General features: G+C 42.0%; 2 protein-coding genes across 2 annotated transcripts; one reads left to right on the forward strand and one right to left on the reverse strand.

Moving 5' to 3' along the window:
* Positions 1-19,918: 19,918 nt before the first annotated feature.
* Positions 19,919-40,498, forward strand: LOC306933095 (uncharacterized protein). The gene is made up of 11 exons (XM_079515104.1): positions 19,919-20,100; positions 21,675-21,793; positions 24,093-24,117; positions 25,712-25,758; positions 25,968-26,360; positions 28,367-28,599; positions 32,264-32,369; positions 33,287-33,433; positions 35,219-35,279; positions 36,032-36,195; positions 39,982-40,498. The coding sequence occupies exons 1-11, from the start codon at positions 19,929-19,931 to the stop codon at positions 39,997-39,999; spliced, it is 1,485 nt and encodes a 494-aa protein (XP_079371230.1). The 5' UTR covers positions 19,919-19,928; the 3' UTR covers positions 40,000-40,498.
* A 23,506-nt stretch (positions 40,499-64,004) lies between these two features.
* atf5b (activating transcription factor 5b) lies at positions 64,005-69,486 on the reverse strand. Its single transcript, XM_079513527.1, has 4 exons — positions 69,207-69,486; positions 68,329-68,586; positions 66,711-67,935; positions 64,005-64,826 (listed from the first exon to the last, which is right to left on the reverse strand). The coding sequence occupies exons 2-4, from the start codon at positions 68,474-68,476 to the stop codon at positions 64,640-64,642; spliced, it is 1,560 nt and encodes a 519-aa protein (XP_079369653.1). The 5' UTR covers positions 68,477-68,586; positions 69,207-69,486; the 3' UTR covers positions 64,005-64,639.
* Between the last annotated feature and the right edge of the window lie 2,603 nt (positions 69,487-72,089).

Raw genomic sequence — 72,089 nt, forward strand, 5'->3', positions numbered from 1 at the left:
TTCCTCCTTCACACTTTTTCTTCCTCCTTGATTCTCTGTCTCTTTCTCCTGCACACACACACACACACACGCACACGCACACGCACGCGCACACGCATGCACGCACGCACGCACGCACGCACGCACGCACGCACGCACGCACGCACGCACGCACGCACGCACGCACGCACAAAATCCTCAGTGTCACTGTGTGTAATGGTCTGTCCCGTGTGCAGAGAGCGAGGGCACACCATAGTGCTGCAGACAGTGCTTCCAGCCGCAGGTTGTGAAGAACTCTTTAGAGAAGCTGCACACTGTTTGCACAGCTGCTCTTAAATAAACAGACAAACAACAGAGGATTTAGGAGGAACATACAAGGCTACGACCGCTACAGTCCATAATCTAATCCCTCATGAATCAGGGCCAACATTTTGGATTTGAGCAGACGAATGAATTGAAACACACTATGTTCGCCCGGCCCGTTTGGGTCATCTGAAAAATCACAGATAATTATTGGTCTAATCTCTGAACAATTATTATTTTCTTTCTTTTTTTTAACAACTCGGTTCCCAAATTTGTAAAGGCCCAATCTGGGATGTTCTGAACATGTAATTCATGGTTATCTAAGTTTTCTGAAAAAAAAGCTTTTCAATTGCTGAATACTGTACATACTGTACAGAACCCCAAAATGGGTTCCCGGCCTGAAGGGGTAAAACACCAAAAGGGGTTCCCGCCCAGAATGGGTTAACCCATTTATGCCTGACGTCGAAATAAATAAAAAGTCTTCTGAAAGAATATATATTCAAAGATTTGTGCCACATTTTCATGATTTTTCAAAAATAGCAGACCTACAAGCTCGTAGCGCGCCACTCGGTGGCGCGCTATGAGCTTGTAGATCTGCTATTTTTTAATAGCTAAAGTATAACATAATGCTTAGTTAAAACACCAAAACGGGTTCCCATCCAGAATGTCTTCAACGTTTGATTTGTAAATCGATAAAATGCTATTTCTAACACCATAAAAATACGTGTTTTTATGTTTACAAACATTAACAATTCAAACAAATCTATTACAGTTCCAGAATACAGCAGTTACAAACTAATGCACAGTATCTGCTGTCTATAATGTTGTGTCATTCTGCAGTGGAGGCAGAGAGAGGGGCAGGTGCTCAAGTGGAAAAAAAAGGGAACCTTGTGCAGCGCGTGGAACCGGCCGGTTGCCTTAATAGTGTGAGATTTATAAATTTGGGGCCTAAATAATATATTAGAAGCTTTTTATCAACAATTGATCAATGTCACCATGGTCCACATACTGAAGAAAAAAAAAACGTTTTATTTTTCTTCAAAAGGGCACATTGCCAAAAGGGCAGGGGGTGCCCCCTAGTGTCTATCTGTCCACGCCACTAGATACTGTTAGTCATTAGAGCTGAGTCAGAGGTTAGGTTGATGGTAAATGGTACATTTTATATTACATTCACCCATTCACACACACATGCACTTCCCATCACAGTCAGAACTGCAGCCTCACTCCCAATCTTCCGCCGTAGTCTGAAAACCCACCTCTTCAGGCTCCACCATGGCCCGTAGCACTTGCCATAGCCTAGCCCCTTAGATAGCACATTATGTAGACTTAGATAGTATTTTAAACAGACTTATAGCGTTACGTAGACAGCTCTAGAATTGCACTATATGTAGTCATAGCACTTTATAGTACACATGTATAATATATTATATAGTATAGTATGTATAGTTTACATAGATACTCCACTGTTACGTTCTTAGTTTACGCATGATTCATGATAACTACTTTTTATATATGTGATGTATGCCATGCTTTTGTTATTGCTTAATGTAAATCGCTCTGGATTAAGAGCGTCTGCTAAATGCCTAAATTGTAAATTGTACATTCATACACCGATGGCGGAGGAAACCATGTGCAAGGCACCAACCTGTTCATCGGGAGCAAATGGGGTTTCATTGTCTTGCTCAATGACATTTCGACAGTAACTCTGGGGGAGCCCGGGATCGAACTGCTCTACCTGCGGAGCCACTGCCATATTTTGGTGGTTGTAGGGCTAGCCGTGTACTTATTTCAGTGTTTCCCAACTAGTCCAGTAATAATGTAATTTGACCTCTAACTAATTGCAAAAAAAACAAACTCAACTGATTTTGCATCTTCAATATATCCTGAATAACAGAAAGAAAGTTGCCTGGAATTGTCTGAGGGGAAAGTATTGAAAATGGCCTGTACAGTATGGCCACCATTGACATCCTATTATAAGGCAATATTTTCTAAATTTCCTTATGCTTTAAGTAGCATGTGACATATCAAACTAGGTTGTTGTCATGATGCTGAAGCCATTCCAAGCATTAGTTTTGCATAAAAACACTCATTGCGCTAAATTTGGCCATAGCAACTTGCCAAAATGTAATGAGGTCAGCACATTTTGGCAAGTTGCTATGGCCAAATTTTGCAATTAGTTAGAGGTTGATCCTGTATTTTCCATAGATTTCCTGTACTAAACCTTTTTTCCTTGGAGAACGTCTCACTTCTTAAATCTGAAAAAAGCGGAGACCCCTCCTTACACATGTGCACAAGTCATGCAAACACACCACGATGAAGAGTTAATAGTAGATAATAAGATATTAAGCTCACGCTGCAATCAGTGTTGTTTTTGGCAGCACATTTAGATTTTAGTTTTAGTCGTAGTCTCTTGAATAGTTCTCATTTAGTTTTAGTCCCTTTTTTGTCACCTGGAATGTTTTAGTGTTAGTCTAGTTTTAGTCGACTAAATGTCACACGATTTTAGTCGACTAAATCTACAGTTGATTTAGTCGAACAAAATGTATTTTGGCGGGCCTTGTTGCCGTCGTAATTTTCACTTGCTGAAAATAGTCGATCTACAAGCCCACAACGCGTCGCAGCGCGACGCGTTGTGAGCTTGTAGATCGGCTATTTTCAGCATGCAACCAAGTGTAAAATGACTTATACAGGATCTCTTGTCCACTAGTCCCTTCCTAACATTTTAGTCTAGTTTGTATTTGTTGACGAAATTGTCAGTATATTTAGTCTTAGTTTTAGTCATCATAGCTTAGTTTTCATTCAGTTTCCATTCAGTTTTCATCAGTGGAAAAAGGTAGTCGACGAACACTTTTCGTCTTAGTTTTAGTCGACGAAAACAACACTGGCTGCAATAAATCTTTTCACATAAAATAGCTGACCCTCTATACAAGCTCACTTAAGGCCTTGCGCAATTGTGAGCTTATCTGCCACTTTTGGAGTATGTTCCCCCAGAATAGGGATGCTAGCGTTCAAGTGGTTAAAGGACCACTTCACCACTTTTCTTCATATAATTGGTCCTCACTAATGTTCATGATAAAACACCACCATTTTTTCCTACTCAGTCTGTGTCTCATAGGAGGGCTTTGGGCAGTTCGGACACCCGTCCACCAGTGACATCATCATTAGGCAGATTTTTTTTTAAACAAGATTTGTTTTAAAATATATTTAGATTTTTATTATCGTGATAACGATGGCTTCAACTTTTGCATTGCAACTTTTCAGGAAAAGAAAGCCTGCCGTTTCTATTAGCTTGGATTCACCTTCGATGATGTCACTGGTGGACGTGTTTCTGAACTGCCCACAGCCTTCCTATGAGACACAAACTGAGTAGGAAAAAATGGTGGTGTTTTATCATGAACATTAGTTAGGACCAATTATAGGAAGAGAAGTTGAAAAGTGGTGAAGTGGTCCTTTAAGTGAAGGGGACTAATGTGCAGGTGATTTAAAGTCATGAAACGTCAATCTGTCCATTTAACCCATTTTGACCTGAGATCAGATTCTAAAAATGTCTTCTACATCCTGGCAGTTTTCTGAAAAAGCTATGTTTCTATGTCAGTCGTTCTTCGATTTTTCAAAAATAGCAGACCTACAAGCTCGTAGCGCGCCACCGAGCTCGTAGAGCTTGTAGAGCTCCGCCAGGTGTAGTTGATTGGAGGTTCACAGCTTTTTACGTCTGTTTTTTGTTGCTCTACACCTCCTTCTATTCTAAGTTACAGTTTATATGCTATAAGTATTTTTGAGTGGTGCAACCACTCCAAGGAACAGCAATGTCCGTGTTAACCTATGTGACTATGTGACTATGTGTTAACCTATGTGACTATGTGACATGTAGGGGCAAAAGTGGCGCTGTTGTGCCAGAAACAGAGAGAGAGAGATAGTGCTGCACTGTTGCCTGCTAATGAGAGAGAGAGAGAGAGGGGGGGGGGGGGGGGGGGGGGGGAGTTGCACCACTCAGTTCACACGGGTGTGATTTTTATTTTGTTTTCAACTTGGATGGAATAAACCTTTTGAGTTCAACTTTAACTTTTCGTCTGGACATTCCTCATTTCCCTTTTTTGGTCACGTTTGCTGCACAAAGCCAGTCAGTTATAAAACGGTACTCTCAACCAACCAACCAAAGCCAGTCAGTTAGAAAACGGTACTCTCAACCAACCAACCAAAGCCAGTCAGTTAGAAAACGGTACTCTCAACCAACCAACCAAAGCCAGTCAGTTAGAAAACGGTACTCTCAATCAACCAACCACAAGAACAAAAGGTCTCTACACCCTGTGAAAACGGTACTCTCAATCAACCAACCACAAGAACAAAAGGTCTCTACACCCTGTGAAAACGGTACTCTCAACCAACCAACCACAAGAACAAAAGGTCTCACCCTGTGAAATATTGGAAATTCCCTTCCTTACTCAGCCTTTCTGCAGATTAATGTTTACTCATGCTGACGTCAAATCTACAAATCATCCCTAGATCAAGGTTATTTTGTTTGATCAAGGTTCTTATTGTCACGTTTTACAGCTGTTGCAACATTGCAATTAGTGTGCCTACAGATTCCTCAACTTTGTGGATTATACAGTACAGTACACAGTAACATGACAAAAACTTTAAATAGCAAACATTTCAATATTAGCATATCGTATATCAACAATGGCATACAAATAATATACCCTGTATATCCATTTAAGAATAGTAAAACAAATACAATAAAATAAAATAGCATTTAATTGTACATTGGGAGATTATAAATAAAATTATCTTGTGACCCCAAGAGAAATATACTCATCAGGGCTTGATATTAAGGCTTGTCCTGTTGTCTGGGACAACTAATAAATCTTTCCGGACAAGTGCAAAATGTACTTGTGACTGTTGGTTTCACTTTTTACACACGCAGTGCTACAAGTTGTGTGTGTGTGTGTGTGTGTGTGTGTGTGTGTGTGTGTGTGTGTGTGTGTGTGTGTGTGTGTGTGTGTGTGCGTGTGTGTGTGAGAGTGAGAGTGAGTGTGCGTGACTTTGTGTGTGTGTGTGTGTGTGTGTGCGCGCGCGTGCGCACATGGAACCACGCACGCTACTACTAGTTAGTTACTTACTATTGTTTGTTTATCAAACAAAACACATAAGTTGTGCAAATGTGAAGACATAGCCTAATTCTGAATCACAAGCTTATTCAGGAACTTATGACACTTCCTCTTTTTGTAGCTGAACTTCAGCATCGATAGTGCCAGGTGCATTTATTACAGTTCATCTTAGTTCAAGTCTCACCTTGTTGGTTAGGTGAGTGGGGCATTGCAGACAGACAGACAGACAGACAGACAGACAGACAGGCAGGCAGGCAGGCAGGCAGACAGACAGACAGACAGACAGACAGACAGACAGACACGGATAAGATAACGCTTCCTTTTTTTTAAATTATTTTTAAACTTATTAACTTTTATTTACTTTTAACATTTAATTTACATACAGTTATAAAATGCAACCTATAAATAAATACATTTCCTAACTAAACAACCCCAACCCTTCCCCGACCCTTCCTAGTACAAGAAACTAACAAATGCATGATTTTCTTTTGAACATGATCATCTGTGCTACAAACATAAATAATAAACATGACAACAACAAGAATGAAAAGTAGACAACAATGTAACAATAATGACATCATCAACAATCTCCATTATGCTTCAAATAGCTTCAAATAGTATATTTGAAGATAACTCTTCCTACTGAAAACAATGCTGGCCCTTCGGCCCACAGTTGTGATCCAGTACCAGTACTAGAACCAAAGAATGCAGGGAATCTCTTTAAAATAGAAAATTGTCACACTACGATAACTCAGTGCCAAAGTGGATGTTTAACAGGCCACCCAGGAGGATGCAGCATAGTTTAGACATGACTAAGAGCAGCTAATCAGAAATGGATCAGGATATGTCCAGTTGGAACCAGTTCCTATATGCACAACAAACTCATCATGACTCGCAGGCAATTTTTGGATTGATTCCCATTTTAATGGTGTTTTGAGTTAAATACTAGATAGATAGACCTTTATTGATCCCTATTGCCTTCAGTTGCCAGAGGAGATTAAAAGAAAAAAGTTTAAAAAAAAGAAAAGAAAAGAAAAAATAGAAATAGAATAAGCATAAGCCAACAAATGGGATCAAAGCAAGCCGATCATTGTGGCTTCACTTTGGATTCCGGCTGAGTGAAAGTATGCACACGCCATGTATACTGAAACTCTTAATAGGTATTCTACTACTCCCTGACGGCTGACACAAGTGGGGGCATGCACAGTTTCAGTGCGTGAGCGATGAACATCAGGGCAAACCATGAGAAATTACATACGCTGTGCCCTGCAGTACAGCACAGTATCATTTGAGTCAATGATGATTCATGGGCAGCGCAACGAAAGTGGTTTAAAGCTATAATCCACACATTCTAACACTGTGGCTTGATTAATAGCACGTTGTTACATTTGACTTAATGTCAGTCGTGTACAGCAGGGTTACGCAACCTTAGGCCCCGCCTCCTTTGTGCCATGTTGGCACAAAGGAGGGTGATTAATGGCACGAAAAAAAGAACTTCTAAATCCTCCAGTTTTCTGAAATAAATATTTTCACGATTTTTCAAAAATAGCAGACCTACAAGCTCGTAGCGCGCCACTCGGTGGCGCGCTACGAGCTTGTAGATCTGCTATTTTTCAATAGCTAAATTATAACATAATGTTTAAAACACCATTAGGGGTTCCCGCCCAAAATGGGTTAATGGCACGATAGCATACGTGTGAGAGAGAGGACTTTTGGTTTAAAATAAACTATTACAAAAAATTGTAGTGAAATAAATGAAGTCCCTCACATATGTAAATTTCACCCTACACACCTGCACATAATTCTACATTCATTAAAACTCTGAACTCTGACTGGGGAGGGAGTCTGGGAGATAGGTAGGTTATTGCTCTAATGATCATTATAACAACTAGACCTGTACGTGCCAGTCGCAGTCGGCCACCGTTCCTACTTGGGAACGATGCAACTTGGGAACCTAATGATATACGTTGTCATAGCACCCTTTGTAACTGTCAGCCAGTGTCCCACATGGAGATCTGTGTATGTGCCTGTGCCCACTGGCAGAGCCTGATTGGTTGAGCCTCAATTGGCTGAGGCAGAGGCTGGAAATTGCACAGGTGAAAGGAGTTGGCCTCATTAGGCCCACTGGCAGAGCCTGGCCCAGGTGAAAGGAGTTGGCCTCATTAGGCCCACTGGCAGAGCCTGACCAGAGCCTTTTATACGCACACCACACCACACCCCACCCCACCCCACCCCACCCCCCCCCCCCCCCACACACACACACACACACACAGTACCACTCAGTTCAGACGGGTCTGATTTTTATTCTTGAATTGAAATGAATGTTGACATGGCACTTCATTTCAAAAAGGTTGCAGACCCCTGTTGTACAGTGCAGTGCAGTCACAGGGATTGATTGATTGATTGATTGATTGATTGATTGATTGATTGATTGATTGATTGAAAATAACAGTTTGTAGAGAAAATGAGAAGTGAGGGGTACTCTTATCATCATACATCATCTCATTCTGGCCAATCACAATTTGCGTCCTCACCTTCATCATCAACACTCAAACACTCAAAATTGACCATTCATTGTCAATGACATTTTAATGTTTGTGTAGGACAAAGATTGTGCGCACACCAAAAGCCGTGCAAAAGCACAGTTCAATACAAGGTCTGCTAAGAGGAGAGCTGCTTCGATATGTTATGATCAAAGGAAGACAGACAGAGCCAGCATTTTGAGGTCCTGGATTTAAAAATGATCAAATGTGATCAAATGAATGAAATATGTGTTTTCGTAATACAACCAAAGTCGAACCAGAGAAAGTCAAGCAAAGACGAAATAAGATAAATGTAAAAGAAAGCGGTGAGTACCACAGATACACAATTTCTTTCATTATAATGCGGAACCACAGGCCATCTATTCACCATCAGTTCAACTCAATTGTATTATTGTATACATATATGTAAAGAGTCTCAAGACACAATACATACACACAATTAGAGATGTCCCGATACTGTATCGGTATCGGATCGGCCCGTATTTGTCATATCGGGTCATATCGGTATCGGCCAGTGTTGTTTTCGTCGACTAAAACTAAGACGAAAAGTGTTCGTCGACTACCTTTTTCCACTGATGAAAACTGAATGGAAACTGAATGAAAACTAAGCTATGATGACTAAAACTAAGACTAAATATACTGACAATTTCGTCAACAAATACAAACTAGACTAAAATGCTAGGAAGGGGACTATAGTGGACAAGAGATCCTGTATAAGTCATTTTACACTTGGTTGCATGCTGAAAATAGCCGATCTACAAGCTCACAACGCGTCGCGCTGCGACGCGTTGTGGGCTTGTAGATCGGCTATTTTCAGCAAGTGTAAAAACAGTCGTTACGACGGCATCAAGGCCCGCCAAGACACATTTTAGTCGACTAAATCAACTGTAGATTTAGTCGACTAAAATCTTATGACATTTAGTCGACTAAAACTAGACTAACACTAAAACATTCCAGGTGACTAAAATGTGACTAAAACTAAATGAAAACTATGCAAGAGACTATGACTAAAACTAAAATCTAAATTTGCTGCCAAAAACAACACTGGTATCGGCGAATATGCCAGTCTAACCACAGATCCGACACAGGGGTAAGGGGTCAACACTATGGTAAATCAAATGTTGGGATATGTGGAGTTTGCTGGGGAAGGAGGGGACTCCCTCTTCCTTTAGGCCCCATTTACACTGGCAACCAAATCCAAAATCAGATCTGTGCCACATCCAGATTGGAATCTAATTTGAATCCCATTTAGACCCGAGGACGATTCTACAAATGTCTTCTAAATCCTGACAGTTTTCTTAAAAACCTCATGTTTCTATATGTCAGTGGTGCTCAACCTTTGTCATGTAAGGACCCCCATAATTATCTGTAATTGGCCACCGACCCCCCCCCCCCCATCTGAAAATATGTTGTTCCAGGGACCCCCCAGAAGCAAAGATTTGAGTTAAAAACGTTCACTCTGAAAGAATATATTCAAAGATTTGCGCCACCTTTTCACGATAGCAGACCTACAAGCTCGTAGCGCGGCACTCGGTGCCGCGCTACGAGCTTGTAGATCTGCTATTTTTCAATAGCTAAAGCATTACATAATGCTTAAAACACCAAAAGGGGTTCCCGTCCAAAATGGGTTAAATAAGTCTAAACGCAGACATGTGACACAAGTCACATGGAATCAGATTTTTAAAAATGCGACTTGAGCCACATTCAGAGGTGGTTTGTTCAAATCTGATGTCAGGACATCCGTCTCGGTCTGAATGCAGTAACCTGATCTAAATCGGATTTGTGTTTAGAATTATTTAAACAAATCAGATTCCAATTCCAATTCTAATTCTAATTCAGGCTGGATTTGTCTGCCAGTCTGAACACACAGATCTGGTCACCATCAAATGCAGTGTGAACGGTTCGGGCCAAAACATCGGATTTGACTGGATGTGACTACAGTCTAATTGGGGCCTATAGTGGTGCCTAAACCCTATAACCTTTAACTTCACACAAACTATGCCTAAACCGATACCTAAACCCTAACATCACAAATACTATGTCTGGTGGAAAGAGAGAGAGGAGCGCGAAGACGAGGTGAATGGTGGTGGGGACAACAAGCCCTAGGCCTAGATAGTCCCAATCTAAAGATATTGTAGCCCTAACTGTAGGCTTTATTAAAAAAAAACATTAACATTTTAAACCATTGAAAGGGTGTCTGCTTCATGGACCAAAACTGGGAGAAGGTTCCACAGTTGAGATTCCTGATGTACTTAATAATCAGAGGATATTAATAAAACCTGGGAATACATTTCTTATAAATTGTCTTCAATGTGTTGGTGTCTACTAACATATCCCACATTGGTTTCTATTCAACCACCCTAGGGGAATGTTTGACAGCAGTTGAGAGTTGGGGTACCATCAACAACCAATATTATGGCAAAATGTTCTAAATTTCATTATACTTTAAGTAGCATGTGACATGTCAAACTAGGGGGTTTTCATGATTCTGAACCTATTCCAAGCGTTTTGCATGAAAAACACTCCTTGGGCTAAATTCGGCCATAGGCACTTGCCCAAATGTGCCCAAATGTGCTGACCTCATCACATTTGTGATGACTATATGGCCGTTTTTAGTGCAGCTGTCAAAAATTCCCCTAGGGTGGTTGAATATAAACCAATGTGGGATAGACACCCTTACAAACACATTGGTGAAGAAAATTCTTGGTAAGAAATGTATTCCCAGATTTGACATTATTCTTGATGATATTCCCTGACTATAAATGCATGCCTTCTGTTCTACTTATACTATTCTTGAAACCACACATATTTACATACTGGAAGCGCGCTAGTGTTCTAGCAGGCTTAAGGCACGATGAGCCCTTTAAGATACAGTGCTGCCTGACCGTGACCATTGATAGCTTTGAATTCTGTTCTGTATGACTGGCGGCAGATAGGTTGACTCATGGGGGTGCTAGGATGCGTTTGTGATACACTACCGCCACCTAGTGGTGAAATTCGCTACCCAGTGCCATTATAATTCCCCCAACAATATGCACACAGTACATACGCAAACCCAGAAAACAAAAATACAACTACGTATATGCGTCAACATACCAAAACCATTGTCAAACAAAAATAAGTTTTACTCGTATGTACCTGTACACAAGATGTAACAATAAATTACCACCTTGAACCTTGTATCCTTTGTATTTCATGGTACCAGAGGAGAACAGAGCTACTCCATAGAGCCTCCTGGTGGGTTCCCTTGGGTACCACATAAGTACAAATATCACTCCACAGTGATAAAAAGAATGCAAAAATGCATTCACAATTATGATTTATCGTTTGGTCCAAAACATAGTTTCATATTTTTGAGGCATGAAACTTGGAAACTCTAGTCTCTAGTCTTCCTGACCCATAACTGTTTTTTTGTTTTTGTCACTTAAAGTTTTATTAACATTTTTGCTACATACTGTAGGTCTACAAACAAACCACAACAAAAGAAAACAAACCCAATGGAAACCGACTTAACAAAAAAATAACATAAAGACAACTGTTCAACTGTTGCTTCTAAATGTATTTTTAATAAATAGTTGTAAATTATACTAATAGATAACTAATAGATATATGCCTACATTTGCTTCAGAGTATTGAACCAAATTCATCCGTGTATGTCCATACATTCCTGTCAATACAATAATTCAGAATCCGATTCATAACTTTTATGGTCTCTCGAGACACTGTTGACTATAATGTCAAGAGGGCGCTGTTTCTCCTTTATTTGCCAATGCACACGAGTGCCGTGCTACGAGCTTGTAGGTCTGCTATTTTTTTTTAAATCGAAGAACGACTGACATAGAAACATAGCTTTTTCAGAAAACTGTCAGGATATAGAAGACATTTTTCTAAATCTGATCTCAGGTCAACATTCACTAAGCAACATTTCATTGTCTTTTAACATGGTCTGTCTTTATACAACAAATAAACTTGGTCTTGAAGAGAGACTTGAGGTGAGAACAATTAAGACCCTGAGCTTGGATTTTAACCTGCATGATGCTGCAGTTACATGGTCAGCCACCAGGACACCTCTGAAAGCCTCATTTATACATATTTATACTATGCACCCAAAATAGCAGATCTACAAGCTCACAATGAATCTGATGAATCTTGTATGCTCATTGTGCAACACCACCAGCTTACATCCAAGTATGCATCAGGAGGTACAGTATTTCTCTTTTGCTATGATTTTTACAAAACTGCTCTTTTAGTGAAGGCAGGCCTATAAACAAGATATATTGTCAAATACAATGCAATCGTTTCAATATAAATGGCAGTGCTAAGAAACCTACAGTGCCTATATTTTGTTCTCATAGACAGACAGACAGACAGACAGACAGACAGACAGACAGACAGACAGACAGACAGGGACCGCTAACAAATATCTTTATGTTGAACATCAGTGAATATTATGGATATCAGTCTTTTTAGTAGTGCCTAGTATAGGGAATTTAGCTCACAGGGCTAAATACAGTATCACATCATCACAAAATCATTAAATGAACAGTAACAGATTAAATAGAGCAGATATCAAAGAACTAAAATGTTGCTCAAGAAAATAGCAAATGAACAAGAATGAAAATTACAATATGTGGAAGGAAGAGAGGGCCGGAGGAGGAAGAGATATATTATACACACACACACCAACAGGTGTCGCCACCCAGCCAATCATGAGCCAGTCTACAGCAGGTCAACATCCATCCACCAGTCACGATTCAAACCTTCAACATCAGCCACATTAAACGTTAAAATCACAGTGACTGAACACATCACCGCCAATGCAGCAACATGTAGAAAACAACAACTACTATACTGTGGCAACCAGTGTACTAAACTCCCTTAATTTATGATTAAACTAAACTACCTTTTTAATTTATTAAGTACAGCAAAAGGTTTGCTGGGTGCCCAGGCCCCAGACTACCCTCCCAGCCAGAAAGTGGGCATGGTTGTTTTATCACAAAAGGAGTGGTTTTGGTGCAAAACAAATGCTTGCAATGCAATCGATTCAGAATCATGAGAAAACCCTATAGTTTGACCTCTCACAGGCAAATATTTTCACATTTTCCCAGATACGGTTGCGGGTACCGTCCCCAACGTTCAGCAGCTGTCATGCTGTCACACTGTCACAGCAGTGACAGCTGTCAACCCCCTATATGGGAGTTGACTTTCAACTTTTTGAAATGTGTCTGTGTAGACACATTTACAAACACATGGTGAAGAAATATCTTGGTGTGGGATTTGTTCCCAGATTTGCCAGATGTGATAATACAGTATTCCCTGACTATGTCAGTGCTACTACATGTGTTCGATAGCGGTATAGGTTACCAGAGAGAGTATTTTTTCATGAACACAAGCTATCGATTGAGGGCATTATTAAGTACTGAGGATGAAAGAACAGTGTTTGGGGGTTTGGATATTCTCCTGCAGCACTACGTACTGTAAGAGAAAGGAAATGAGATGTACTGAAGCAGGTGTGGGGAAGATGGCCACAAGCCAGAGACATGTACAGTAAGTTAAGGAAGGAGGAAGATAGCATATAGTGTATACTTATATACTAGACGGATGTTAGGTTCTTAGTCTACTTACGATCCTAGATGACATTTGATGTATAACCTTGTGTTCTTGCTTACTGTAAGTCGCTCGAGCGTCTGCTATATGCCTAAAGATTGTAAATTGTGAAGAAGTGCTTTCAATGTGGTGGAGCTCATGAAGCAGATTCTATAGCCTATGCAACATTCAGATAATAAAAGAGAAGGTGAAGAGAAATTCGAGACAGTTGTGTATGAGGAAGTAGGACATACCCCAGCAAGCCAAATGACGTCATGATGACATTATGATGACGTCCTCCAGTGACTCCGGTGACGTTCAGGACTAGGCCAGATCACAGCTCATATGGGGATGATCTTTACGTCATTTCCAGGACGTCTTCACCAGTTAAAATAATATAGCTTATTCTGGGCTAGATCTGACTAGTTATGATATGACTTAAGTTGATCTGGCCTCTATCGGACTCTCTCTGATTCATCCAGGGACGTCTGTCTTAGTGGGCAGAATTTATGTTGATTGAAATCAGGTGATATTCTGGACCAGATCTGACTAGTCTTGATTTGACTTGATTTGGCCCCAATAGAGACGTCACTAATAAGTCAAGGTCCTGACCGTGTTTGCTGGGACTAGAGAGACAGACACCAGGAGAGAGAGAGTTGACACAGATCATGGTCAGCAAAGCAGATAGGAGGGTCGGGTCACTATTGCTGAACAGTAGGTACACTGGTAAAATCCTAGTTAATGTTAATTTAACTCCAAAGGCTACAAATGTGTGTAATAAACCTTAACTCGAGATCCCAGTAGAATAGAAGAAATACCAAGACAATATAAGCAGGACAGTACTGTATGACCTTAATCAGGGGGGTGGACGATATGGTGATAAATATCGTATCGTGAACGATATTCAGAGATATCGTGTATATCATGATACAGTGAATGCACATTCTATGATTTGCAGTTCTAGACCTTAATTTATACTTTTGTAGAACGGTGTAGGTGGTTGTACTGTTAAGCAGGGCCGGATCTAGGCACCAGCAAACATGACAACATGCAAAAATCCCAACTTTCAAAGACTTTTCTAATTAAAGTGCTTATATTACTTACTATTTAATTGAAACACTACGCTACTAACTAACCACAACTGTCGCACCACCACCAAACCAACACTATTTCATCATTCCAAATGACGCATGCTTTTTGCATGCGTCCCTCCTGCAACGTAGGCGTCTCCACAGTGCCCTGCTCAGAGCTGAACAGCCCCCCCTCTCCCGTCTCCCCCGGTCTGAAAATGCCCTCCTCCCCCCCAGGAGGGAATTAGACTCGAGGGCTGGGGGGGCAAGACTCAGAGCACAGAATACAAAGCAAAATAAATTACGCTTAGAGCCTGAGGCATCATTTGCAGCAGGTATGTTGATCATTTTTTAGTACAAATGGGGAATTCATCTACTACATGAAACATGTCGCAACACAATGAGTTGATCCGTTGACTGCTGTTGTTCAAAACATGCACCAGCATCCAGTGGTGTGGCTCAGTAAACAGATTATATTTTTTTAAACTGATCTGCAAACAAACAGGGGAGAACGGGAGACGGGAGATATGTTAACTTAAGAGGAAGCATTTGTTTGGCAATTTGCACAGAAAAGCAGACAACTGATGTATTATTTATTGATGCTTACTTGCTTAATATAAGGCCTGTACAAGATACAAATCTTGTGGGTCACAGAATGACAGAACTAAAGAAAAAAATAAAAAATAAATAAAATGGATAGATGATAGATGATTGTGTGTTATAGGTATAACTGTGCCAAAATACATAGTTTTGTATGCATTTCGGGGGTTTGGGGGGATTTAACCTCATTAGCATGTCCAAAGATCAAAAATAAGAATACATTTATATTAACTAGAAAAAAGCCCCCTACGGGGGTTTGGCCCCTTCCTACGTGAAAGGCCCCAGTACCCCCTGCCGAGCATTTGTACAGATGGCAGGCGCTCCTGCCAAATACTAATTTGAGTGTAATATTTTATTGATCATGTATTTGTATACATGTAGGCAGCAATGTAGTTGTATGTGTGAGAAGCAGAAGTCATTAGACAATGTCACTTTGCGCTGTTATGAATGCATAATGTTAGAAACGTTATTACAAAAATGTGTTTCTTTGTTTGATTGAATAGCTTATAGGCTATGTGGCGCTATGTGAATGTGTTGTGAATACATTATCACCTTTAGACTACACTTTAACCTGTAGCACAGTAGGAGGCGCACTGTGTACATTCACGGCGTGCAGCTATGCTCCAGCTCTTAGGCCAGTGCCTTGGAATCAAGTCCCTGACATGCACGTGTTTTTGGTGTGGAACATGGGAGGAAACACACGCCCCGGGCGGGGTTTGAACCCAGGACCTTCTTTCTGATAAGGTGACTCTCCACACAACAAGCCTAAATCCTGCACATTCAGCAAAGTGACTACCACTGTGCCACCTTGCCTCTGAAAGTGTCTGTGCAATAGTGCTGTCTGTACGGCACTGTGAACAGAGTAGAAATGCACCACCAGTCACGATCATCTAGTAGCCTATCACAAAGAAAATGTTGGTAGCCAGACATGCACAATATTATTGTTGGCGCCTATGAGCAAAGTTATACGGTTCCAGCAGAGGCGCAGAAGTTGACCACCTGATCCCTGTCATCCCTATTCTGAGGAGATCAAAACCCACCCTGGTCAAGTATTAGTTTAGAGGGTATGCGCATGCATAAAGTGAATGGCAGATCGAGTGGCAAATCGAGTGGCAAAATGAGTGACAAAGTGAATTTAATGTTGTTTAAAGTAATTTAATGCAATCAAATAGGACTTTTCTGTTTAGATGTATGGGCTCATTGGGCTGTCAAGGCCAGAAAGTAGTTTTAGCCACTCAGTAGGCATTCCCGTATAATGTCCGGGTATGATGATGATGTCACACGCATACCCTCTATACAGGGTTTTAGGTTGGGGGTTAGGGTAGGAAGTGCTTTACAGAGTCGAACGTAATCGACGCAGGAAGCGCTAAGCAACAGGGTGAGAGAAATTTCTCTTCTAACCTTACGTTTTTTGTGTGCGTTTTGACTCACCCCTCCATAAGGCAAAACGAACTCTGTCGAGGCCATCCAGGGAGTGTGTGTGCAAAGTTTGGCATCGACCGGGTAACCGGGTTAACGGTGCCGGAGATTAGCTGGTAACAGACGGACAGACGGACGGACGGACACACCCACGGACGGAGTGCAAAACATACTCTCCCCATGCCTTCGGCTGGTGGAGACAAAAAACGAGAGAGCGAGAGAGCTCTCGGCTGTAGCTGTGGCAGGCAGCGTGTGCTGACCTGTGCAAGCTTGGTATTCGTGCACAGTGCACACCGCTCCAATTAGGCTATTAGGGTAAAAGGGTTGTTGTGCACGCACAGACGCACGCACGCACGCATGCATGCACACACACACACACACGCTTTCTGACAGAGGTTAATGTGTGTGCCTGTCTTGCAGGATTGGTGTGCCTGATGACTACAAATCAGTGTCTACAACATGATGTAAATTACCATCCGCTCCAGACCGGTTCACACATCGATTTTGGAACACGTAGACCAGGCTTTCCTCCGAGGTGGAAAGCCTGGTGACGTGAGGTTACACTGGGCAGGGAAACACCCTGCCCGACACAACACTGCTCCTGGTTCACAACACCCTGCCCCACACAACACTGCTCCTGGTTCACAACACCCTGCCCCACACAACACTGCTCCTGGTTCACAACACCCTGCCCCACACAACACTGCTCCTGGTTCACAACACCCTGCCCCACACAACACTGCTCCTGGTTCACAACACCCTGCCCCACACAACACTGCTCCTGGTTCACAACACCCTGCCCCACACAACACTGCTCCTGGTTCACAACACCCTGCCCCACACAACACTGCTCCTGGTTCACAACACCCTGCCCCACACAACACTGCTCCTGGTTCCATTTATTTTCTCACTCACACTACTCACTACTCACTTTTGAAACACATGTAAAGTTAACCACGCCGTGGTGTTTAGCCTAGGATGTTGTGCCATGCAATGGAGCATCATGTGCCAAATTCAAGCAATATTATGAAAGACTTCTGTGCTTCTTGTGCTTCTGTGTTCTGTGCATCTGACAATAATGATGATCCAGTAGACTATAGCAATTGTCACACTTTATTATTCTTCTTCCTAAAGTAACCCTAAACTTTGGCACACTACTAATTTTGAAGGACAAGGTGACAGGGTTAAAATAGTCTAATCTAATGGAACCCAGCCCGCTAAGTCTGTTACCAGCCCTCCATCTCGCTGATATACAGTATAACCAGTTGCGTAAAGTACAGTAACATTTACTCAAGTGCTGTAAATTTAGAGGTATACAGTATTTTTACTTTACTGGAGTATTTCTAATTGTCAGTAGCCTACTTTCACTTCTACTCCACTACATCTCAGAGGCAAATATTATAGCGTCTGTCTGTCCCAACAGCCAGGAACCTTGGTGTTGTCCTGGACAGTCAGCTCTCGTGTAAAACACACATCACAGCTGTCACTCGATCCTGTAGGTTCACACTCTATAACATACGACAAATTAGACCGTTCCTCACCCAGGAATCAGCCCAGCTCCTAATCCAGACAACAGTCTTGTCAAACCTTGACTATTGTAACTCCCTCCTTACTGGCCTACCGACATGTGCACTTAAGCCTCTCCCACTGATCCAAAATGCCGCAGCTCGCTTGGTCTTCAACCAGCCAAAATTATCATATGTCTCCCCCCTGCTCCGCTCCCTGCACTGGCTCCCGGTCGCTGCCCGCACAGAATACAAAAATCTGATGGCATTCAAAGCAACCAAAGGTATGGCTCCCCCATATCTTGCAAGCATGATTGAACCCTACAAACCCTCCCGCGCACTCAGATCAGCCAACGCAGGAAAGCTGGAAGTACTCTCACTAAAAACGCCGGGACAACGCACACGTCCCAAACTCTTCTCCCTTCTGGCCCCAAAACTGTGGAACGCACTTCCCGTTGCAATCAGAACTGCAGCATCACTCCCAATCTTCCGCCGTAGTCTGAAAACCCACCTTTTCAGACTCCATCATGGCCCATAGCACTTACCCTACCCCCTTAGATAGCACTTTTTAGACTTAGATAGCATTTGAAACAGACTTATAGCATGTCATGTAGACAGCACAATAATTGCATTTTATGTAGTCATAGCACTTCATAGTACATATGTATACCATAGTATCATGATAAATGCATTTTATATATGTGATGTATTCCCATGCTTTTCTTTTTCTTGCCTAATGTAAATCGCTCTGGATTAAGAGCGTCTGCTAAATGCCTAAATTGTAAATAGCGTACTTCAGCCCTATACACATTTTGGCATTCAAAAATAGCCTATCTATTTGTTAGATCTGCTATTTTCTATTTCACTATCATCAGCGGTGTGCTATTATCTGCTATTTTCATGTTTGTTTGTTTTTTTAATATAGGCTATCCCATGATTTTGTAACCCATTTTTCACCCCTGTGTCAATTATCTAATGTGATCCTGGGCTCTACACACAGTCCGCCAACCTGGGGAGAGCAACGGACTTTAACTCATGCTTCCTTCATGCATGAGTGTCCAAATCGCTCCTTTGCACCTGACAGGGGGAAGTTTCCCTGGTTGGACGTAGCGCGTGGAAGGAACACGTTATTCCAACCAGTTCCTTTCCCCTCCATCAGGCACCCCGGCTGGCCAGGGGGAGGCAGTTTAGAGACCAGGATTACTGCATGTTTTTTGTGACCAGGGTACCTATACCCTAGGGGACACGAGGAGAACATGCAAACTCCACACAGAATTTAGGCCCTTTCGCCAACCCCGCCTCGGGTATGGGCATGAGTATGGGTATGAGAACACGCCGCCAGCACCCACAGCGTCCCCATTTTCATGTTTTTAATACATTTGAAAACTTGTGAAATGGGACATTAGGCCTACTTTCTTTCTACTTTTGGTAGAAAGTGATAGGCCTACAGGGTACTTAATTAATTTGTAGAATTCCGGACATTTAGGCCTACGACTTGTAATATTGCATTGCAGTATTGATACTTTTACGTTTTAGCCAAGTAGACCTACTTTTTTTCCACCATGCACTAACAACCTGGAAAAACAGGTGTTGCGAGTTATTACATCTGAGCTCAGCCTTAAAAGGAGACTCGTTCACGCCCAGTTGTAAGATAGAAAATAACTGCCTATAGCGAGTTTGGCTCTCGCCTATAGCGAGAACTCGCTAGGCGAGAGTTTGGCTTTATGGACTCCCAGGTTCGCCTATAGAGAGTAGCCTACGTTTTCACATTCAAGTGCTCGTTCTTTTTTTTTCCTGCAAACGTGGGTGCACGAGATGAGGGGACGTTATAAACCAAAAAGTGAAATTACGGAAAGTGGAGACGTATTCTTTTCAAATGGCTGCTCACCTCTTCCGGGGCACCCTGCCACATCGCCTCTGCAGGAGCCGAGCTCACCTGTACCGGGCCTGACGGTTCTGGATGTGGAGGACGCGGAGCGCGCGTTAGGTTAGTTGCACAGCTGTCCGCCTGGCATGTTGATTCAGCTGCATAATGGTTAATCAAATGGTAATGCTCAGATTATATAGACTAGATTGGCATAATCTGTGTCGTTAATTGCTGTTGCTGCAAATGCTAGCCTCGAGTGACATTGGTAAGAATATTATATTATATTTAGGCGTGTGTGTGTGTGTGTGAGGGAGTGCGTGCGTGCGTGCGCGCATGCGTCTGTCTGTCAAGCAGTTGTCTAAAGACAAATGTTATGTTTATTAAAGGATCCCCATTAGAGACACATGAATGAGCCCCTAGTCTTCCTGGGGTCCTGAATAAAGCAAATGCAATACAATGCAATTCCAATGTATGAATGAATGAACCCTTGTAAAGCGCTTTGAGCACTTGGAAAAGCGCTATAAAAATGCAATTCATTATTATTATTATTAGATGTACAACTAAAATAATAATAATAAAAAAAAAAAACAACATTTTAAAAATGAATACAAAAAACAAATTGGGATTGATTGATTGATTGATTAGTGTGGAGATTGGTGGAGGATTTAGCAGGTGTTGGGAATTCACCTAATCATGACTAGGCTGGGGTTGATCAGAGTAATCTACTGTAGTAGCCTAGTAGGAGAGGAGAGTGGTGACCAAGGGGCCAGTGAGGCACTCCAACGTTGAAGCACTGGGCCCTAGTGGTAAGAGGAGGGACTACAGGCGGACCCGTGGATTCATGACCGGGAAAACCCTGTGCAGCTGGGCTTTAACATTGAGCGCTCGGTTGCACTTCCACATTTGACCACCAAAATTTGGTGGTCAAATGCGGAAGTAGACGTTTTGAGATGGTCCTTCCGGGTGCTTCAAAACGCCACTGAGCAACTTCCACTGACATGAATAGCGGAGGGGGCGGAGCTTCGTGCCAGATCAGTCTCTATCCTTTTATATACTCTATGGTGGTGACACTAGCATTGATTCCCATTGTAACAATGGAATGCGGAAGTGCTCATTCTATCTCAATGGGATATAGTTCCAATGTTTGGAACTAATCTATGGAAGCATAAAGCTGCCAAAATTCAAATGAAATGGCAAATACGAAAAGTCAATTGAAATAAGAGAAATGCTCCACACTCCTCTAGTCTCAGCTACACAGACACATCCCAAGCACACTTTGGTAGGCCTATAGCCATGCCCTGTTTGGATGATGACGCCTTTGCAACAGATATTTTCATTAAAAAAAAAAAAAAAAAAGGATTATCGCGTCTGTCCCCAGTGTTCTCTCCAGTTTGTATTGAGAGCCAGAGAGCTGCTACTCGTAACCTACATAATGTTTTTGAGTGGTGCCTAACCACTCCAATGAACAGCTGTGTATGTATGTATGTATGTATGTATGTATGTCCATTTGAGTATGGACAGCTGCAATACCGCTGGGTGGCCTAAATTGGCACTGTTGAGCAGCCTAAAGGCTACAGTACAGCTGTTGAGCTTCACACTGACCACTATAACAATAGCACAGTACGTACACACGCACACACACACACAGCCTGCACCGCTCAGTTCACACAGGTGTGATTTTTCTTTTTTTCAAGATGCAAAAGGCTCCATGCTCCATGGGAAGAGGTACCTGGGAGTCCGTGTCAAAATGCCTGTAAAGGACATGCTGAGAAACATCCGCCTGGCTAAAGGATGGGACCTTCAGGACTTGAAGGTAAATAAGTACGCCTAGGCCTAATCCTGTCTCTGCATACATATTACTGTTAGTTTTGATTGATTGATTGATTTAAATATTTATTAACAGTTTGCAGAATTACAGTACATTTCAAGCACAAACTCAATACAAAGACTGTTAACTGTGAGTGGACGACCCAATTAAGCTTTACACTTGTTTACAAGAGGGTCCACCTTGTTCAATTCATCAAAACATTTAGAGACGTACAAATAGACACTTCTATATAGTCAAAGAACAGAACGGGAATTCATCATAAATGAGGTAAAAAGTGTGTGTGTGTGTGTGTGTTCGTCCGAGCTTTCTAGAGCCACTATTTGGGGATTCAGCATTGGGGAAGGGGCGTTCCCACACTAAAGTGGCTATTTTGGTTACCTGTCTAAACACCTCCGCTACTCGTTACATTATGCATAGGTGTGGTTTGGTTAATGACGTTTAGAGGATGTAGAACACTTTCCTGGGGGTCTGTATGTGTGTAATATGTGGTTTTAGTTTTTAATACTGCGTTTAGTTTTACTGAGGTTAGGTTTAGGTATAGTTTACTGAGGTTAGGTTTAGGTATAGTTTACTGAGGTTAGGTTTAGGTATAGTTTACTGAGGTTAGGTTTAGGTATAGTTTTACTGAGGTTAAGGTTAGGGTTAGGTTTAGGTATATTTTTACTGAGGTTAAGGTTAGGGTTAGGTTTCTGGTTTAGGTTTAGGTGTAGGCTGTCAATCACAGCGACTGGCCAGTCACAGCGCACCCTCTACATCACTCTGTACTCAACCCGAGGAAGGAACCATGCTCGTGTGAGCCCAGTGTATCTGATGTCATCGACACTGGGCTCACTTCCTTCCTGGACTACAATTCCCATAATGCTTTGGTGCACTGCTCCTCCTTGTGGATAGTGGGAGGGCTGTCTTACTGAGACAACATGTAGTCCAGGAAGGAAGTGAGCCCAGTGTCCATGACATCAGAGACACTGTGCTCACTGCTAAAATCTAAAATATCTAAAACCACATATTACACACATAAAGACGCCCAGGAAAGTGTTCTAAATCTTCTAAACGTCATTAACATATATTATTTTGCAAAAAGGGTGAAGTTTCCCTTTAAGAGATCCGGTCTATGCTCGTAGCCCATGGAAGAGTGATGCCTTGCTGCCTTGAAGTCTCACGTGTGCTGCACCCCCAAGTGGCGTTTTTTGGTATCAAGCGAAAAGGAAAGTTCGGGAAATCTGATTAAACCCGATTTGCTGCGCTATGGGGTGATGAAACTGAACCAGCAAATGGAATCGCTCACAATGCCTGGCACAAGGCAATTAACTTATTTGACTAGACAATTATATAAACACAATGGATGCAAGGAAGTGACAGGCACTCACTACTGCTGATTCTAGGAAGATTACAAAGAGATGTGTGGGAGAATAGGCCTCTCACAGAATTTCCCCGCCCCCTTAATACGCCCCCTTTCGGGGCTAGTGGTGATAGCGTGACGTCACTCCATAGACGCTACATGTTAACAGAGGTAATTTAAGAAGTCTACAACTTTTGTTTTCTCAAGGTAAGGTTTGTTCCATCTGTTCGAGCTGATTTACCATCTTGTTTGCTTCATAATAATATTGGTCTGTCACATTTTTACATTAGGAAATGTACATAGATTCTCCAGAGAAAAAAAACGTGTAAATGCTAATGTTAAATGACACCACGGAAGGGGGCGTGGAAAGGGGGCTGTGAGATAGGCCTATAAGGAGAGATGAAGCAGCCTGACTCCGTGGACATTTCCATCCCAAACTAATTTGGTATACAGCTTGTGGGTGCTTTTAAACTCCACTATGCGCCTTCCCAAATGTGTGTGACCAAAATAGCCATTTAGGGGAAAGCGTGTCAGCATAATCGATAGCGGGTGACACTGGACCAAAATACCATTTAGGGACAGAGCAAGCTCCTATACTCGTAATTTTCGGGCAGTGGCTGACTTGCGGGCCGCGTCACGGGTAACAGCGGGGACGAAATATACCCTTTATACCCTGTATATAACATGTATATAACGACACAATGTGACATAGCTGTTTACACACAATGCTGTACCCCCTCCAACTGTAGGCTATATACACCGGTACTTTCCCCATTTTCAACACCTTTTATTATATTATGACAACATTGCTTTTTATGACAACATATGTTTTCTCATGCCTATAAAGTGTGTGTGTGTGTGTGTGTGTGTGTGTGTGTGTGTGTGTGTGGCAGACATGAAATAACTGTTATTTTCCTTTCATGACATGCCAAACACTGATCACAGGAGAACTCTGGGAAAAACTCCAAAGGTAGGTGAAACCAAAACATATAACTCACTCATTGATAACACAGCACTGTACTGCAGCGTCAAACACTCCGGGCTCAAACACTCAGTCACAGAATTGTATGAATCGTCAGCTATGGTCGGTCGTCACTGATTGATTGTCAACGAAACACGTTTACCCGAATGTACTTTCAGGCTCACAAGGGATCACAACTGCCGGTGCTACAAGAGAGAAATGTGCATGGTTCAATAATCTAAACACGTTTTTGTATTGATGAATGGCTCAAACAACATAGTTTACACGGGGCAGCAGTGGTAAAGCGGCCATCTTTGAATCCGATCTGAAATACATTGTGAAGCACTGGAGAAAAGCGCTATATAAATGCAGGACCATTTACTATGTACTATTTACAGAGAGCACCTCTCCCAAATCTGACAACGTTGTCAGTGGTCTGTCTGATACAATAGCCAATTTAATGTAATTAAAAATTGTCAGGAATGAGTTACGGAGTAGAACCCAAAAGCAGGCAACCAGATGCAGAGTAGATTATCTTCAAGGTGTTAATTTGACTATAAATCAGGGGTATTCCAAAAGGCAAAACATAGGCAAGACGTTACAGACACAAAACTCACTCGACAAAGGTCTACGGACCAACAAGAACACATTGCAAACAAAGGGCTTAAATAGACAGGGGTAACAGGACACAGGTGAACTCAAAATACAATCAAACACAGGATAGGCTAACAGGCAAACAGAACACAGGTGACTAGGATACAATAATCAGGTAGGTAAGACAGAACAGGAAACACCAACAAGAGGATACAGGAAGGCACAGAACAATACTACAAAATAATACACAACCAAAACAACAACAGTTAACAGTAAACCAAAACCAAACACCACAAGGCAAAATACAGAATAAGTTCAACACCTAATAAGGACTGTCATAAGTGTTCAAAGGCAACACACAAGCGCTTCCTTTAACATTCAAGGCATTACATTCAAGGCATTACAGAACATGAACTAAACACTAAAAACATAAATGGTCACACCATAATAAGAGTTCAGGGTTTGGAGCCATGGTCACGGCTCAAATACAAAGGCAGAGGTTCAGCAGTATATTACATACACATTAATATATTAATAAGAATGAGATTTGCTATGTTCAAAGGAGATGAATATGTTGTTTAGTACTGTGGTTTTTATTAGAAGACTAGTAGTTATTTTTGTTTATGTTTACAGTTAGATGTTCGATTGTTTGTGCCTGTAAGAGTGCATGAATAAATCTACTAGTGAGCTTTAAATGTGAAAGGCACCTTCATTTAACTCTTGAGTTTAATATTTAGATTCTAGAATGTATTTGTTGGCAGAAGCCGGGGAATTCGGTTTAGTCTTTATCCAGAATTACAACTTAATGCAAACACAACTCTAGTTTCTAACCAGGTGCATGATCTAGAGAAGACAATTTATAGAGAATACCAGAATGTCCATCAGGCAGTTGATCTCTAGGTTACAGAACAGTACAAGCGTTTTGGTTCAAGCCTTCATCATTACGGTCTCTCTCTATCTCTCTCTCTCTCTCTCTCTCTTGTGCTCTCTCTCACTCTCTCTCTCTCAGGTGAGAAGAAACGAGTGAAAACATGTGGGGAACGCCGAACCAGCAAGGTGTGTTTCCACATGAGTAATGTCACAATTTTAATCAGTTGTAATTGTAATAATAAAGTACTTGGTGACAGACTCACTTGGCGTGAGTCTGTCACATAATTCACGATTCATCAATCTCACCCCCAGGTCGTTTTGACAAATCATGTGTCAGCGAAGAGCTCATTCCATAGCTTTTGTTCATGCTTAATTTGAATAGTTTTTTTGTTCAGAGGAAACAGCCCACAAAGAGCTTGGAGGAGTTGGCCATCATCGTAGAGGTACTGGAGGAGGATCTCAGAACCAGCAGCACCCACAGCCCTCAGTCCCACAACTCTCCCAACCCACCCGTCTCCCCCAGCTGCTCCCTTGAGCCTGCTGATAATCCTTGGGGGCCTGAACCTCATTTATACACCTACTCCATCAAGTATGGGGCTGAGACGCCCAGAACGACAAGCTACAGCCTCACTGGCGTCAACAGTCCGTCCGGTGAATATAACAGCAGCTGCAACCCAGACCTGCAGGTGACTTTGTCACACCAAGGGTCAGGGTGCAGCAGTGATGAATCTGAAGACATGGTTCCTAGTCCCCAGTCCTTCACCTGCTACTCTCCAGAGTCCTACCAGGTAGGACTGCAACTAAATAATTTGTTAGAAATCATTTAGAGTATTCAATTAATCCAGGTGATTATTCGCACAGTTAGGAAGACATGGACATCTGTAAACCTTTTCTCCAGAGAGCATGTTCAGTTACACTTTTCAAGTAAATCTGCGCTTTAAATCATGCATTAATATAACCTGACCTTTATTAAAAATATGGTAACTTGGACAAACAAGATGTACTGGCCTTCCTGTCCAATTTCTAAACCCCATATGATAAATTGCTACACATAGCTAAAGAGCTATGTGTAGCAATTTATCATATGGGGTTTAGAAATGCACATATCACAATGCCGTGATCAGTGGCAAAGCCACACTATACAGAAACAACTAACAAGCACAGCATTTATAATAAGCTGCCTTCTACCAGCTTTCAGTTTGCACATGAACATTTTGGCTTTTACTAGCTGCATGAGCTGTAGAGTCCACTCTCCTATAAGGCTATGAATGCCGGACCATGAAGTCGTCCCTACAGAAGTCCATGGATGGGTGCACCTAGCCTGGCTAATAAACCAGACCGAATCAGCCGTTGGCAAAAAAACATTGCCTGCCGGCACACGACAGTGTGATTTGAGTCTGGCTTATTAGCCAGGCTAGGGTGCACCAGAGTGCTAGATGCAGTACTAAACATCAGCATTGACCAAATAGCTGCTCAATGCTCACAGTATGGGCAGCATAATCTGTCAGGCTCAGTGCTACAGCCTTAAAAGGTTAGTTTAGATTTTTTTTTTTTTACTTAAAGCTGTGGGAAATACTTGCCATTAATATAGTAGTTTCAAAGGTATTAATTGATTGCCTGAGTGGGAGTTCTGGTCTAGTTTTGGTGAATATTAAATAGTTCCGGTCTGGGGGCCACTAAATAAATTAATCCACAAAACTAGCGTAATTTGTATTGTTGACCTATTTCTACCATATAGCGCAACTTTCGTTCAACTTTGAACCCCTCTGTCACATGGAACAATTTATTTTATGCTACTGCTAGCCTAGTGATACTGATAGCCTAAACCTGAGATATAAGAAACGGTAGCTAGCTACTGTAGCTTTTGAATTATAACTTTTCTGTGGACAGATTTTAATCATTTAATCAAGACTAGACCTGTACGTGCCAATCGGCCACCGGCCTACTTGGGAACCTAATAATCCTTCACTTGCACAATGTAGGAGGCGGGACTAAGGTGGACTTCCTGTTGGGATATCACCCAAGTGTTTTCTTCCTGTCCATCGGGAGTGCATGTGCCTGTCTGTGCTGCTGCACTGGAGCATACAACTTTCCCCTTGAGAAAAAACCCCTAAATAAAACATTACGATAAAAACGAATAAATTAATGAACCATATGAATAAAAGATTTTTTTAAACGTAATTAAAAAAATTACAAGTGACGAGAAAATACTATAATTGTCCGTAGAAAATGACTGACTTACATGCACTCCCGATGGACAGGAAGAAAACACTTGGGTGATATCCCAACAGGAAGTCCCCCTTAGTCCCGCCTCCTACATTGTGCAAGTGAAGAATACCCGTTGTCAACTTGTCATAGCACCCATTTTAACTATGCGTCTGTATCCCTTTTGTGCCCATACTGTGTAGTATCGGTCTGTCTGCCTGTGCCTGAAGAGTGCAAAGTGCAAACTGAGTGAAAAGTGTACTGGTTAAGTAATCAATTTGCAGGTGTGGGGTTGCCATGGCAATCAATTGGCAGAGGCTGGGAATTGCACAGGTGAGGGGACTTAGGCTGATTAGGCCCACTGGCAGAGCCTGAGCAGAGCCTTTTGTAGTGGTTCTGGAGAACCGTGGGTCCGACCGACTCGGTAACGGGCACTGCACTCCCTGTGGGGGTGTGGAACGCGTGTGTCGAATGTGAAGTCGGTGGGGCAAACGGTTCTCGAGTTACGTACATTACAACCGTACACACACGCACGCAGAGACGTGGTGCATTTATAGTAGGATATTAATCATTTCACCCCTACTATCAGGCCTCGTCTCCTCGTGAGCCGCTGTACGCCAGCTGTGACCTGCAGCAAGACGGACATGTGGACAGAGACAGGCGGAAAAGGGGAAACCTGGCGGAGGAGTGGGTGGATCCCCAGAGTCCCAGGTGGAATCAGGACAGCACTGTATTCTTCTGGAGCCAACTGCAACGAGAGGAGAGCCAGCTGAGACACTTCCCTGACTCGCTGCTGCTGTCCATGGACCTCAATGGGAGGACGTAAGTGTGTTTTGGTCATAGAGTATATAAAAGGATAGAGACTGATCTGGCGCGAAGCTCCTCCCCCCCCCCCCCCCCCCCGCTATTCATGTCAGTGGAAGTTGCTCAGTGGCGTTTTGAAGCACCCGGAAGAGCCTTCTACTTCCGCCTTTTTTTCGATTTGGGCACCAAAATTTGGTGCCCAAAATGCGGAAGTGCTCAATGTTAAAGCCCAGCTGCACGGGGTTTCCCAATCATACTTCCACGGGTCCGCCTGCAGTCCCTCCTCTTACCACTAGGGCCCAGTGCTTCAACGTTGGATAGCCTCACTGGCCCCTTGGTTTTGGTCCGAATTACTTTTCCTGGCCAGCAACATAATAAAACCTTGTTTTTTTCTTTGAAGTGAAAGCGGCGACGTCTAGTATGTGGGGGCAGGCTGGCTCGCGGGCACCCTTGAAGAATTGGAACCTCAAATTAGCACTGTGTGTGTGTGTGCGTGCGTGTGCGTGTACGTGTGTGCGCCTCTCTCTCTCTGCCCCGATTGAAGCACCGTCAATGATTGGGTAAAAAGGCAGGCGTTGTCGTGAAACTATGAAACATTGCAAGCTCGGAATCCAGACCAACAAAATAACTCAGTGCTGTAATGATGATCAATCATCATTACTGTTGATATGTGCTGAAATGTTGAAACAAAATTCTGATCTAACAGATAACAGATCTAATACAAGATAACAGATCTAATACATGCTCAGAACACGTCACAGCGTGACGACTTGTGAGCTTGTATTAGATCTGTTATTTTCAGAACGCAATACCCGAGTGCAACCAAACATAAAATGACTTGTCTTTTAGTTCTACTGGATCTCTTCTCCACTAGTTCCTCCCTAACATTTTAGTCTAGTTTTTTTTTTAATCTGTTGACGAAATTGTCAGTATATTTAGTCATAGTTTAGGTCATCATACTGTAGCTTAGTTTTTATTTAGTTTATATTTAGTTTTCGTCAGAAAAAAGGTAGTCGACGGAAAAAAAATCACACCCATGTGAACTGAGTGGTGTAAGGCATTATATAGCCTGATCAGCTGTGGTCTGACGTAATGTCTGACGTAATGAAATCACACCCGTGTGAACTGAGTGACCATAGCAACCATGCTCATTTTTTTGGTACAAACAAACACCTGGACACGTAAACTAACAAAGCCAGTTGTTGGAGTGGTTAACACCACTCAAAAATTGTCATAGTTTTAGTCGACGAAATAAACACATTGTTTCATCACTCTACAATAGGGGTTCATTTCTTTGGCATTTCCATGAGCCTCTTTGCAGTTTTAAATCATGACAACACCTGAATGACTGACGGTGCAGCAAATTATGTAGCAGTTGATATAGAGCGTCGCAGTCCCCTACCATGAGTGATTGCTCAATGAGTGATTTTCTCACCATGCTTCTTAAAGTACCACAGCTAGTGATGATGGATGTGCAATAGAGCGTCGCAGTCCCGCCCCCTACCATGGACCAGGAAATGATTCTCCGTTCATTTTCCTCATAGACATTTCAGAAAGTATTTATTTAAAGACGTTTACGCCGCGGACAAAGCCAACTCGAGTCGTGACAAATCATGACAACAAACACAATTTTTTGGGCCAAACAAATAATTAGAAAGAAGAAAAAAACGGCAGGTTACAACACTTTTGTTGTTGTTTTTCTTCTTTGTAATTATTTGTTTGGTCCAAAATATTGTTTGTGTTGTCATGAGTTGTCACGACTCGAGTTGGCTTTGTCCGCGGCGTAACCGTCTTTAAATAAATACTTTTTGAAATGTCTATGGGAAAAATGCATTGGGATTCATTTCCTGGTCCATGGTAGGGGGCGGGACTGCGACGCTCTATTGCACATCCATCATCACTAGCTGTGGTACTTTAAGAAGCATGGTGAGAAAATCACTCATTGAGCAAACAGCAGCATAGTACCTGACAAACTTCTGTCATGTTTGCCTACTTCAATGTATTGTTGGCTTTATAAACATGCCACAAGGAGGACACTATAAATCTACAGGGATATTCCTTTTCTTGTATGATAATGCAGCCTTTCAACCTAGTTGTTTTATAATGATTATAATAACATTTAAAATACATGTGTTTTGCTTTGTTTTCCAGTAATCTCAATATCAATATTTCCAGTAATCTCAAATCAATGTATTATTTATGGCCTTACATAGCAGTATAGCAGGCATAGCAGTGGTGGCCAATTTTGTGGTGCCACTTGAAAGTAGGCCATTCATTTCTCCCAGAAAATAAATGAGAGATGAGAGAACAGGCCAATGTGAAAAGGGTGGGATATATTTCTCAGCCTAGTAGGAAAGTCTGTGAAAGAAAAGTATTAAAAAAGCAAAAGTAAATTGCATGCTGCGTTCATGATTTGAGGCTTTTTGTTCCAAAAGGGGCCAATCCTGCAAAACTTTGAAAGCCAATGTTAGCCAATTAGGATGGAATATGAAATATCGGACAGATGCGTCTTGAACACATGACTATAGAGATAGTGTGTAACGATTTGCGGGATTTTTGGACAGAATCTGGAGGAGTAATATAAAAAAAAAAATTCACACACTCTAGACTCACACACGGACGGAGTGCAAAACATACTCTCTCCCCATGCCTTCGGCCTGGTGGAGACAAAAAACGCTAAACAAAGGGTTTATTAGTATATCATATAATTAAATATTCAATATTGTTTTCACAGAATCAAAGGTTTTATATACTGTAGTCAAACTAGTCATGATTCACCAGGATACTGGATTCTAGGCTTCAATTATTCTCTCTATGGGCCTATTTTTGATTGGCACCACAAAATGCCCGCCACTATGCCCTATAGACAAATCCGCGCAGGCTGCCCTGGGTGCATTCATAGCTGCGGTGTCACATTAATTAAGCACAGCTTGACACCACAGCATTGATTACATTCAGCTGGCCTACAGGGCACGGCTCCACGGATAGAAAGTGCGGATATGTCTATAGCGAGTGCTACAGCTACATAATATGGTCTAAATGCCTTTTGTAGGATACGGCTGGCCTTGTGTGTCTGTGTGCCAATTTCAAACAGGCAAAATGCCTGGCTGCATCAATAGGCCCAGGCTATAGTAGTTTATCACATAGCTATATGCTATGACATGCTAAGTTCTTTAGTGAGGTCTCTCACAGTGGCTCTTTGTGGCAGCGGTGTACCGAACGGATAGCGGCGCGGTCTTGATACCGGAAGGTTCCTAGTTCGAATCAGCCGTCCGACACGTTAAAAAATTACCACCGCTGAAGTGCCCTTGAACGAGGCATTGAACCACTACGATGAAATGTGTTCTATGAGCAGGGCCTGGCTGGAAACAAGTTCTTGAGCTTAGCCCAGATACCCTGGGTAAATATAGATTTCATTTCATTTCATTTCATTTCTTCAGCTTGCACTGATTTGTCAGCTACAGTTGTCTCAGCGCTAGGGCCGATATCAGCTATGGCCCCCTCCTATATTTTCATCACTCCCCTCACTCAAGATAAATAAAACCCGGGTATGCGACCAATTATGATTTAGAGACCAAAAACGCTTACTTAGTTTAGATTCAAATAATACAACTGCATCATGCCTCTTCTTTGTGCCATGAGTAATTATTTCATCCTCTATGGTTTCTACTCCTCTGTCCAGAGCTCTGCATAGGGTTGTGTGTCTGGGGAAGAGAGCTCAGGGTTATGCCATCGCTAAGAGGATGGCAGCACTCAACAGCCTGGACGTTAAAGACGGAGACGGAATGGTAATGATCTACAAACAAATATTTCCTGTTTAGAGTATTACGGTACAGGACATTGTCTAATGTAGCTGCTTGCTTAAATCCTATACCAACAAGCTCACAACATGTCGCAAGGCTTGTAAATATGTTATTTACGACAACCCAGCGAAGCAACGGCATGTCTGCTTATTATAAGCAACTTTGTGCTTGGACTTCCTGTAAGGTTGCTTGTAAATATTGGTAATTGCTTATTTGGGCTTGTTTCCTAATGATTTACATTAATATTTATGATTATTTTAATAGCAAACCTACAAGCTCACAAAATAGCCGTAGCCTAGTCGCTTCTTTTGGGCTTGTTTCCAATTAGCCTGAGCTAACGTGTTCGGTTTCTGGTCTAGAGGGGCGGGTCGCGCATGAGATTTGCGCACGCCCTGATTGGTTCACCGATCTGTCCGTCAGCCCCAGTCCCTCCCCCCCCCCCCCCCCCCCCCCCCCCAGTGCAGCACTACGTCACATCATTTGGAGCGACGCCCACCCGGAAGGGTTGACTCCCACTTCTAGACCATTTTGACCTGAGATCAGATTCTAAAAATGTCTTCTACATCCTGACAGTTTTCTGAAAAAGCTATGTTTCTATGTCAGTCGTTCTTCGATTTTTCAAAAATAGCAGATCTACAAGCTCGTAGCGCGCCACTCGTGGCGCGCTATGAGCTTGTAGATCTGCTATTTTTCAATAGCTAAAGCATAACATAATGCTAACACCAAAAGGGGTTCCCGCCCAAAATGGGCTAGACCAGAGCGAGTGAGCGACCAATGCGTTTCCACAGGCTTTCATTTTTTTGCGCCGACGAAAATGAAAGCCTGGGCACCGAGGCTAGTTTCCTTCCACTAGACCTGCTTATTCCTCTCGCTAAATCTGGCAACGCTGCTTGTGTTCCCAGACTGCTCTGCACCTGGCGTCTAAACAGAACCAGCATCTGATGGTGGCGGACCTCATCCAGCTGGGTGCCAGCATCAACGAGAGAGACGGCTCAGGAAAGACCTGCCTCCACCTCAGCGCTGAGAACGGATATATCCGTGTCCTGGAGGTGAGTGTAAACCACCAGTGGTGTAAAAAGTACTCACATTTGTTACTTAAGTAAAAGTATCAATACTGTAATATCGAAATACTCTCCGTTACAAGTAAAAGTCTGGAATTCAAAATGTACTTGATTAAAAGTACGAAAGTATTGGCATCAAAATGTACTTAACGTACCAAAAGTAGTAATTATGAAGGTCTCATTTCAAGTTTTCAAATATATATAAAATCCTTTGAAAATAGCAAATCTACAAGCTCACAATGCTCGCATCGCGATGCATTGTAGTGGAGTAGAAGTAAAAGTATTGGAAATTGGAAATACTCAAGTATACCTCAAAATTGTACTTAAGTACAGTACTTTAGAGTATTAAAAAGAGGAGAAGAATCTTTATGGTTTAATAAAGATTCCTCTCCTCTTGAGAGCCCGGATCTCCGCCTTTTTTCAATGAATGTCTTATCCCGATTGATACTATTTTTACATATTTTATCTACCTGCACGTCTCCGTTGAGCACCTGGTTGTTTTCTTGCCTCTGACTTGAGTAAATGTACTTACTTACATTCCACCACTATCAACCACGTGTCTCTACCCGAGTTGAGTAAGAAGCACCCTTTCAATCCAGGTGGCCTCTCCGCCACTTCTAGTGGGCGTTAGCACACGTGTTTTCATTCTACTGATGACATTGTTTCTGCATTCTGCACTGAGGAATGATCTCAGATAAAATGTCATACTTTGGCTCGTATATCATGGTTTGGACATCATTCTTTGGCACTTACACAAGATTACACAGGTTCGAGCGAAAGTGAAGTAACGCAAGTGATGCTCGAGTAACATTAATTTGACTAGGTTTATTAAAGTAAACTAGCAAAAGTATGACAAGCTCCACAAGAAGTTAGGACAACAAAATGTATGAATGAAGTTAATTCCAGTTAATTCAAGAATGAGTATAGAAGAAGTAACTGGTGCAGAAATGTTAAGAATGACACTTGTGGTGAGTGGCATATCAGTTAAAACCCATCGAGGAGCAAGACGGTGAACAGACAAACATTTCTGTTCAAAACCCACTGGACTGGTTTTTGTCTCCGGAGGCAATATTTTAATGTTGCACCAAATATTCATATGCTGGGTTCTTTCTGTCGTTTTTCAAATATTCCATGCATGCCTGTTTTCAGTGACAGGTCTGACTTATTTGTCTCATTGTCTGACTTGTCACTGAAATATGTCTGACTTGTTTGTGCTGTTGAGACCTTCACCTGTCTAGCTCCATAAACTACTGCAGCATTCATGATCACTAAGGACTAGTGGAATCACATTATGGGTACATTGTATACCTGTATTCTTCTCACAACTACATTTTAGTGGGTTCTTCACTCTCAATGTATGCTACAACTCAATGGCACCCAACCCGTGCAATTTGAAATCAAGAGGATAAAGAATCTGCAGTTCTGCTCTCTTATTGCTTATGTGTACAGTAAATGATTGTTTTGGTGGTTAGGCAAGTGGGCAGTATGTTTGTATACTACTTTAGGATTTAGGTCCACCCTAAGGAAGGAACTCTATCATGTGCAATGCTATCTAATACTTAACATGCTGTGGTAGTGGCCCTCAAAAAAGTCAGAGTAGATCATCAGATTACCCAATATAACCTACTGATAGATAATCATCCATAATCCCATCAGAATATCTTGATGAGACCCACTTTTAGTTCACACTCTGTGGTGCGGACGAACGTGGCAACTGTTTGAAATATGAGCCCTTTTTATGTTATTGTTCAACCTGATGTTTATTTACTCTAGGTTCTGAAACGCATGATGCAAGATGGTGTCTATGTGGATGTGGAAGCTACGGATAACTATGGTATGTACTCTAGTGTAACCTTATTTTATGATTTGCTTGAACTTCAAGGCTTAATTGTCTTGAGCTGCAAGATCAGTCTAAACAAGACCTACCTTTGATACCTTATTCCAAGGAGATATAATTGAGGTATGTGCATGCAGTCTGTCTGCATTCTTGTCAATGTGCTTGTGTGTGTATGAAGCCTTGGTTACAGTAAAGGGTTATTGTACCAATGTAGTGGAAGAATGACTCTCGGTCACTTGGCATGACAAACCAGTGATGTTTTTACGAGACTGTCCAGGCTTGACAGGTAACATGTCATGTCATGACATCCCATGACATGTTAACTGTCAAACGTCTCATGAAAATGACAGGTGAAACCTCAGCTTGAGTCGCCCCTTTACCAACTCGCCCCGGGCGTACAGCCGGCGGAACTGGTATTCCTAAAGTAACCTAAGTAAATTATGCTTAAACGATTAAACCTAACCTTATTCCTAGCCTTAACCTCAGTAAAACTATGCCTAAACCTAACCCTATAGCTAAACTTAACCCCAGTAAAATGATGCCTAACCCCAACTTATTTCTAACCTTATTCTCAGTAAAACAAAATAAAGAATACAAGAACTGGCGGACTGAGCGGTCGGCGTGAGGTCGGCGGGGAAAAAAATCGAGGGGCGAGATGGTTTATGGGCAACCGTACCTGATACCTGAGGTTTACCTCTGTCTGTTTGTCTTCCTGCCTACCTGTTCACGGTGTGTAATTGTGACTGCAGGGCTGAGCGTGTTGCAGTGTGCGGTGCTGGCTCAGAATGTGATTGTTCGCGACCTGGAGAGGAGCTCATGTCCCAGCCAGTCCAGGCTCCTCTCTCTCCGCAAAGAGCTGATGATGGAGACCCTGGAGTGTCTGCTGCACATGGGCAGCTACCTGCACACACCGGTCAGTGGTTATATGATCATGTAATAACCTCACTCATTACCCAAGAACAACATCAAAACCTATAATGATGTAATAAGCACTGTTGTTGAAAATGGACAGATAATGTCGTAATGGCCTCTCTGGAAAATGTTCGGGGAATCAGGTCTGCACGATTTCCGGAATTGCTCTTTCACACAAGTAGAACAGGAGGCTGTAAATAGCCTGTTTGACGTTAGCTACTGCTTAACAATTGTGATCTTTTTTTAGATCATTACCCAGCAATGCGTGTCCCTTCCCTGGCTTCCCTGAGCCGTGTGAAAGTGTCATTGTCTAACACACACACACACACACACACACACACATACACATACACATACACATACACATACACATACACATACACATACACATACACACACACACATACACATACACACACACACACACACACACACACACACACACACACACACACACACACACACACACACACACTAAGGCTGTCCCCAAACATTCAAGGTTCGAATGTTCGCTCGTTAGGGTTGGCACTCAAATCTTAATTAATGGGCTTGAACCATTCGTTTTTTTTTTTTTTTTTTTTCCTTTTTTTATTAACTCGAAAATATATCTCGGCGAGAATGCGATATGAGCATGTAAAAAAAAAAGTACGTTTCTAGTGCATTCCTGTCAGAAGTTATGATTTTTTAAAGAAATATCTCCTAGTTCTGCTGTCCCAGAGCCATGGCTCTGTGCTGTCCCATCTCCCGTGCACATTAATTTGCTGATTGGCCTACAGCTGAGGTGATTGACCTTTCTCACCTTGTTCTGTGAGAACAAAAGAGTTCCATTGAATGGAATGTCTGACGCGTCTCTCTCACACACGGACACACACACACACACACACACACACACCAGCATGATCGCTGACAGGGGAACCGTTCTTAGCAGCCATGATATATTAGAATATGCTCTCTAGCATCACATCACAAAAAGCAGGGAACTCTGATCATTGTTTCATCATTGCAAAACGGATACACAGGTGGAACAAATAACGAGCAATATACGCTGTCTTAGCTGCCTGCCAGCAAGCTCACATGAGCTTGCAGATCAGCTGTTTTCGCGGAGCCACTTGACGGTGTGTGTGTGTGTGTGTGTGTGTGTGTGTGTGTGTGTGTGTGTGTGTGTGTGTGTGTGTGTGTGTGTGTGTGTGTGTGTGTGTGTGTGTGTGTGTGTTGGGAGAGACGAGAGAGATTGATAAAGAGCAGGGGAGACGCGCTGCGCTCTGATCGAGACGGATATCTCAAAGGTTATTTTTTTAATTAATTAGAAACAAATGGTCCGGATGTTCGCTCGAAAATTCCTGCCGAAGTTCGAGTCCTAAAAAAAGGGCTAAGGTACAGCCTTAACACACACACACAGGAACACAAACCTCTGCAGCTGGATACTCAACTTCCTGACAGACAAGATGACAGGTGGTGCGTATGGGCTCAACAACATCTGACCCTCAGCACAGGAGCCCCTCAAGGCTGCGTTCTGAGCCCCCTTCTCTACTCCCTGTACACCCATGACTGCGTGGCTTTGTTCAGCTCCAACAAAGTGATCAAGTTTGCAGACGACACCAGTCATAGGCTTGATCACAGACGATGATGAATCATCCTACAGGAGAGAAGTGGAGAACCTGGCAGAATGGTGCCAGGAGAACAACCTGGCTCTCAACGTTGACAAAACAAAAGAGCTGATCTTCGACTACAGGAGACCTCCCAGATTGGGGGTGCTGCAGTGGAAAGGGTCAGAGTTCAAATTCCTGGGGGTGCACATCACTGAGGATCTCACCTGGGCAGTACAGACAGAACGGGTGGTGAAGAAAGTACAACAACGCCTCTACTTCCTGAGGAGATTCAAGAAAGCTGGCATGGGCCCCAAAGTCCTAAAAGCTATCTACAGAGGCACCACAGAGAGCATCCTGACTGGCTGCTTCACTGCCACAAAGCATTGCAGAGGGTTGTGCGGACAGCCGAACGCATCAGGGGATGTGATCTCCCCCCCATCGAAGCCCTGTATGCCGAACGTTGTGTCAGCAAAGCTTGTGGAATTATGAAGGACCCAAGCCAGCCTCCCACAGACTGTTTGAGATGCTGCCGCATGGAAAACGTTTTCGCCGTCTCAAAGCCACTGGAAATAGACTGCAAAAAAGCTTCTGTCCCCGAACAATCAGATACTGTACATGAACGAACTGATAAGAACCAGAGCGAAACCGGGCAAAGGAAAACGCTAACACACACACACACACACACACAAACGCACGCACGCACGCACGCACGCACGCACGCACGCACGCACGCACGCACGCACGCACGCACGCACGCACGCACGCACGCACGCACGCACGCACGCACGCACGCACGCACGCACGCACGCACGCACGCACGCACGCACGCACGCACACACACACACACACACACACACACACACACACACACACACACACACACACACACACACACGTACAGTATAGCACCACTAAGTTCAGACAGGTCTGATTTTTTTTATTAATTTCTTCCACAGAACAGGTCTCCACCAGGGCAGGTCAGGTTGTGGCCTCCTGGTGGCGCTATAATAGGCCAATGTGAAAAGGGTGGCATTTCTTCTTATGCCTTGGATGGCAATTGGATGATTTGAGGCATTTTGTTCCAAAAATGTGTTTTGCAAAAATCCACCTGTTGGTGGCGCTATAACAGGCCAATGTGAAAAGGGTGGTATATATTCCTCAGCCTAGTAGGAAAGTCTGTGAAAGATTCCACGTAAATTGCACGCTGCGTTCATGATTTGAGGCTTTTTATTCAAAACGGGCCTGTCCTGCAAACTTCGAAAGCCAATGTTAGCCAATTCGGATGGAATATGAAATATCGGACAGATCCGTCTTGAACACATGACTATAGAGATGGTGTGTAACGATTTGCGGGATTTTTGGACAGGTTTAATGTTTGTCTTTAGTTCAATGTTTGTTTTGTAAACACCATTGCCAATGAAGGGAAAATTCATAATGTGCCTGATTACGTCATATTGTCTCTTTATTGTTAATGTTTGTGTTGGCACCGTTTGTTTTACATCACCATAACATCACCTAATCAACATGAGTTAGACTTTAATACGGGTGGGACTTTTGACATGTCATCGGCTATGTAAAAAAAACACACCCGTGTGAACTGAGTGGTGCAAGGTCTTATATAGCCTGATCAGCTGTGGTCTGACGTGATGTCAGTGACGTCACACACTAACCATAGCAACCATTCTCCTTTTTTGAGTGGACAGGTACACGAACATACAGACAAAGCTGGTTATTGGAGTGGTTTGCACCACATACTAACCATAGCAACCATGCTGTTTTTTTTGGTTGCTAACCATAGCAACCATGCTCGTTCTTTTGGTACGAACAAACACGGGTACACAGGTACAAAGCCAGTTGTTGGAGTGGTTTGCACCACTCAAAAATACATTTGAATTATTTTGTGGTTAAATGTTTAAATAGTTAAGCAGCATTTATATAATTGACTTGTTGTAATGCCATAATGCATTTTTTTTTTGTCATCAAAGTTTTTTAATGATTTTACAATAAAGCATACAAAATACACATGACTTACACAAAAGAAAGAGACAAGAAAAACACACAAAAAACAAAACTAGCAGTCAAAAAAGAAAAACCCCAATGGACAACACCCCTCCACATTCTGTTGTTGACAATAGTGATTAATGCATTTTTGATATACTGATGTGATGTGGCACTTAATCATTGATTTCTTTCCTCAGGGGAACTATGCAGTCTAACATAGACCTGGTGGATCCCTTGGGCACATCGGTTTTTCACGAAGCTATGTGTTCATCTGTCCGGCAAGACAACCTGAAGACACAACGGTAATGTTTAGAGTTTTGGTTCAAGCTTGAACTTGTCTTGGAGAGAAGCCTGCGTGCTTAGAAGCCCTTTAATATTCCCCCAGTATTTTCCTGGAGGCTTTCTGTTTGTATGGGCTGTATTTTCCTCCAAGGATTCAAGCTTCTTATTTGAAGCATCTGAAGCACTTATGCCAGGTGAAAGTGCTCGACTTGCCATCGGGTATTTTCATTTTCCCACCTGCATAACAGCATTTAGGTGCCCGTCAGCTGGTTTCTATGAAACTTCTGTTGTTTGATACGTTGGAGTAGCAAGATGTTCTTACATTCCCACATTTATGATTATAGAGGCCATCTGGAAACTATTGTTTTTGAAATATGTTATATCTGAGCATAATATGCTACAGTATCTACAAGATAGCTATAAGCGTAAGAGTATCTACAGTTGGAGGCCATCGATATTGTCCTTTTCTTTTTGCTGAGGTTTGCGTGATCTGCGCAAAAGGACAGTTAACCCATTTTGGGCGGGAACCCCTTTTGGTGTTTTAAACATTATGTTATAATTTAGCTATTGGAAAATAGCAGATCTACAAGCTCATAGCGCGCCACCGAGTGGCGCGCTACGAGCTTGTAGGTCTGCTATTTTTGAAAAATCGTGAAAATATTTATTTCAGAAAACTGGAGGATTTAGAAGGATTTTTTTTAAATTTTGAGATTAGGCCTAAATGGGTCAAATGATAAAGGGACAATATCGGTGGCACCCAACTGTATCTATAAGATAATGATCGAACCAGCAGACACGGCTTCCAGTTGGAATCTATAATATATTTGGAAGTGGATGGAATTAATTTGTATAAAGTGCTGCATGTGCAGGCATTATTATACCATCTTAACAGATGTTAACTGTTAAACAACCGTTTAATGTATGTTTATTACATTTGGGGTTAGGGTTATTAACCCTTGTTTTACCTTATGACATAAATGAATGGTATGTTTATATATACATGAAACGTTACAGGGGATATTTGTAATTCCTTGTTTGTTTAGGTCATTTTTGTCATGTTTTTATGTTAAAAAAAAAGAAAGAAAAAAGGTCTTGGCTGACACATGACGTCACCGCGGAGCATGAATTAGACAAACCCGAAATTGAAAAAGAATAGAAAATAAATTGAAAATGGCCCCATAGCATGGGCGGAGTTAATGGGGGTGCAGGGGGGGGGCAAAAAAGAAGTGTGTGTGTGTGTGTGTGTGTGTGTGTGTGTGTGTGTGTGTGTGTGTGTGTGTGTGTGTGTGTGCTGCTGTCCTAAATAACAAATTTGTAGGGGTTAGGGTATTGTATAAAAACGGCAAAATAATTAATAAAAGGTAGAACCCCCCCCCCCCCCCCCCCCTGGGCCCCATAGGCGTTCTAGATGGGAAAGTACTTAAAGGGGCATTCCACTCATTTTCAACATTTTACTATGTCATTTACAGTATTATACCTTAGAGCTGTTGTGTGGAAATAATAAAAAGGTCCCCCCATTCTATGTTTCCTAGAACTGGAGGTCTGAAAAAAATCATTAACATGGTGAATCACATCTTGATGATGTCATCAAGATGTGATTCACCATGTTAATGTTTCTTCTATTTTCTGTGTTCTAGGAAACACAGAAACAGCTCTAAGGTGCGCCGGGCGCAGCGCACGCTAGCGACCAGCAGCAATAAGTTTGGTTTGATTGTTTCAAGCCTTATGAACTGCTGTAAAACCTTTTGCCCTTCGGGGACACTAAGAAAATTGAACCTTGAACCTATTAATGACATAGTAAAATGTTGAAAATGAGTGGAATTCCCCTTTAATGTGTTGTTTCTATATGATTTTTATGTGCTGCATCAATTTCTGTCCTATGCCGAGAGATACGAGTGGCCGTTTTGTCATAAATTGCGTAATTTGCATAATGAGCGAATGTAATATCACATACAGATGTGCCATTCCACACGTCACATGTCCTGCCACAATGGCAGGACATGTGAAGTTCTAAAATGGCACATCTGTAAACCCAAAGAAACTGATGCAATGTTTTTTTCAATTGATTCTGGTACAGTACATTTAGGCGTGGTTCGCATTTGCGGAAAAAAAGTTTGTCAAGCCTTTATTAAGGTCTGTCGAAAATGTAATGGGATGGAGTGGAACGATACAGGAGCGGAGATGGAGGCGTTTTAGAAAGTCCTCTTTACGTGGGAGTGGACGGGAGCAGTGTTTTTGCAACCACGTGATTTCCTGGTTTCCAATGAGACTCAAACGATGAATCATAGGTTAACAAAGAGTGCCATCTAGCATAAAAACTAAAAACACACAACATAAAAACTCGTCATTGGCAGTGTGGGCTTTGGAAAAAACACATGTCAAAACATGTGATTGGCAAAGAATGACCCTGACAATGACCCGGGCAAGCTGTCTGCTTGTAGGCTACTACATATATTGGTGATTTCCTGGCTACTTTATTGCAGTATTATACATTTATACACCATATATGACATATGGATTATGTTATTTTTGTATTGTTTTTCTTTCCGTTCTCTGTAATGATTGTATTGTTAATGATACGTAGCTTGCGGAGTTAGTTCAGTCAGATACTTGAGCGGCGCATACTATACACGGGCGCATACTCAAGGGGTTAATATGCTGCATTATTATGTGGGTGTATCGAAAATCGATTCCCGTTATGAACGATTCAAAATCGATTCATAATTCCAATTTTCTTTTAAAATTCCAATAAGTTTTCACTACATGGTGTTTGTGATATGAACCCTAATCACAGTAAACATCATGTCTTCAGTCATTTTCAGGTTACTGTAGAATAGTCACTTCAGTTGGCTGGAGTAGATTGTGATGAAATCCTATGTATTGAATCGAGAATCATTTTGAATAGAGAATCGTTTTGAATCTGGGAAAAAAATGCTTTTGAATTTTAAAAAAAAATCGTTTTTGGATTGAGAATCGAGTTGAATCGAATCGTGACCCCTAGAATCGGAATCGAAAGATTCACAGCCCTACTAGACATGCTTCCTGCCTTCCTTCTGTATATGGTTCCTGGTTGTTTTGATGTGATGTTTGCTCCCACCGTCACCCCAGCACCACCGGTGGGCTCTGTTATTTCTGTTCCCCATGAGGGGGTTGATATTGTATATCTATCGCCCTGCGCTTAATGTTTAATTGTGCCGAGCAGGGAGAAAAATGTAGCAGAGCCGAACGCCAAGATAAAATATTATATGCACTCTTGTATTCTCATTCTATAATAAATATTGGTTAAATCGATTTGTGAGTTATCTGACTGAACTAGGATTTATTTTTCTCCATAACATTTACAGTTTATACACATTCTTGTCTGGGTTATTGACTTGTTCAAGTATGAATTTGACTTTGTACTAATATTTTCATATATTTATATGTTCAAATGCATTTTATTTTAAAAGTATTCTTTATGGTGCATATATCTTGTACCATTTATAAACCCTCCATAACCAAGTTTGTTACAAGCAATGTAATGTGGTGTTGGCGTTCATTAAAAAGCTGAAATAAGATACTGTATAACAGAACTTCTTAAATCAGCGGATCGGTACCGAAACAGACAGACAAACGACAACTTTAATGCAGGATTACATGGTAAACTAGAAAAAGTGCCCTTCTGGGCACAGGTCTCCACCAGGAGGATAGGAGTGTGTGTGATGTTTGGCAAAATGTTTAGGAGTGATATAAACATGTTTGTTTGTTTTTTGCAACAATTTTCTTCATTGTGAAATGCAGAGTCAGATCACTCATAGCATCTCTGAGGATAGAATTCTGGATGAGCAGGACATGTGCAGCATTTTGTACAAAACGGGCCACTCCTGAAGACTTTGGAAGGCAATCTTAGCCAATCAGTGTAGAATCTGAGAAATCAAAAAGACTCGTCTTGATCACATGACTACAGAGATCATGTATACCGATTTGCATGAGATTTGGATGAAATCTGTGCGACTAATATAAACAATGTGTTTTGCAGAAATCGGCCTCATGGTGTCGCTATAACCGGCAGATGTGGAGGGATGCAGGGAAAATGTTTTTCCATGCCTCTAGGGAGTTCGCATACAAAGTTGTACACAGAACGATGCAGTTATAGGTAAAAACAGGAATTGCCCTGTTATAGTGCCACCATGAGGCTGGTTTGGAAAATAAATTGCGTCCTCGGCCTAGTGGAAATGTAGCCTGGCGCAGCCACACTAAACCCGCCCCTATTGCATATATGCCCCAGTGGTATATTAGTATCGCAACGCGAGGCTAGTGGAAATGTGCGTGTATAATTTCACGGAAATTGCACACTGTGTTTGTGATTTGTGGCATTTTGTTCGAAACGGACCAATCATGTGAGCTTTGGAAGCGAATCTTAGCCAATCAGGAAGGAAGATGGGAAATGGTGCAGATCCGTGTTGATCACATGACTATGGAGATAGTGTATACCGAATTGTGTGATGTATGGATAAAATGTGTACGAGTAATCTACAGAAATGTGTTTTGCCTAAATTGGCCTCATGGTGGTGCTATAACAGGCCGTTGAGGAATATTTGGGGCAGAGGGTCGTCGTTGGCATCCAGGGAGTGTGTGTGCAAAGTTTGGCATGGATCGGGCCAGCGGTGCCGGAGATTAGCTGGTAACAGACGGACGGAAGGAAGGAAGGACGGACGGACGCACACACACACACACACACACACGGACGGAGTGCAAAACATACTCTCTCCCCATGCCTTCGGCCTGGTGGAGACAACGATACAGTATATGACTGCTGGGGATATGATGGGGATAATGATTTGGACAGCGTTTGTGTGATTTTTGCCAGGTGCCAACGACCGTAGCTGCCTCTAGGCTACCTCTAAGCCAATGACTTACCCATAAAACCCATAGTCTGAACTCTGAACGGCATAAAAATGTAAAACCCATGCTCTGAATGCCGCAACGAGTCGCAACAGAAGCTAATATAATGTTATGAGCTAACTGGAGCTAGAGGAAAGACATAACAAAACACAGTGAGTGAACCAACATAAGAACGTCGGAAATGAATGAAAACATCACGTGACATCATGGAGAGCCTTAGATCTCCATATATGGTTGTCAGTCCATCATATGTCAGTCTGACATCATGGCCATTGTGCATTTTTTTGGTCAAAGTTGATCCCATGCCAAAGCGACAGCACTCGCCCAGCAGTCTGCCGCCACCCAGGCGGATGCGTGCACGCGGCGATCTGCCCCAAGGCCCCCAACAGCACGACCTCGACATCATCAGGGATCTCCATATATGGGAATATATATGTATATATGTAGTCGCGACGTAGACGACATCGCCAGGGGTCCTTCCCCATACATGGGAATGTCAATATATGGCCATATCACCTCAAACCCTTATATCTCCATATATGGAGCTGACCTGTCCTGACATTCCATATGTTGATCCTACCCCATCCGTCCTTCCTGTTCTGACATTCCATATGTTGATCTGACCTCATCAAACCCTGTACACTCAAGACACGCTCCATATATGGCCAGTACAGAATTCATTCCATACAGTATGTTGATCTGACCCTCCATGCTAAAGTGCCAGTGCTCGCCCAGCAGTCTGCCGTCTGCCCAGGCGGCTGCGTGCTCGCCCAGCAGTCTGCCGTCTGCCCAGGCGGCTGCGTGCTCGCCCAGCAGTCTGCAGTCTGCCGTCACCCAGGCGGATGCGTGCTCGCCCAGCAGTCTGCCGTCACCCAGGGCGGATGCGTGCTCGCCCAGCAGTCTGCCGTCACCCAGGTGGATGCGTGCTCGCCCAGCAGTCTGCCGTCACCCAGGTGGATGCGTGCTCGCCCAGCAGTCTGCCGTCACCCAGGTGGATGCGTGCTCGCCCAGCAATCTGCCGTCACCCAGGGCGGATGCGTGCTCGCCCAGCAGTCTGCCGTCACCCAGGTGGATGCGTGCTCGCCCAGCAATCTGCCGTCACCCAGGTGGATGCGTGCTCGCCCAGCAGTCTGCAGTCTGCCGTCACCCAGGGCGGATGCGTGCTCGCCCAGCCGCCTGCCGTCACCCAGGCGGATGCGTGCTCGCCCAGCAGTCTGCCGTCACCCAGGCGGATGCGTGCTCGTCCAGCAGTCTGCCGTCACCCAGGCGGATGCGTGCTCGTCCAGCAGTCTGCCGTCACCCAGGCGGATGCGTGCTCGCGACCTGCTTCTCATCCTCAGTGGATACAGGGGTGACACTCACTTCTGCTGAATATAGGAAAATTAGAATCACACATAATTTGTGCAGAATTAGGAGAGAAGGAGAGCTCACACAGGTAGGAAACGTCATAGTAGGCGCCGGCACCACTGTATCATAATTCAGTCAATGTCTGTCTGTCTGAATGAATGAATGTGTGTCAGAAACACCGCCGTATCTCCTCACCACCTGCACCAATCGCTCCCACTTTTCACACAGGCATTGACCATAATAATATGGAGGTCTTAACGAAGCCCTTTTTTTATTTTTACACATTAATGATTAATAATGAATGTATTAGTGAATTAAAAACGCACACAGGGCGCAGTACCCCCGGCGGCCACAAGGGGGGGGGGGCAATATCTCACAACGGGTAAGGGCTAGTATATTCAAATAAGTAATGAATTACTGTGAACTCTGAAATTTCACGGAAATTCACAACGCTGGCTATTTATGCCGCAGTATTGCCGTAATACAGTATACCGTTACATGCCTAGTGTGTGTGTATATTTATAGAGAGAATCGGTAATGTGTATCAATATACAGTCAACCTTCAGTGAATGCAGTGAGCGTAATATAATCTGACAGTGAACATCAACAGCAGTTAGCCTGAGCAGGGCTAAGCAGGCCTCTGATTGTTGCGGACATCCCAGTAGTCCATTAGCAAACGTGCCAGAGTGAGTGAGCAGTCAGTAATCATTAGTCCAAGAACGGAGGAAAAAAAGTGTGTGGGGTTGCTTATATAGATTATTGGCTACCGGTAGGAAGGACCAGCAGAGTCTTCGTTAACTTGGGGTACTTCACTTGCTGTCATGTTCTGGATCTGGATGAAGTCACCAGTCATAATGTGAAATTACCATACAATTGTAGCCTGGCTAATAAGCCAGACTCAAATCACACTGTCGTGTGGTATTTGAGTCTGGAGATGCTGTGTATGGATCTTGTTTCCCGGGGGGCGGGTTCAAACATCTTTGACGCAATTGTTCAGAGCTACTGTCAGTCAAAGGTCTCAAGCATTGAACGTCACTGTACCAAAGCCCGCCCATATTGCATACCGTGTCCCGATTGGCCACACCAGTTCTCTGGTGTAGGAAATGGGCGTACAATTGAGCCTCTCCAGACCGTAATCCGCCGGCAGGCAATTCTTTTTTGCCAACGGCTGATTCGGTCTGGCTTATTAGCCAGACTAATACCATTGGGGAGTCGAGAAAGAAAAGGCCATATCGCTTGTTTGATGATTTAGGCCAATATCTTACAAAAGCACGACTACAAATCATGAATACAAATTTCAATCGACCCCAAATTGCAATCACATAGGGAGGGACCTCTGTAAAGCACACCTCAAAACGCTTTCATTTCTGCCATTGGGGTCACCACAATGTGAAAAGTTGAATTCTATACACGCTATTTACCCTGCAGCTTCCTCAGGTCTTGATGGCTGCCTGCAACCCATGCCATGCACAACTTACACAGCCCTGGGTAGACAACCCAGCCTGGCAGAGATACAGTATGCACTCCACGGAGAGTACGTGGCCCTTTCTATAGTTGTGTGTCTGAGGTTGCTAGCTCAGAACCCTTAATTGTTCTGTATTAAGAGTTCTGTCAGAGCTAGAGGTTGGCTATAGTCACTCACAGCAGTACTTAGAAGTATGTGAAAATGTACATTGTGTTCAAGGTTCAAGGTTCAAGGTTTCTTTATTTTGTCTCCCAAGGGAGAAATTTGTCTTGGACCCCAAGGACCCGTCCTGCAGCATACAGATACAAAACAATACAGTACAATACAAAACAATACACAATACAAGACAACAAACATACCTAGTGCAAAAGAAGAAGAACATCACCTCATAACCTTTGACCCCTACCCTGTCTGCTCTCTGCAAGGACTCTGTTAAGGAGTGTGATTGACAGAGGGACAAAGGAATGCTTGTACCTATTATATTTGCACGCATAGACCTCGTACCTCCTACCTGATGGCATTAGCCGATATTCAGGGTATAGTACATGGGAGGGTGTTAGTCTATAAAGGGCTGCTGCATATAAATGGAATCCTATTTGTCTGTAATAAATGGTCCGTCCTTTTGGTGTAGTCATAAAACGCGTACTCATGAAACACACAGTTAAAAGCTGAGCATTTCTGCCGAGTTGTTGTGATGTGAGTCATGTGACACAACCGAGATGACTTGGGTGAGAAGAATGTTAGGAGTTTTAAAGGTTCCAAGAAATTGGAGGAACAAGTTCACTCAAAGTCATGTCATGTCAGGCTATGCATCATAACATGGTATTCAACTGAAAAGATTACAGTGGACTGAAAATACAAAACAACTGCAGTGTAATTAAACTTCACAAGTGCTTTTAGAGGCATTACCAGATACTAGTATGTGTCAGAGCTTGTCTCACACAGCATACTTTACTTGCATTGCATGTATGTACAAAACGCTCTTCTGCGCACCCAAGGTTGATGATGGCGTGTTAGCAGTGGTGGGAAAAAGTACTCTCCTTTTGTACTAAACGATACTAAACGTATCAATACTGCAATATAGATTTACCATAATGTTACAAGTAAAAGTCTGGGATTCAAAATGTAATTGATTAAAAGTACAAAGGTATTGTCATCAAAATGTACTTAAAGTACCAAAAGTAAAAATAGTCATTGTGCAGAATGTCTGCACAAATACAAATTATTCAAATTATTTTCAAATGGCAGAAATGTGTATAGTGCTGAATTGGTTAATGTACATTTTGTAATAATAATCAACATTTACAAAGTAACTAGTAACTTCAAATAAATAGTAGTGGAGTAAGGCCTCACTCACACCTTTCGATCTAGCGTACAACATTGATGCATGCTCGTTGTATGAATGTTGTGAGTGTCATGGCCGCCCCAATGCATTTCCAATGGAAGTCACATGGTTTGTAGTCCACATTTTGGACTACAAGCTGTTGTATAGCTTTCGGCTGTGTTTCGACTGCCCCCCTCCCCCTCATACAACACAAATGTTGTGTCAAACCATGTGACTCCCATTGCAAATGCATTGGGGCAAGCTGTGTCACACCTTTGTATACAACAAGCATACATCAATCTGTTTGTGACCGTGTGAGTGAGGCCTAAAAGTACAATATTAAGGATCCGAGATGTAGTGGAGAAGAAGTAAAAGTATTGGAAATTGGAAATACTAAAGTAAAATACAAAATACCTCAAAATTGTACTTAAGTGCAGTACTTAAGTAAATAGTTACTTTCCACCCCTGCATTTAAGCAGCTCTGAGCTGCATGGGGGGGGGGGGGTTGGGGGGGAGGTGGGATTGAGCTTCTTACGCCAAATCTCTGCTGCAGCCATCGTCAACGCAGGGAATGTGCATTGCGCTGCGTTGCATCGCCCCCGTTCATGTTTTGATGCCGTCTGAACGCATCGCAACACAGTTGGTGGCCAGAAGCTTTGGAGTTCTGGGCTACGTCCTACGTGACCAGATTGATATCACACTCGACTCTATTGCCACATCACCGGTTTACAGGTGTAAAAAGGAAAAGAAAAAAAAAATGGGTGAAATGAATTGTCGTAGGCCTACCAGCTCTGTCATTTGCAGTTTCAGAAAGGGGAAAGTAATGGAGAAAGATCAATACGGTATGTCAATATGAGCAGTGTAAAATATGCAGGCCTACATACAGTGCATGATACTGTAGGCGCATGGTTAACGGTAGAAAATGGGATGAGGCAGATGAAATGGATATGTACATAAGGTAATGTTTGCAATAAAGTTAGGCAGTTAAAATAGCAGATGTAGTAACATATGGCAGTGTATACCAGAGGCGTATCTACAATAAGGCGAGGGCAGGCGTGACCCGCCTGTCCAAATCCATTTCTGGCCTGGCCAAAATCCATACAATGAGAAAAGAGAGAGGACAAAAACAGGACCTGAGAACTATTAGTGGACAGCTGATTGGCCGTTGCGGTAGAGCGCGACACTCAATCACCCATTGGAATGTAAATGCGTGCCTTTCAGCCTTTGTATCCTACTCGTCTGGCAGGTATATCTCTTTGAAAACCTTTAGTGCTACGATTGTGCACGGGGAGACGACAATTAACACATCTTGCCTGTCCAAAATGTAATTCTTGCCTGTCCAAAATGTAATTCTTGCCTGCCCAAAATGTAATTCTTGCCTGTCCAAAATGTAATTCTTGCCTGCCCAAAATGTAATTCCTGGAAACGCCACTGGTGTATACATAAGTGGCAGTGACAGTGCAGCAGTACTAGACGCCCATGGCATTTTTTTTTCTTTTTTTGAGAGGCCCCTGTCAGCACAGGAATCCCTGGAAATGTCAAATCCCTGTTGAGCCCTAGCCTAGTGCTTGACATGACCGGTTCGGAAGGAAAGTTTTTATTTAGTTATTGCTGTTTGTTATTATGCATTTTGCATCCTATATATTTTTGGGATGGCATTTTAAGGATGGCAATGTCAGACGGTCCATCCAACCATCCATCCATATGTCTTAAAGTAGGAGACAATGTGCATTATGCTAGTCTCTAAACCGTACAGTTTGCCTGCCATATCATTTAAATTGGATCCTGTTTGTCTGTATGCAGGAAAATAAGTGGATGACAGCCTGAAGGGCGGATGTGTGTGTGTGTGTGTGTGTGTGTGTGTGTGTGTGTGTGTGTGTGTGTGTGTGTGTGTGTGTGTGTGTGTGTGTGTGTGTGTGTGTGTGTGTGTGTGTGTGTGTGTGTCCATCTGCTGGATGAACATAATGTATTGTCTTAGCCATTCACTTCCTATGGTGGTCATTTTAGACCAGGTGACAACAATGTTTAAACTTTGTTTAAAATGGTGATCCTCAAAGTTTAATGTACAGCTGTGCGTTAACTTAGAGGTTGTTTAAGTGGTCATTTTGTTTAAATAAGTGATAGCTATGTATTGTGATAGAAATACTATAGAAGCTATACACGCTACAGTGTGTGTTCAGTAACAGGGGTCTCCCCAGCTTTTTAATAAACATTGCCAGGTCGGTACTGTAGGCCAGTAGTATATATGGGCACTGTTTTTAGAATTTGCATTTTTTTATATATTTTTGAGTGGTGCAAACCACTCCCTTACGGAGTTATGTGTGTGGGTAGCTGGCTGGCTGGCTGGCTGGCTGGCTGGGTATGTATGAGCACGAAACAGCATGGTTGTTTAACTCTGTCATTTCTCAACCGTTTCGGAACAAGGGGCGGCATGCCGGAACCGGCCCGGCCCCCCGGGGACCCCCACATGGTATATTCCATGTCACATTACTAATGTCATCATAATGGGCATTATTCCATCATAAAATGGCATTCAACTTTGACATTACAGGGGATTGAGGTGTAATTTCAGACTGTAATTAGCTCTTGTCAGAGCTTGTCTGGGGTAGCATACTGTACCATGGAATTTGGGGGCTTTTTTTGAGGGTCCCCTGTCAGCACAGAGCCTCTGGAAACTTCTAATCCCTGTTTTTGTGCCCCATACAGCCAATCCTTCACATGACAGGCAATCTGGGAACCCATTTGGGTTTCAAAACAAATCACACTGTGTAGATACTTCCTTAATGTTAACGAAGTCCACACCCACAACACCAGAGGGAGTGCAACGAATCATGTTCAGCCCAGATTCGGCACAAACAAGGGACTAAATTCTTTTCGCTCCTATGCCACCAAAATGTGGAACGCCCTACCAACAGTCATTAAGACATGCGAATCCCTTGACTCCTTCAAAACCGCTCTCAAAGGGCACCTACGGATGGCTGCAATTCGAAACTGGCCCCCGTAAAATCTGAACCCCCCCCCCTTTTTCCCCTCACTGTATATGTTTCTTTTCCCTTTTTACCTCCATTATGATGAATTCCTACTGTTCTTTGTCTATATAGAAGTGTCTATTTGTACGTCTCTAAATGTTTTGATGAATTGAACATGGTGGACCCTGTTGTAAACAAGTGTAATGCTTAATTGGGTCGTCCACTCACAGTTAACAGCCTTTGTATTGAGTTAAAATTTTCAATCAATCAATCAAAACACCATGTGAAGTTAGGTGCGCCCAGATTTTGGAGGCATGTTGATGATGTTCTCATTTCTGTGAAAAATGAAATAAATGTATTACAAGAATTATGGTAAGAGATGACGTCTTACCATACTTTATCCTAAACAAACATTAAAGTCGATAGCCTTGGCTGGGAGGGGAACATCGTAATTAGGCTCTCAATTAAAGAAGTAAATGTACCGAAAATTGTAAATACTCCAGTAAAGTAAAAAATACACAACATTGTACTTAACGCACGCCCCTGCAACAACCCAGGGACTTAGGGGCGACTCACACGGTCGCAACAGATTGATGTATGCTTGTTGTATTAGATGTGAAATGAAATGAAATGAAATGAAATGAAATGAAATCTATATTTACCCAGGGTATCTGGGCTAAGCTCAAGAACTTGTTTCCAGCCAGGCCCTGCTCATAGAACACATTTCATCGTTGTGGTTCAATGCCTTGTTCAAGGGCACTTCAGCGGTGGTAATTTTTTAACGTGTCGGACGGCTGATTCGAACTAGGAACCTTCCGGTATCAAGACCGCGCCGCTATCCGTTCGGCCACCGCTGCCATGTATAGCTGATGCAAGCTGGCAATGCATTTCCAATGGGAGTCACATGGTTTGACATAACATTTGTGTTGTATGAGGGGGAGGGGGGGCAGTCGAAACACAGCCGAAAGCCATACAACAGCTTGTAGTCCAAAATGTTGTATCAAACCATGTGACTTCCATTGGAAATGCATTGGGGCGGCCATGACACTTACATCTTGCTTACATCTAGCATGCATCAATGTTGTATGCTAGATCGAAAGGTGTGAGTCGGGCCTTAGCGCGTGGAGCTACAACCACGGCGGGCACCAGGCAGGCGAGTACCCTTAAGTACAGAACTTGAGTAATTGTATAGTTACTTTCCTAGTGTCCGTTATGCTCTTAAAGTGAAACTGCTCACTGTCAAGTGGAAACAAAAGTAGCCGGTGAGTCGGTGACTCCATGTGTATGAGAGGTATGGTTGTCTATGTCCACACACTCCACAGGACAGTAGCTGGTGACTCCATGTGTATCAGAGGTATGGTTGTCTATGTCCACACACTCCACAGGACAACGATAATATAGGGCCCACCACATCAAATGTGGGGGAGAAGGAGAACTGACTCACAAAAGGTCTAATGGTGAAAAGTACGAGTAGAATATGTCTTATTATGAACCCAGGAACAGTCTAATGGTCTCTCAGAAAGATGGCAGGACATTGATTATGAAAGCATTGATGTCACGTCAGGTGGTAAATGGTAAATGGTGCATTTATATAGCGCCTTTATCCAAGGCGCTTTACATAGATTGTGCATTACATTCACCCATTCACACACACATTCATACAATTCAGCAATTTGGGGTTCAGTGTCTTGCCCAAGGACACTTCGACATGTAGCCAGGAGGAGCCGTGATTCGAACCGCCGACCCATGGATCATTGGACGACCTGCTCTACCTCTTGAGCCACAGTCGCCACAGGTGAAGCTACTGTATGTGCTCTGCCTCCAAACTTGATAGCTCAATAAGAGAAATCTATTTCAAGATAAATCCATGAAAAATGACTGATTAAATAATCGCTCCAACTGAATGAGACGAGAGATTTATGAGAATTAGGAAGATTCACTTCCTCCACACTTCCTATTCGGTTGCCACAGCTACTGTTGCCATGTCTGCTTATTATAAGCGACCTTTGGCTTGTTTTTCCTGTAACGTCGCTTGTAAATATTGGTAGTTTTTTGGGGCTTGTTTCTAAAGTGTAGTTGCATATTTGGGCTTGTTTCTAAAGTGTATAGTTGCTTATTTGGGCTTGCTTCCAAATTTGTTAAACCCATTCTGGGCGGGAGCTATTGAAAAATAGCAGATCTACAAGCTCGTAGCGCGCCACCGAGTGGCGCGCTACGAGCTTGTAGGTCTGCTATTTTTGAAAAATCGTGAAAATGCGGCACAAATCTTTGAATATATATTCTTTCAGAGCGAACGTTTTTTTTATTTCGACGTCAGGCCTAAATGGGTTAAACCAATTTGGTTCGGATGAATGTGTAATTGTGAACTCCACTCTTCAAACCTCCATTTGAAAATGTAAATACCTGGGACTTTGGTTAGACTCAGAGCTTTCTTTTTGGCCTCACATTGATTTCATTGGAACTAGGGTAAATGTTAGTCTTAAAATAATGTACCTAGATCAATTAACTGATTTTCTTTCAAGACAAGAAAACAAATTGCACAACAACAATTATTTCCTATACTGGACTATGGTGACACCATTTACCAGAACATCTCTGAAACACACCTTCATTCCTTAAGTGTGTAAAATTGGTAAATGGTAAATGGTGCATTTATATAGCGCCTTTATCCAAGGCGCTTTACATAGATTGTGCATTACATTCACCCATTCACACACACATTCATTCACCGATTGCGGCAGAAGCCATGCAAGGTATACCAACCAGCACATCGGGAGCAATTTGGGGTTCAGTGTCTTGCCCAAGGACACTTCGACATGTTGCCAGGAGGAGCCAGGATTCGAACCGCCAACCCATGGATCATTGGACAACCTGCTCTACCTCTTGAGCCACAGTCGACCCTGTATTCCTTTAATAATATTTGTAGGTTTGTTTTGATGGTGTCCTTATCATATATGATTCATTGAACTGTTTATCACCCCAAGCTAGGAGACATTTCCATTGGTTACTTTTTGTGTTCAAATGTTTTTATTTTAATTATCCCACATACTTTGAACCGATTCTCATTGGCTTATTCTCTAAGACACACTCAACATCTTGAGTTTATTGTGCTCAGAATCTCTAGAGAGATACGTAGGTAGATGTGCTTTTAAGTTCAAAGTTTGTTCTTGTTGTATATTGTACCCTGAGGACCCCCTTAAAAAACGAGTTGCTGCAACTCAAGCGACTATCCTTTATTGACATTTCAAAATAAAAATAGGCCTAGTTCAATTTATTCACAACAGATCTAAAACCTCACGTGTCGCTCTGAGCTTGTAGATCTGCTATTATCAATGGGATAATAGGATGGACTATCTTGGGACACCGGAAACTGGTGGATAAACTCTGCAAACAGGTTTGTCAAAATCCCCCCCAAATGTCAATCTGACTCATAATGACCTTTCACGATAGATTAAACCGGTTCAGTTTGTGCTGCTGCGGTAAAGAAAATATGTCTGTGAGGTCCTAATTGTTTGCGTTGGCTGTGGCTCAGGAGGTACAGTAGAAGTGTCCTTGGGCAAGACACTGAACCCTACATTGCCTCCAATGAGTAGGTCGGTGTGAGCGTGTGGAAGTGAGGACGCTGCTGGCGTGTTTGTTTTACTTCCCAATGTATGATTGAATGTAAAGCGCTTTGAGCACTTAGAAAAGCACTATAAAAATACCATTTGTATTTAGAGTGATGACAGAACTGTCATGAAATACAGCATTTATATTATATTTTACAACTTCTTCTGAATTCCTCTAGAGGCCTGGATCCTACAAATGTGTTGTTGTTGTCTCTACCAGGCCGAAGGCGTGGGGAGAGAGTATGTTTTACACTCTGTCTGTCTGTCCGTCCGTGCGTGCGTGCGTGCGTCCGTGCGTGCGTGCGTGCGTGCGTGCATTTGGCCCGGTCAATGTCAAACTGTGCACACACACTCCCTGGATGCCAATGACGAACCTCTGCCCCAAATTTTCCACAATGGCCTGTTATAGCGCCACCATGAGGCCGATTTTAGCTTAACACATTTCTTTATATTACTCGTACAGATTTTGTCCATATATCACGCAAATCGCTATACATTATCTCTACAGTCATGTGATCAATACGGACCTGTCCGCTTACCCATATTCCATCCCCAAACGCTACGATTGCCTTCCCAAGTATGCAGTATTTGTCCATTTCCAACAAAATGCCTCAAATCATTCACACAGAATGCAATTTCCGTGAAATTATGCACACACATTCCCACTAGGCCGAGGAAGAAATGCCACATCTGCCAGTTATAGCGCCACCATGAGGCCGATTTAGGTAAAACACATTTCTGTAGATTACTCGTACATATACGTACATATACATCACGCACATCGGTATACACTATCTCCATATTAACGAGATCAACACGCATCTCTCCGCTTTCCCATATTCCATCCTGATTGGCTAAGATTGCCTTCCAAACTTTGAGGTTTGGTCCATTTTGAACAAAATGCCTCAAATCATTTCTGTGAAATTATGCACACACATTCCCACCAGGCACAGGAAATGCAACTTAAATGTTTACACCTATAACTGCACCGATCTGTGTACAACTTGTTATCGTGTGCACTACTACACGAATACACTGTTACGTGTTATATATTTTTTGCTCCTACACATTTTTTGTCCAAACATCACAAATGCTATTATCCTGGTGGAGACCTGTGCCCCGGGGGTCACTTTTTCTAGTTGTTGTTGTTTTTGTTTTGTTTTTAACACACTTTAAAAGACAACCTAAAAGCCTTAGATGACTGTCCTGTTACAGGTGGAAATACATTAAAAGTGTTGAACAGATTGCATAAGCTTGGCTACACTATTCTCTCTTAGCTAGAGTAAAGCTGAGTTTTCCCAAACACCGAAATGCAACATATACGTGCATTACACACAAACAAGCGCGCGCGCGCACACACACACACACACACACACACACACACACACACACACACACACACACACACACACACACACACACACACACACACACACACACACACACACACACACACACCTTCAGTTCATTTTTCAACACTTTTGGACAACAAAATACATGCCTGTGTCATCTGTACATCAGTAGCCTGATTATCAGACTCTGAGCTTAGTTCACTCAGTGGAGTGGGTGGGGTCTATGGGCTGGAACCAGGCTGGTACATCAGTGCATTCGGGACAAGACATGAAAACCTATATTTAGACAACACACCATGAATAATTTCCCCCCTCCAATAGGACACCTGTTTGCACCCTCACAAGAATTAATAAAACAATCCCAAGAAGAATCAGTCTGTGATACTTAAAACTACAGGCCATGTGCCTCCCAGAGGTATAATTTATGCCATAGAATGACCCTGTACCAAACTGCAGATACATTGGCAAACACTCCCATATACTCCCAGACCATGTACAATACTTCTGCATTGATGTGGCTTATTAACTTAGCTTATCTTTCACTCACACACATGCCCTGTTAACATTCTCTGCATGTCCAAATGAGCAGGTAAGCAGAACATGATTTGTAGGCCTATACTGCAGTCTAAAACTGCCACGCTTGCCTTTAAAGGAAAATAGCTATATTTTTGGGTGTCATTGCTGTGATTATATGTACTTAAGCTAGAATAAGCCAGGTGTTTTGGAATGGCAAAACTATTAATTTATATGGGTCAAAAGAATGTAATTTGAACACTAGAGCTATCATCTTGAGCTGATTTGTTTGATGAATTGAACATTGTGGACCCTATTGGAAACACTAGGTAATGCTATTGGTAATGCTTAATTGGGTCGTCCACTCACAGTTAACAGCCTTTGTATTGAGTTTGTGCTTGAAATGTACTGTAATTCTGCAAACTGTTAATACATTTTTCAATCAAATTCAATCAATCAATCAATTGTGTTCTACCTTGATTAACCACTTAAGCTCTATTTTATACCCTATTTTATAGATCTGCTATTATTATTATTATTATTTTCTTTGAAGAACAAAAAGGGGAAATGCCACATGCCAAAAATAGGGCCAAAAGTTGAAAGTGATTAAATTGAGCAAGTGATTCAGAAAATTCCAAGCTCTATGAGAATCCTCCAGGGGCACAAGTTAAGCCATGATCCTTGACTAATTTTATCACAGACAAGATAATCATGGTTGTTATTTTTATGTTTTATGTTTCAATGTGATTTTATTGGAGGAAATTGCAGAACTAGCTGGCGCGCCTCTTATGACTCAATTAATCAGCTTTCTGCTCCTGGACATTTCTTTCTGACTCATTCCATTCAGAGGCTTAGTTAATCAACATCAAAAAGCACATGTGGGCCAGGATGATGATTAGAAAAATAATCAGATCACATTCTAATTCTTCTGTATGGCCCACCCATATTATTAAAATATTAAAATTATATTAGTGCATTAGTATCATGTTGACTGACTAATTGGTTATTTACTTACTGTATACAGTAGTTGAAGAGATTAATACAAAACTATAGGCTATTTGTTAAACATCTCACAAAAATACAGTATTGCCTTAACATCATTAAGGGCTTACTGAATATGGAAAGGAGCTGCTTGAAAATCTGGTAGGCTACTGTCTACCACCATCATTTATTAAAGAATACAGTCATTTTGGCATTTCTGAGAGATAGAGACATACAGTATAGAGCCCACACATAAAGCCTTTGATGTTCTTAACATTTCACTTCTGTTTGGCACCAATGTAGGTAGGGCTTTCTGTGAAGATTTGCTAGGCTGCTTGAAAAACTACCAATACAGCACAGAGTCAGAGCGCCCTCCTCGGGTACAACGGTGGAAGGCTGATCCTACAGTCAGAATATTAATGAATGGTATAATAGGCCTGTTATGCTATCTGTTTATCATGTGTGATGTGTGGAGGGGAGGTTTGTGACGCAGTCTCGCAGAATACAAGTTGTTTGTTTGTTTGTTTGTTTGTTTACAGGCATTTCTTCTTTATCTGTAGAACAGTGAGGTCTTCTGATAAAGGCCTTCTTATTATCCCTGTTACCAAGCTGAGAACCAAAGGTGATCGAGCCTTCTCCTCCATAGCACCTACTCTTTGGAACGAGTTACCTCTTAACTTGAAAAATGCAGTCAGTCGATACTTTTAAAAAGCTGCTAAAAACACATTTGTATCGTAAATATTTTGGTTAATAGTTTTGTTCTGCTTGTATATATTTCCATGTATTGTTTTTGTTGCTTTGTTTCTTATTGTTATTGCTGTTTTACTGTTGACTGTGTGTTCTTGTTTTATTTTATTATTTTACCTTGTACAGCACCTTGTAACAACTGTTTTGAAAGGCGCTTTATAAATAAAATGACCTTACCTTACCTTACCTTGAGACAGCAAAGTGCGGCTAAAGAGTAAGCAGAGATTGTGAACCGGATTTGAATCCAGGATGTTGTAGTATAGGTGATTTATGTGTTCAGCAGGTTGAGCCACGCAGGGCCCATGAGGGCTGTCCTTTATGACACACTGAGGATTGATTGATTGATTGATTGATTGATTGATTGATTGATTGATTAACAGTTTGCAGAATTACAGTACATTTCAAGTACAACTCAATACAAAAACTGTTAACAGTGAGTGGACGACACCATAAAGCATTACACTTGTTTACAATAGGGCCCACCATTTTCAATTCATCAAAACATTTAGAGACGTACGAATATACACAACTATATAGTCAAAAAGAAATCATCATAGGAGGTAAAAAGGGAAAAGAAATATATAAAAAGGGAAAATAAATATATTACTATATAATATATAGGAAATGACATGAGAAAACATGTACTGAACATGTGAATCTGACGGAATATCACATCAGTACTGTACAGATCACTGACTGAATGTAAAAAAAGAAAAGAAAAAGAGAGCCCCCCCTCTCCGCCCGCCCCTAAAAAGGTTATTGTATTAAAATTGTTTATTCATCAATTCATCAAATTCATTGGTTTGATTCACTGTTGCACCCCTGTTGCATACCACTTTGTGTATTTGATATTTGTTTTGAGATTGTTATTGTTATTTACGGTGTAACTGCAATTTGTGAGAAGCTTGCACTAAATAATTTCACCCACTCTTTCACAAAAAAAGGGTGTGTGACAAAAAGTTGAGTTGAATTGAATTTCCCTGCTGAGCTACCAGGATGCCCAATCCTGGTGTCTCTTCTATGTATACTGTCAAATAAAATGCATAAATCCCTTCAAAAATAACAATAGGCTATACTTGCTAATCTGGGACAAATCTGATAATAGTGTATTTTGTATTTGTATTCTTTAATACCTTTACCCCTTTTCCTGTTACAAAACGTTTCCTTTCGCAGCCATACTAGAACCATCCACAAGGAGCTTCCAGAGAGCCTGCACTTTCCACCGAGTCAAGACAATTCAAAACCATCCAAACTGTACAGAAATGGAGTGATACAGACTGTCAAGCAAACGCTGCAGCATCTTTTAATCATTTTCTAAGTAAGTAGTTCACGTCATCTATCCTCTCTCTCTCTATCTCTCTCTCCCTCTCTCCCTCTCTCCCTCTCTCCCTCTCTCTCTCTCTCACTTTGCAAGTATTGTGTGATATTGCCTCATGCACTTGAAAGGATGGCAACTGTTAGAAGAGATACAGAGAGGTTCCAACCCCCCTCCTCCTCATCCACCACTGGCTGAGGAGATAGAGCCTGGCTTTTCTGTTGACTGCAAGAACCTGATAGCACCTTCATTCAACTGTACCACCATGTGATACTGTACACTGCAGGCACACACAGCGCAGACAAGACATACACCCCAAATATTGGACGGGGCACAAGTTCACACAAACAACGTAACGTAACGCATCACAAATCAACAGAGATCATGAATAGTAAAATCATACATGAACAGAGACGTACGTACCACCGTTCTGATGTAAGCTGTCTGTATATTAGCCCTATTTTATAGGGCTTTACTATTATAAAATAGTCAATCTACAAGCTCGCAATGCATTGCATTGTGACAAGCTTATAACACGACACGCATTATAAGCTTGTAGATCTGCTATTTTTTTAATGAAATGTGCAAAGTTTTTTTGTTTTGGAAAATGTTGATAGAAATAGGTACACCTATTTTTTACAAATACTTGGTGTAACTTCTGTGTGGGAAGTAAACATGATATTGTTTATTTATGTTGTTGGTGTCTTATAATCCCGTAAGGGATGGGTCTTAACGACAAGACACGAAAATACAAATTAATTAATTAATTCATTCATTCATTCATTCATTCATTCATACACCAGGGTTAATGTGGTTCCAAACCAAAATACTACACCGTTGTTGTTTTTTTAAGCTATAAAAACACACCCATTACTAAAGGTGTGTAATTGACCTATTACATCCTTTAGTGTGAATGGATGCATTATGAGGTTCATAATGTGCCATAGGGCTGGCTGATACTGACACAATCTTATAGATCAGGTGTTTTGGAACGTTTCAGAAAGTATAAAATGTTGCCTTTCTAATTAAAATCAGGCAGGAAATAGCTGGGCTTACGTAATTAAAACCAGGAGAGGAAAACAATTATCTTATATCACAAATCACGATATTCCAGACCTTATCCATTCTCCTATCAATATATATTGATACTGTTGAATAGAGGAAGGGAGCGCTGCCGTGGTCCTTTGTTTGTTGAACTTAATACAGCTGCTCGTTGGCGAGGTTTAATCATGTTGAACTGAATACAGGTGCTCGTTGGCGAGGTTTAAATAATCATAACATAAAAGAAGAGGATCCAAGGCACTCTGTTCCAGTGAGGTGAAAAAAAGCCTTTTTTATTTAAGAGTTAAGGCATGGCAAAGAACATTACAAAAAGAAGGACCAGCGCGTTTCGGCACTCAGCCTTCGTCAGGGTCCCATGTATATTATATTATATTGATACTGTATTTGTATTGATCAGCCCTAATGTGGCAGTGAAAGAGATATAGCAACATCATTATGTATCTATATCAGTGCTACTCAACACTGTGGGCTGCATGCATCCCCATGCTTTGCCCACCCATTTAGGCCTGACGTCGAAATAAAAAAAACGTTCGCTCTGAAAGAATATATATACCTATTAAAAGATTTGTGCCGCATTTTTACGATTTTTCAAAAATAGCAGACCTACAAGTTCATAGCGCGCCACTCGGTGGCGCGCTATGAACTTGTAGATCTGCTATTTTTCACTAGCTAAAGAATGACATAATGCTAGAAACACCAAAAGGGGTTCCCGCCCAAAATGTGTTAATCTGCTTCCCGTCATGGTCATACCAATAAAAATATAATTAGTTATTTTCATTGTTTTTAACCAGATTGTAGGTATTGTATTGTTTGTTCCAAGATAAAGGGATATGGCCTGATGTCAGCTGAGTATTAACCACTTACTTATTTATTCACCTGTGGTATTGATCATTATTATGGTCTCTTCATATAGTGAATGAAGCTTCATTTGGTAACTTCATCATTAATCACAATGTTTTTGTTCATTGAGATTTGGCTTTATAGATGGAAATGTGGCTTTTTACTCCTTTTTTTTTTACTCTCTTTTTTTAGACTAGTCGTGTAGTGTACAAAATATTACTGACATTTTTAGCTTGCGGCCCTTGAACCTCTGGAATTTTGCTGAGTGGCCCCTGAGCCATCTTAGGTTGAGTAGCCCTGATCTATTATATTCAAGTTGTGTCACCTTTTGACTTTGAAACTATTACCATAGGGTTTGTATTCATTATTCAACCAGGTAAATGAAGAACAATTACTTTCAATAACAGCCTATTAGAGCTGTTTATATGCACAAGATGTGCAAGTGTTAATTAGAAGTCTGTTTATGTATGTTTTAACTCCAGTAAGCAGATCAAGTCGCAAACTAGTTTTGTCGTACAGGTGAGTTTACAAGGAGAATATACCTGATTCTCCCTGCATCAGCTACTGTGATGTCCATACCGAATAAGAATGAACATGACATGACAGTACTGTCATCCTCCATTTGCATAAATCAGTTTTACCTTCTGACAATCTGTGCAATCTGCATAGACAGATAGCTCACCTGTCCGTCAAACCTCCGCTAGCCATGATGTGCTGCCTTCCAGTGGTGACTGCTCAGAAATGATGATGACTGCAATGCAGCCAAACAAGAGGGTGGAGAAAGCAATCAAGGGGCAGGGCATCAGAGTGTAAGGGAGGGGTACGTGTTATCTTCCAGATCTCGCTATCCATTTGTCTGCTTAAATTCCTAGCACGTTTCCTGTTCTCTACGTTTGGTTGTGAATCGATACAAAACAATCAACATCGGTGGGGAAAATGCCGATTGAATTTAATGACGAAACCATGTATGCTGAAGAACAGTCAATAGACAGAAATGAATGATACTACATAACTGGTTTTATTTGGCTGCAATTGTTACCTGATCATTGACATCTCCCATTCCAGAGGACCTGAATTTTTTTTTTGACACATTGATCAATTGAAAAATAAGAATTCCCATTAAGTCGTTACCGTTACCCAACAACTATTTATTGTTGCGTCAACAGGTGATTGTTTGTTCGCAAAATACAGCCGAGAAGAATCCAAAGAAAAAGCCAAGTGAATGTAGCGTGCTTTTATCAGAGCGGAAACCCAAACCAAACCTGAGTGGAGGATGCTGGGAGTAAAACTCATGTACATGTCGGCAGTGGATGGGACTAAAAAGAATGAACTCAGTAACTAGAACGCATTGGAGAGCTTGAAGCCATGCAGGTAACAGAATATAGCCTTCATCAAATAACAATCACACATGCTTTTTCCAAAATCAAACATGCATCAGAGGGGTAGAGAAGTGTAAATACTAAAACATTTTAGCAATACAAATTTCTTTGATGTTTTGCAGCGTTAGATAATATTTTTAGAGCATTTTAAATACTTTTTCCAGCGATTTCATTTTTATTTAAAATTGATTGTTAGAAGCAAACAACGCATAATAAATGAAACAGAAATAAAATCATTAAAAAAATAAGATCTAATATCGTAGCATGGATCTGCCTTGGTGCTGCCAATGCGAGTCACGAAAAAACCACAAGCAAGTTTCAGTCACTACTACTAATCTGAAAAGCGTTTGTAAACGGTCAATCATTGCAAGCGCAGACGGGGTTGTCACAAGGCTGTGCAGTGCAGCTGGTTCACAGTGGTCACGGAAGTTCAACCTCTCATCTCCATTTACAAGCCACCTCGCTAAGGCCTGACATACTGTGTCGCTGTAACCCACTTGGAGATATTTGTGGAAAGGTAACTTTTTGTGTTGACTATATCCTCTCAGAACAATTATAAAGCAATTCTCTTTTTTTTTTAATTAGTTCAATTTTTTTTTCTTTTTAGAAAATAAACTAACAAAATCATGCAACTAACATTTCTTTTTTTCTTTCTGAAACAAAACAAAATGGTGCTCTTGGATTTATTCAGTAGTGCTGGTTGGGTTCGGCTGGGGTCGGATCTGGGTGGTCGGAACGGTGGTTTGTGATCGATGGTGGTGAGTTCAGCTCAAGGGTATTTATCTCTTTAGGCACTGCCGTCCTGTTTGAGGCGCTGACTGCGCGCCTTGTACACCTCGATCAGTAAATCTTTGACGTACTGGATCTCCCTCTCCACTGACTCAGCCTTGTCGCGTAGCTCTCTGTTCTGTCCCTCCAGCCCGTGAAGCTCCTCCTCCAGAGTGTCAAGCTCCGCCCTCTTACGCAGTCTGTACCTGCATGGGACAAAATGCAGGGTTGGTTTGTGGGTTGGTTTTACATTGTGTTGCCTTGCATCTGTAATACTGTTGTGAGGGAAAATGCGATATATATACAGCATTTTTCATGGTTTATTATTTCAGAGTGCAGAGACAGGAAACACATGAAATAGCTAAATGAGGAGGAAACATAGGATAAGACGGGAGTCGGATTTGAACGTGGGCCTCGTCGATCACACAGGGAGACAACGCGGCCGCGTCGCGAGCTGGTAGATCGGCGATTCTCATTACTTCTTGAGATTATTATTATTTTCTTAATCATGGAATTTCTTAGATTTATTTGTTTTAAAATTAATACAATTATTTTGCAGTATTTTCAAAAACAATCTTTAGATTTTCTTTTAAATGTATAGGAAATGAAAATGGGATTTTTACTTGAGTCGTGACCCCAAACAAATGGCCCATGACCCACAAATGGGTCCCGAACCACTGTTTGGGATACAGTGTTCTAGATAATAATAATAATAATAATATATAATAATAATAATCTGAATTTGTATTGCACATTTTAAAACAAAGTTACAAATCTCTTATAACACATAGAATGTGCTGTCTTAACCCTGAACATGATATACCATATCAATATTATCACAAATATATATATACACATTCAAAAAATATTTTCTCCGATATCCAAACTATTTACTTTTCATTTATGAATTATTATAAATATATCATTTTTCTGTATGGGAGTTTAACCTGAAAATATACCATGGTGCTTACATTGCATTACATTACATTACATCAGTGAGGCTGATGATTTATTCACAGATTTGTTTTTATCTCTCTTTCAATCTAGGAACTGAGAAGCTTAAACATTAAAGAGATGCTTATATCCTTATATTAAAGGGTAAAGACATGATTAAAATACATGGGCAAACACATGTGTTCCACATAAACACTGAGAGAACTAAACAGCCTTCCAATAATGTTTAGGTGGGGCAGTATCTGGCAGGGTGCAACGGGACTTTCCATGGCTCTTTACTGTCGGCAGGACATTACATCTGAAGAACCATTCAATAGCACGTCACTCTGAACATCACAGCTATCCAAATATAGACATCAGCTTTTTGCTTATGTAACAAAATGGTTGTGCACACACAAGTCATGGCTCCAAATATTTTCGAGTTTTCGAGAGAATCATTAACTTAATTTATTATGAGCATTATCAATATTTGTATGGCATTATTATTACTATATTATAACCAATAATATTTTATGAGTGTCTTATAAATATTCTGTATATAGGCCCATGTAATAATATAGTATTAATTACTAACATATTAATACTAATGTTTTTTTAATTCATGAAACACTTTTTTTTACAAAGTATGTTGTTTAGCTTATTCTAATGCTGAAATCAAATCAGTTCAGTTTAGTTTAGTTTATTTTGGTCATAGAATTGAACATTGAATGCATTGATTACATTTCATTATAACTTAGTATTTAGACCAAAAAAGGTATAGGCTGAAGCCAGTGGCTTATTTTGCCTATCCTTTTCTTTTTGCTGAGGTTTGCGTGATCTGCGCAAAAGGACAGTTAACCCATTTTGGGCGGGAACCCCTTTTGGTGTTTTAAACATTATGTTATAATTTAGCTATTGAAAAAATAGCAGATCTACAAGCTCATAGCGCGCCACTACGAGCTTGTAGGTCTGCTATTTTTGAAAAATCGTGAAAATATTTATTTCAGAAAACTGGAGGATTTAGGATTTTTTTTAATTTTGAGGTCAGGCCTAAATGGGTCAAATAATAAGGGACAATATCGGTGGCACCCAACTGTATTTACACCTACATGAGAGCAAGAGGCAGTGAGGAGGAGGAGACAGAAGTCAAGCAGTACCTGTGAGCAGCAGTCTTGTTCTGGTCCCTCTTCTTCTGCTTCCTCTCCCCAGTGTGGGCGACTTCCAGGGGTACAGCCCCTCCCACCAAACCTGTCTTGAGGGAGCAGTGCTCGTCCTTTAATAGCCTCTGTGCCGGGCGGTGGTGGATCGAGGCGCCTACCAGCGGTCCCTCGCTCTCCCCTCTGGTGGACAGACATTCATAGCTTTGGTCTGCAAGGCATTCTGGATAGAGGTAGTGTCCGTGGTGGGGCTCAACAGCTTGTGCTTGTGAGGGCTGGTCGAGGTCTCCTATAAAGCTATGATAAGGCTCTGTGCTGGCCATGGTCTGGTGAAAGTAGCTTTCACTGCCCACCATCGTGTCGTGGGGAACACTTCCCGAAAGTCCTCCTACTACATCCTTGCTGCAGTGCAGGACCTCAAGCCCTGGACTGTCGTAACTTCCATTAACCTTCGCGTTGTGCGCCAACTGTCCCTCTCGCTTGTGGTGGCTGTCGTAGGAGCCACTGAGGCAAAAGCCTCGAGCGATCTCTTCGCTGCAAAACATTCCTTCCGAGAAACAGTAGCTCTCCTCTTCCTTCAACGATAAAGCACATTCTCTGACCTTCTTTACACTACCAATGCTGTTCTTATTCACTGTTTTCAAAGTGGAGTAGTGGTTCACAGACAGCTCTGTGCTCCCTGAGTAACTTCCCCTGGAGCCCCATGTATCAAGTCCCATTTCTTCCCCGACTTTCACAGCGTCGCTGATAAGTCTTCGTCCGTTGTTGTGATGATAGCGGTGGTGATGGTGATGGTGGTAGTTGTACGGGGCGGGTCGTGCCAGCTTGCTCCTGCCGATGGGACCGCCACAGAAGCTCGCCAGGTCCAGCTCCCCTGTCGCCAAGGAAACAACCACGGGGGCGGCTTCCGATTGACCGGTCCCATATGAAGAGTAGGGTAACTGGTGGTAATAAGACTGGGCGCCCATGGCTTGGGCGCCCTTGTCACATTTTGCCGATCTCTCTAATTTGGCCGTGGTGGCCGTGGACTCAGAGCGGAAATAGTCCTCCAGCTGAGCCAGCTCCTCCTGCAGCAGAGAGGTCATGACCTCCAGGTCGGTGGGCACCTTGACATCCTGTTCCAGTGGCGAGGGCGGGAGGGATGAGCTCGGAGAGGACTCGGCCGTCGATGATACAAACGAGGACAAGTCAACTTTTTCCGTCATCCAATCCGTGTGACCATCACCTGCAATGAATGAAAGGAAAATGGATTAAAATGTAAATAAAAACTAATTAGGTTATAAATCGTTATTGTGTAAAAACAAATATTTTTTTCTTTCATTCAGGCAAAAAAAGGCACTTTTGATGATTCAGGAAAAAATTATCTCACACGCCGTATAAAACTGTAAAAAAACAATAATAGAAATAAAAAGTAAAATAAGCTAATAAGGTTTCATGAAGTATTAAGTCAAAACATCCGAATCGGACTAACCGATCATCTGAAAATGATTGAACAGCATCGTCTGCACTGGTTATATATCCTTTAGTTGTACTCACTGTACGACATTAGCTCCCGCTCTGCACTGCGGCTCCGACCTCCGAATGTGGAAAAATAAAAAGGCGTTGTGTCGAAACTCACCAATTAAGTGCTGCCTCTCTGCTGGCTCCGCCCTCCTCCTGTGCCGTGATTGGTCGGGGCTAGCCTGTCGGAGAGAGGGAATGCTGAGGTCGCCTGTTGTGGAAGTGGGAGTGGGAATTTTCGTGTGAAGGATCGATGCTGCCGACATTGGCGCCGGCGTCGCTTCTTTTTCGGCTGAAATGCTGAAAAGCGCAAACTGCAGTGCAAGAGTTCGGGCGGCACGTCGCTGAGGACAGAATTGTTGGAAGACCTGAAGACCTGTTGAAAATAATAGGAAAAACATAATAAATTAATTCATTTAACAGTTTTGAATTTTCACCAAAAGCTGAAATGCAAAAAAAATATTGATTTATTTTTATTCAAAAGTAATTTTTTTCTAAAAGTATTAAAATTATAAAAATGTGTTTTAAATGTCTAAGGTCATCATTACACTGTTTATCTTTACTTCACTGCACTCTTTGAAACTACATTCTTATTACAGCATGATTTACAATAATAGTGGCTTGAAATATCTTTAGATTTAGGTTAAAATAGCAAACATAATATCAAAACAATTAAAACTGTAATACAAATACATTCATAAAAGTAATTTATATTACAATAAATTATATTATTTCTTTAATATCTGTCTCTGTGGGAACGTTTATAATGTTCAGGTTAAATGAAAACAACATATCTCCTCTAAGAGAAAAAGTTACATATTGTTAACTTTAATATAGTGTAGACTGAATGAAATATAGTATCAGTGAGCAAAACGACCTCCCATAACATCCACAAGAGTTTATTTACTGCTTTATTAAGTAAAAATCACTTTCCAGAGACCATGGTAATTATTCTCAAAACTTTCCAATGTCCCCATAATAGAAATATTCACTTACCCCATAATTTCTGAGTAGCCTTGTTTCTTGAGAGTGCGTTGCAGAGATGCAAAGCACAAAAACACCCTTCTGATGATAATGGTCACAATTTAAAAAGCCATATTATTTCCTTGCAACTCAAGGATCCTACATGGAGTGCTATTTAGGCGAATACAGTTGGCAGACAAAGTTTTAAATCCGCTACTTCTTCAGCAACTCCTAATGCCGGACCGCATCACCACAATACAGATCCATGCGCAGTTTACAGAGTTCATGCTTCCAGTTACGTCATGAACCAATGGGACTTTCCGATTATCAAGAGACTTTTCCAAGTTCACTGCTATACAACGGCCAAATATACTATCCCGAAAAACAACCTCTTCTTGTCCTGCCAATATGAAGCCTACAGGAGATCCCCCTTTCGAGCTTTCCGTATGACAAGCGTGTCAAAAGTGCTCAGGCTCAAAATGACACGAATCAACAGTTCGGCAACACATGCGTGCATCTGTGACGCACTACTTTCTCTTGCGCCGTGGAGGAAGGACACATGGTTGCGGTTGGAAGGTGTAACTTTAGTTGCAGTCCTGTTGCATCAGATCCGCAGGGGATTCGCTGAATGCTGTAACAATGTAGCCACATCATTGGTTTAACCGGGGCTAAGTTTTCTATTGGTTTAAAATCAATCATACAATCATTGGTCATTATTGCTGGTTTCAAAATGATGGGTTGTACATTGTAAGTCTGAGGTCAATAAGCCCGTGTCCCAGAGCGCCCGCCTGTAGAGAGTGCAGATAAATGAGGCGTGAAGCAAGTTCTCTGCCTGCTCTCACAGACTGCTGTAGTGCATGCAATGCAACTTTTGAGTTACATGATAACACTGTTTAAAATAAATGTAGCACAATATTCACCAGGGAAATTAATTTAAGAAAATGCTAATTGTAAAAATATATGGAATAGAATTTAGGTCTTGAGTCATATCGTTCTGTGTAAGTATGGATTTGTTACCTACTACGTGTGTGTGTGTGTGTGTGTGTGTGTGTGTGTGTGTGTGTGTGTGTGTGTGTGTGTGTGTGTGTGTGTGTGTGTGTTAATGTGTTTACTCACCTATCACCACCATTCCTGATGTGCGTAGGTGTGTTTCTCTATAGGGACCGAGTGGACCATATATTTTGACAGCAAGGAAGAGACACATGACACACACACACATGCACAACACCGGTTTGGACGTGTGGGGTTTTATGCAAACTTAAGTTTTTGTTTACATTCAACTTCTCACCCAAATCTATGAGATACTCAACAAAGTGCTGGAAAGTGCACCACCTCTTCCCTCCACCTCTTCCCTCTCTTTCCTGTCTGACTCGGTGGCACTCTGAATGATAGGCCCACTTACTGGTAGGCTAATATGAAGAAAAACAACTCAGTTCACTTCATGGGGCTTCAGTCCAATGGTGGCTCTTCTACAGGTGAAGAGTGACAATGTCCTGGACCGGAAGTTGGCTGCGGCAGAATGCACTGGACTCAGGCAACAGCCCAGCTTTAATGATCTTAAATCCCTTCATTTTAGATCGTTTTTTAGTAATAGTAGGCCTATACTCTCTACTTACTGGTAGGCTAATATGAAGAAAAACAATAACAAATAACAAAAAATAAAATGATGCATCTACACATCAGAAGGTGAACCACTTCATTCATTCAGTGGCTAATATGCAATATGAGTAGCCAGCCTATACAGATTCCCTCTCTCAGTTAGACCAGAGCCATAGAGTAAGACAGAGTAACGACAACTCTGGCTCTTCTACAGGCGAAGAGTGACAATAATGTCCTGGACCGGAAGTTGGCAGAATGCACTGGACTCCGGACTCCGGCAACAGCCCAGCCCAGCTTTAATAAATCCCTTTATTTTAGATCTTTAGTAGAATAGATTTTTAGTAATAGTACAACATAAACATTACAGCGACTTTAGTTGTCAATGTACAATACGTTGAAAATAATGTATTTCAAACTCCAGCTTGTCACTCTCCAGGCTGCATGAACAGCGCTCGAGCACTCAGTTTTCTGCCCCCTCAATGTCGTTCTCTGTCTTACTCTATGGCTCTGAGTTAGACATACAATTTTATCCAATCAGAAGAGTGAACTCATAGGATAAACAAGTGAGATTGGCAGTGATGAAACAAAATGAGCAGGCAGAATCTGAGCTGGAATTGGATATTTAAACTGATAAATAATCTTATATGCGTTTCTCTGTTCTCTGGATAACATTGGAATGGTATCCCAACCTGAAAATGCAGTTTCTGTCTACAGAGCTGGAGACAGAGACACCTGTTACTGTTAATATTCAGTGATTTCACTTAATTCAAATATCACTTTTTTTGTTTTGTTGTGATAATCCTCTGTGCTGACATTATAAGGAGTTCCCCCCTGTCCCCAGTTAACCCCTGGGGTAAAAAAAAACATAGGTTTAGTTTTTGGCTATAGGTGGCCCAGCCTTCATCCAATCAGGATAGAGAGGGGCCTTCCGCCAATCATGATCGAGCGGGGGCAGGCCTTGGTGTGCGTGCTCTTGGCCTGTTGCGTGTCCCCCCCACTGTAGTGCGTGCATGTGCACATCTTGTTACCGGGTCAGACCTGGGGGTTTTCCAAATCACCCAAATCACTGAATGCTCCTTTAACTCTAAAATCCAGGACTCTCTGAAACTGGACAAGCTGGTCTCTATAAAGTAATTTAAGGCACTACAACACATAGCGACTGTACTTGTTTTTTGTGGGCCCAGTGTATTACCATTATGATGTTCTTTTTAATATTGCTCTTTACCTTTTGTAAAATTGTGTTTTTTGTATGTGTGATCAGATTGCAAGAGAGATCATTATGCTCTCAACGGTCTTCCATGATTAAATAAAGGTCAA

Source organism: Electrona antarctica (assembly GCF_951216825.1).
Source record: "Electrona antarctica genome assembly, chromosome: 11".
Taxonomy (NCBI): domain Eukaryota; kingdom Metazoa; phylum Chordata; class Actinopteri; order Myctophiformes; family Myctophidae; genus Electrona; species Electrona antarctica.

Coding starts and splice junctions, on each gene's coding strand:
- LOC306933095 (XM_079515104.1), top strand. CDS start 19,929: ATGAGGGGACGTTATAAACCAAAAAGTGAAATTACGGAAAGTGGAGAC. Junction 24,118..25,711: donor CTCTGGGAAAAACTCCAAAG/GTAGGTGAAACC, acceptor TCTCTCTCTCAG/GTGAGAAGAAACGAGTGAAA. Junction 32,370..33,286: donor TTAAAGACGGAGACGGAATG/GTAATGATCTAC, acceptor TTGTGTTCCCAG/ACTGCTCTGCACCTGGCGTC.
- atf5b (XM_079513527.1), bottom strand. CDS start 68,476: ATGTCGGCAGCATCGATCCTTCACACGAAAATTCCCACTCCCACTTCC. Junction 67,936..68,328: donor AGAGAGGCAGCACTTAATTG/GTGAGTTTCGAC, acceptor CATTCATTGCAG/GTGATGGTCACACGGATTGG. Junction 64,827..66,710: donor AACAAGACTGCTGCTCACAG/GTACTGCTTGAC, acceptor TGTCCCATGCAG/GTACAGACTGCGTAAGAGGG.